At 40.8% G+C, this 72,089-nt stretch overlaps 1 long non-coding RNA gene across 1 annotated transcript; it reads left to right on the top strand.

Annotated features, from left to right (window-relative positions):
- Positions 1 to 15,165: 15,165 nt before the first annotated feature.
- Positions 15,166 to 39,389, top strand: LOC111520382. The gene is made up of 3 exons (XR_002724666.1): positions 15,166 to 15,261; positions 20,366 to 20,432; positions 39,296 to 39,389. It is a non-coding gene; the product is annotated as an uncharacterized LOC111520382 (long non-coding RNA).
- Positions 39,390 to 72,089: the final 32,700 nt, after the last annotated feature.

Raw genomic sequence — 72,089 nt, 5'->3', positions numbered from 1 at the left:
AGAGGTTGCAATGATGTGCTTTGAAGATGGAAAGAGAGGCATGAGCCAAAGAATGCCTGCAGCCTCTGGAAACTGGAAGAGACAAAACAAACAAAAGACAGATTCTGTGCCAGGTTTTCCAGAGGGAGTGAAGCTTGGCTGACACCTTAATTTTAGTCCTCTAAGAGCCATTTCGGATTTCTGACCCCTAGAAATGTATCTGTGTTGTTTACTGCCACCAAATTCTGGTAATTTGTTGCAGCAGCATGAGAAAGCCAATACAAGGAGGAGAGCTAGCTAAGTGGATTTCTTCACTGGGTGAGACCTGGCTGTGGATGAAGGAGGGAGCAGCAGGGGAGAAACGGGGAGGGACCAATGCAAAGAGACCCCTGGAGAATGGGCAAAATGAGAAGTCAGAGCCGACTTCTGCACTTCCGCTGTCACAGGCATGATTTGAAAGGGCAGGCGAATTCTGTTTGGGGCATAAAATTTTAAAGTTTTAGAAAAGAGGTGGTGATTTCTTAAATTAATGACAGAATGTGGCATTTACGTGCAGGTTTTCAGATTCAAAAGCCTCCCAAGTGATCTCATAATCATTGTTGCTTCCAGATGGTCCCCCGCAGATGCCCTCCTTCACTTTCCAAAACTGAAGAATGCCCAGCAAACATCTCAGAGTTTTGCATCCCAAGGTGTTAAAGGCTCCATGTTAAAGGCTCTGCTTTTGCTTGGGAGCTAAGAAATATTTGTAACCAAACAAACGTTTGATAGCTGGGGTCTTCCCTGAAAAAAATGATTTGCCCAAGACCATAGAAAAGTGTTGGAGCAGAAAAAAGAAATTGAGTATTACTACTTGCTATCAGGCTTGGATGAGAATCTCTAGGCTAAAAATAAACTATCTGTGGGTCAGCTCATTCTGTTATGACCCCAGACTTCTTAGGAAACAGTAATGCTAAAACTATTTCTCAAAGACATAGCAAATTAAAGGAATGTCATGCCAAACAGGGGACAAAAGATCAGATGGCCAGAAAAGGACTTCAAAGCCATGTAAGAATTATAAAACAATCTTTTGTTTGAAAAAGTGAATTAGGAGAGCTACAAGAATTTTTTGACACTTGATTTTGTTTATTTATTTTAAAGCAGAAAATTACTCTATAAGGCAAGGGGGATTCAGGAATTGCATCTCCAGAAATTCCAAAAAATAAGAAGAATAAGATGTCTATCTTCTAGGCATGGGTATAGGAAGTCACTGCCCACCCACAGGTGAGTAGACATGATCAGAGCATTTCAACTTTGGCTGCTAATAGTTTTGAAGTCCTTTTCTCCAGCTAGAGAGCTTTAAAAACAAAACAAAACAAAACAAAACAAAAAGCAAAACACTGATGCCCAGGCCCCAAATCCTGATATTCTAATACAATTGGCTAAGAGACAGGACTAGATGGAGCCTAAAGTCCCTTGAAAATGTAAAAATTCCTTGATTAACAGTAATTTATAATTAGGATCAAAGATTTAGTCGGCTGATTCTTTAACATATTTTATTTAGCAATCATTTATTGTGTACACACTGTGCAGCTCTGCTCTTAAAAAACTCAACTCTAGGTCGGGCACGGTGGCTTACTCCTGTAATCCCAGCACTTCGGGAGGCTGAGGTGGGTGGATCACGAGGTCAAGAGATTGAGACCATCCTGGCCAACATGGTAAAACCCCATCTCTATTAAAAATACAAAAATTAGCTGGGCATGGTGGCGGGTGCCTGTAGTCCCAGCTACTCAGGAGGCTGAGGCAGGAGAATCACTTGAACTCAGGAGGCGGAGGTTGCAATGAGCCGAGATCGTGCCACTGCACTACAGCCTGGTAACAGAGAGAGACTCCATCTCAAAAAAAAAACAAAAAACAAAAAACAAAAAAACATAAAACAAAACTCCCCTCTAGTAGGGAAGTGGGCCTTTAAATAGTAAGAATTCTCAATTCTCACACTTGTGTAACAGGTACCAGCAAAGGATTATGTTTAACTTAAAGAGGTAGTAGAGAGGGAGGAGAGGTTAAATTAATTCAGGGTTGTGGTGGGTAGATGTAAAGGTAAGATAAGAGAAGGCTCTGGTCCTAGCTGAGTTGGAAAGCTAACCAGAGTTTGCCAGGTTGTCAAGCAAAAAGAACATTTCCCGACTCAGGGAAACTGTGTGGAAAGTCACAGGCAGGCATGGCATGCTCAGAAGGTGATCAATAATATCACTGGAAGGTAACATTTAGGGGATGAAGCAGGGGAGAAACCTGCTGAGAATTGGCAGAAGTGGGGGATGGGAGGTGAAACTGCAGAGTAGGCTGGCCCTGGGGATCCCGGGGAACCTGTCAACCTTCAGGCCTTGGAAGGCACCTCCTGGAGCTGATGGACATGGAGTGGAGGGGTCTGAGAGCTGGGATATGATCAGATTTGGTTTTTTGCAGGATCCCTCTGGCAGGTCTGGGGAAGACAGGCCTAGGGGGAGTGGGACAAAAAGCAAGGAGATGAGTAAGGAGGATACAAGAGAAAGATAAACTGAAGTACAAGATAGGAAAGGATAGATTTAAAAGAAATTGAGATGGCAGAATGGACAAGATCTGGCCAAGAAATGACAGATACAAAGGAGGCAGGGAGTCTCCACTGACTTCCAGGTTTTTAATTTAACGAGCCAGATGGCTTGTAACACCCATCAATCATAGAACATTGCACCATAATTTATTTTATAGAATCGTAGAGTTATACAGGAGCAGATATCTTGAGGCTTAACTCTGTACCATATAAAGTGAACCATGCTTCTGCAGGTCACCCCAGCCTTTAAATGTATGGTTGTGGGGGCTGGAGTGTAGGGTGTGTGTAGGTGTGCAGTGTGGAATATGGGTTGAAGCAATGAACTTTTGCTCTGGATTCCATTAGATAAAGCAATTGCTGCCCTCAAAACATTCCATATGGTTAAACGGTCCGTGGGGTTTTTCTAATGAGGCTTAAGATAGTGCAATTACCCTTGTTTTCTTCTGGTCAATATTTTTATATCCCTCCTGGACATGGATGGTGTTTTACTGCTGAGCCAAGGTTACAAATGGCTGCTCCTACCCAGAATTGTGGCTACTTCTTGCTCTGCTCAGTCATCCTGCCCAAGTGGGGCAACAACCCCTCTTCTACTTGTCCATCAGTCCACAATAGAACCTTGCATTCACAGCTTCTTCTCCACTGGTGCCTAAATCAATTATTTGACTTGTGTTTCAGTCCATTGTCATGCCCTCTCTAATTACCCAATGCAAGAAGGAGAACCATAAAATGGGGTGAAAAGATGCAAAATTGGACTGTACCCTAACACTGTCCCCATTTTCAGTCTAAGCCTGTTTCCCTTTACTCCCTCCTTTTTCCCTGGTGCCAGTCACTTCTCCATCTGTATATTGTCCTGGAGATGAAGGAGCAGTCCCTGGTCTCCACTTACTTAGAGGCTTAGCCCTGGAGACTTCCACAGGATCCAACCACTGTCCACATGAGGCTTCTCAGGGCCTTCCTGCAAATAAAACCCTGGTGCATCTTGAATTCACCAAAAGTATGAGTTTAGGCCTTCCCTCTTGCCCCTCACTTTACTTTTGCAGAGATTTCAGGCAAGATTGCTAGAATTTAAACATGTGTCTTCTGTCAAATATAGAAATTATTCTTTTTGAGACCAGTTGAGATGGTTCATCCCTGTAACCCTAGCACTTTGGGAGGCTGTGGAGTGAGGATTGCTTGAGACCAGAAGTTTGAGACCAGTTTGGGCAACCCAGGGAGACCCCTGTCTCTACAAAAAAATTAAAAATTAGCCAGATACGGCAGTGCGCCTGCAGTCCCAGCTACTCGGGAGAGTGAAATGGGAAGATCACCTGAGCTTGGAAGTTCAAGGCTGCAGTGAGCTGTGATAGCACCACAGCACTCCAGCCTGGGCGACAGAGCGAGGAGGCCCTGTCTCTTAAAAAAGAATGAAAGAAATTATTCAGTTTTAATTGTCACAGAGATCTGGAAAAACAGGTTCTTCCAGTATGTCAAGGCAATGTAAGTCATTTCCAATTTACTTCTATGCTCAGACCCAAGGCGTGGGGTTTCTATTAGTTTCCTTGGATTGTTGTAACACATTACCGCAAACTGGGTGGCTTAGAACAGCACACACTTGTTCTTTCACAGTTCTGGAGGTCAGAGTCTGAAATCAAAGTTTAGCAGGGTAAGTTCCTTCTGGAGGCTCTGAGGAAGAATTCGTTCCATGGCTGTCTTCTCAGTTCTTGTGGTTGCTAGCAACCCTGTCATTCCTTGGCTTGTGGCAACATAACTCCAATGTCAGCCTTCGCCTTCACATGGCCTTCCAGGTGTCCCTGTGTTACATTTCCCTTTTGTTTCCATTAGAAGCACAACAGTCATCAGGTGTAGGACTCACCCATCCACATTTAGGATGATCTCATCTTAAAATCCTTGCCTTCATCATACCTGCAAGATCCTATTTCCAAAGAAAGTCACATGCACAGTTGCAGGAGATTATAACTTTGATCTATCTTTTTGAAGTCACTGTTCAGTTGATTAGAGAGCATTATCTCTGCTTTGGTTGTTCCACCAAGGTGGCGACCTAGAAAAAATATTTTTCTGATAATTGGGGCTGTTTGAAATAAACTGGGAAATGGCTCCCTTCTGCATTTAAGGTTGGGAAGATCATATTTAGTGTTCTGAAGAGTACTTAGTATTAATGAAGGCATAGACACACACACACACACACACACACACACATACTCTCTCTCTCTAAAAATAATACTATTGTAATTTTCTGCTTTAAATAAACCTCCCATTTTCTGAGGTGAATTTTCCTCTCAGTTTTCCACAAGCCACTCTATCCTAATACTTTTCCCCTAGAATTTGATAAATGATTTACCTTTTCAAATAGTGTCTCCTACATGTATTCCTCAAGGCACAGGTAGCCCTGGCATAGGAAATGCCTCTTCTCAGCATGTTTCTTCTCTGAATTTGACAGTGAAAGGATTTCTGATCATCTCCACCCTCTTGCCAGCTCCAGCCAGGGTCATGTGCTCTTCCTGCTCAGCGGTCAGCAGGAAATGGCTGCTGGGATGCTGGAGCTGTTTAGAGAGGTGTGGTTAGTTCTCATGCCCCCTGTCCCACAGGCTTTGCCATTTGGCAGACTTAGAACATTGCTTGTGAATATCAGTTTCCACTTAGTATCTGAGAAAGATTCCTACTCACATGATGCGTATCGATGGCTTGGAACCTCTTTAGAAAATAAGACTTGGAGATAAGATCTATTGCCTTTCTCAAGCACCTCCAGAGCAGAAACCAAACACTCACTCCTAGAAAAGAATGTAAAATAAGACTTTCCTTGGCCAAGACTCTCCTCATCTCTCTCTAAAGTTAACAAAGACAAGAGACAAATACCCACTGAGGAAACAAAGTCTTCTGGGAGAAAGAAGGAAGATGTGGAGATCAGACAGAGACAGCTGGCAAAGATGCCAGCCCTGTTGCCAAGAACACCTGCCCTGCTTACCACAAGGGAGCAGAGGCCAACATGAAGATGACATTCCCAGTTCCTGTTCCTTTTCCCTAATGCTCCTACCTGCTCTAAGTTAGGTAATGCCAATGTCTAGGAAAAAAAATTGATTGAATCCCACTGGAGAGTCCTTTGGCCTCAGTGGTGACACTTATAAGAAGTCCACTTTAGATACCTTCAGAATTGTTTGGGCAGCAGCTTGGGGTTGGCTTTGGGAAAAATTAAATCTGTGAGACTGAGTTAAAGAGAAAATGGAACTAGCTTCCCAGGAATAATGCAAGATATGGGACTTTGCAAAAAGGGTGAGACCTGAAAGGGAGATGGAACAATTTCTATAAAGAGGTACAGTACCGCCTGCATTCATTGAACTGAAGCAGCTGCAAATGAGGCATGTTTACCTCCTTAAATGAAGGTGGTGAGATGCTCCTTATCCTCATGTGAATGAAACAACAGCAGTAACCTAAATATGTATTTAACTTCCCAGAAAAGTGGCTAAAAAATTAGTGACAAATTGTTAAAAACTCCTTTTCCTGCCTGAGTTTGCCTAGAGGAAGGAAGTGCAATATCACAATATTATCTACTGCCTGCTGTCTTCTGGAAAATAGGCCCTCAACATGGAAAAGATAGTGAATTTGAACAGCCCAGGGATAATGGAATTTATCCATCCATCCACCCACCCACTCATGCATCCATCCACCCATCCATCTGTCCATCCATCCATCCAACCATCCATCCATGCATCCATCCATTCATCCACACAGCCATCCATTCACCATTCTACAAACACATTGAATATCTATGATATGTTGGGCACTGTAAGGGATGTAAGGATGAATAAGACATGATGCTGAAATCACATGTCTTCCACCCTCAGGATCCTGTGACACTGTAGTTTTCTTGATTAGATGATAAATCTACAAATCTTCCTTTAGCCACAATAAACAGCTGACTACCAGAGAAAGATGTATCTGAAGTCAAAAAGTTACTGTTCAAATCCCAGCCCCATCACAAGTTGTGTGATTGTGGATAAATTAATTCAACTCTCTGGGCCATAGTTTCCTCATTTGTAAGTGAGAAATTATTCCAACTCCAGAAAGTTATTATATGGAATAAATAAAATACATAAAACTTCTAGGTATAGTAGTTCTCTTTTCTTATTTTTTTATGAGAAAATCTTTCCCTCTACCAGGAATGTGGCATTCGTCTTTAAAATAGTTGGTGTTTATAACTTTAGTTTGATGCTCATAAAGAAAGGAATTTGATTGTATACCCCAAGTCAGGCTTACCTGGCAGGTCTCCTAGTTTTTTTCACAATAGCTCTCTTCCAGGATTCTTGGAATGTCCAAGTTTAAAGAGGTTTCAAAGCTCTCAATCAGCCTCCTGCTTCATGCCAAGTCAACTTGGATTTCTCTTCTTAACGGTGCTGAATCTCCTTGTGAATTTTGGTTTTAGTGCATGCTAGTGCATTGAGGACTGCCAAAGGGGCCATCATTGCTCTTACTCATGCTTAAATATTTGCTCACCCAGCCTACAGACTCAGACTCAGTGACACATGCCAGGGAGCCACATACATTTCTCAAGTATGTGAGTCAAAGGCTGGTATTTATTTATTGTTGGGTCAGACACAAACTATTTATAAACTTAATTTAGTTTTGTGGGTTTTTTTTTTTTAATCCTAAAGTCTCTTCAACCAAAACTCTAGAATCAGAAAACATATAATTCGAAATTATCCTGTCGTTTTGTGTTTTGTTTTGTTTTTTAAAGAAACAGGGTCTTGCTCTGTTACCCAGGCTGGAGTGCAGTGGAATGATCATAGCTCCCTGCAGCCTTGAACTCCTGGGCTCAAGTGATCCTCCCACTTCAGCCTCCCAAGTAGCTGGGACTAACACCACCACACCTGGTTAATTTTACTTTTATTTTTGTATAAATGGGGTCTCGCTATATTGTCTAGTGTGGTGTCACACTCCTGGCCTCAAGCAATCCTTTGAGAGTGCTGGGATTACAGGTGTGAACCACTGTGCCCAGCTTAAATGATCTTCATTATTCAAAAATGCATTTATGGATCTTATGAAAAATAAGATGAATTTTGGTAAATGTCATTTCAGAAAAATGGGAAATATCAAGAGAAGAAGAAATTCTACAATGTGTTGATAATTTCACAGAGATTACATTGGGCAAATTGTAGATCCTTTAAATATCTTGCTCCACCAATCCTTCCTGCAAACTGCTGGTGCCCTTTATTAGCTCTGTCATCATGGGCAAATACTCCTTCAGTGTTTTATTTTTCCCGTTTGTAACATGGAGACAATAATACCTACATTCAGAATGGTTGTAAGATCACAGATAATACCTATAAAAGATGTAGCAGAAAGCCTGGCACATGACACTCAATAAACACTATATTACAGGCATACCTTATTTTATTGCACTTTGCTTTATTGCACTTCGCAGATTTTGTGTGTCTTTACAAATTGAAGGTTTCTGGCAACCCTGCATTGAGCCAAGTCCATCAGCAACATTTTTTTCCAACAGCATGTGTTCACTGTGTCGCGTTTTGGTAATTCTCACAATATTTCTAACTCTTTCATTATTATTGTATCTGTTATGGTGATCTCTGATTGGTGATATCGATGTTACTGATGTAATTGTTTTGGGGCTCCATGAACCATGCCCATATAGGACAGCAAAGTTAATCAATAACTGTTGTGTATGTTCTGACTGCTCCACTGACCAACTGTTCCATCTCTCCCCAACTCCTTGGGCCTCCCTATTCCCTGAGACACAACAATATTGAAATGAAGTCAAAATGGTCTCTAAGTATTCAAGTGAAAGGGAGAGTTTGCATGTTTCTCTCTTTAAATCAAAAGCTAGAAATGTTAAGCTGAGTGAGGAAGGCACAACAAAAGCCAAGGTAAGCTGAAAGCTAGGACTCTTGAACCACAACTGGCCAAGTTGTGAATGCAAAGGAAACATTTTTTAAAATATTAAAAGTGTTACTCAAATGAGCACATGAATAATAAAGTTAAACAGCATTATTGCTGATATAGAAAGAGTTTGATTGGTATAGCTGGAAGACTAAATGAGCCACAGCATTTAATTAAGCTAAAGGCTAATCCAGAGTAAGGGCCTTACTCTCTTCAATTCTATAAAGGCTGAGAGAAGTGAGAAAGCTGCAGAAGAAAAGTTTGAAGCCAGAGGTTGGTTCATGAGGTTTAGGAAATAAGTCATCTTCATAACATAAAAGTGCAAGGTAAAGTCCTGATGTAGAAGCTATAGCAAGTTACCTAAAAGATCTATCTATGATAATTGATGCAGGTGGCTTCACTAAACAGTGGCTTTTTGGTGTAGACAAAACAGCCTTTTATGGGAAGAAGATGCCATCCAAGACTTTCATCACTAGAGAGGAAAAGTTAACACTGGCTCCAAAGGATAAGCTGACTCTTGTTAGAGGCTAATGCAGCTGGTGATTTTAAGTGGAAGGCAATGCTCATTTACCATTCTAAAAATCCTAGAGTCCTTCAGAATTATGCTAAGTCTACTTTCCCTGTGTTCTATAAATGGAACGGTAAAGCTTGGTTGACAGCACATCTGTTTGCAGCATGATTTACTGAGTATTTTAAACCCACTGTTGAGATCTACTGCTCAGAAAAAAAAGATTTCTTTCAAAATATTACCACTCATTGACAATGTACCTGGCCCCTTAAGAACGCTAATGGAGATGTACAAGGAGATTAATGTTATTTTCCTGCCTGAACATAACATTTATTCTGCAGCCCATAGATAAATAAGTAATTTCAACTTTCAAGTCTTATTGTTTAAGAAACACATTTTGTAAGCCTATAGCTTTACAGTGATCCCTCTGATGGATTTAGGCAAAGTGAATAAAAACCTTCTGGAAAGGATTCACTACTCTAGATGCCAATTAGAGCATCTCTGATTCATGGGTCAAAGTATCAACTTTAACAGAAATTTGGAAGTAGATTTCAACCCTCATGAATGACTTGGTGGGGTTCCAGTGGAGGAATTAACTGCAAATGTGGGGAAAGTAGCAAGAAATTAGAGTTAGAACTGGAGGCTAAAGATTGACCGAATTGCCACAATCTCTTGATCAATGGATGAGGAGTTCGATAAGCAAAGAAAGTAATTTCTTTAGTTAGAACTTAGCCCTGGTGATGATGCTGTCAACATTGTTGAAATGACAACAAAGGATTTAGAACATTACATCAACTTAGTTGATAAAAGCAGCAGCAGGGTTTGAGAGAATTGACTCCAGTTTTGAAAGATGTTCTGTTGCTATCAAACAGCATCTCATGCTACACAAAAGTCTTTTGTGAAAGGAATAGTCAATTGATGCAGCAAACTTAATTGCTGTCTTATTTTAAGAAATGGTATTGCACACTTAATACTGTATAGTATAATGTAAACATAACTTTTATATTGACTGGAACACAAAAAATTTATGTGACTCACTTTATTGCCATATTCTTTATTGCAGTGGTCTGGAACCAAACTTGCAATATTTCCAAAGTACGACTGTATTATTATTTGTTTTCCAAACTTATTTCTCTCTGCCTTTATGTGTTGCTGTGTCTCAAAGGTGAAGGCTTTTATAGGTCAAAATGTCATTCATATGCGGTATAAACTATCTAAAAATGCAATATTTTTCTTCTGTCCTTGGGAAAAGCAAACCTCTCTTTTTTTAACCCTTCTCTTTATTAAACATATAAAAAAAGACTACTTATAAGTAACTGATCAAATGAGTTACTAAATTTAGTGCTAGAGATTTTTGACAACTGGAATCCATATTGTGGTTCGGCACACAAAGAGCTACTGAGCATTTCCTCAATTTCATGCACTGAAGTTATATTTTTTGCACACCTTCGGTGTCAGGTGCTGTTAGGCTTCAGTATGCAGTGATGAACCAAACATACCTGGTGCATGTTTATGATGCTTAAAGCCTTAAAAAAACACAAAAGTTACACATATAATTATAAATGGTTTTAAGTGCCATGAAATAAAAGACAAGGATCCATGGAAAGAATGACATGCAGGACAAAATTTTAGATTGGGGGATTGGTCAAAGCAGGTGTCTGTGGGGAAGAGGCACTTAAACTTTGGCCATTGGTATGCTAGGAGCTAGCCAAGCAAAGAGTGGGTACAAAGTGCACTGTAAGAAGGTTGGTAAGATTAGATCTAGTTTAAGGAACCAGGAGAAGAGTGTGGACACAATCACTGAAATAAGGGGAGCATGAGGAAAGATGGCATTAGAATGGGTACCAGAACAGGAACCGGAGGGCCTTGTCAAGTTACAGATTCTATACGTTATTATAAAGGGTGCAGTGGGGACCTTAGGAATGTTTTAAGTCGGAGAATAATCTCATTAGATTCAGGATTGTTAGATGACATTCTAGCTGCTGTGTAAATTAGGTATTGGGGCTGGGGTGGGAAGGATGAGGGGGCCACAGAGGTTGAGAAAGAAAGCAGGAAGACTAACTGGAGGGTGGTGAGAGATCAGGTGACTTGGCTTCAGTGATGGTGGTGGAAAGAAACAGGCAGAGCTGAAAGTACTTGGTGATTGATAGATCGTAGGAGAGATTGATGAGGAAGGGATGGAGAATGACTTTCAGGTTTTGTGCTTGAGCAGCTGGGAGGGGCAGGTCATCGTAAGGGTGGTCTTAAGTTGGTTGTGGATTTCAACTGCTGTTATTTTTGGTATTAATTAATATATTTAGAGAATTTTGGTTAGAATTTTGTTCTGTTTCTATCCAATTGCTTAGTTGTTACCATCTAAATTGGTCGGAAGATTGTCTCTAATTCTTTGCTGTCATCAAGATCTTTTCACAGTGGAATATGAAACTGTGGGTTATGTACACCATCTTTTGCTCTGTCTTTAGTCGTAATCACAATTTTTTTTTTTTTTTTTCTTGTAGAGACGGGGCCTTGCTACGTGGCCCAGTCTGGTCTCAAACTCCTGACCACAAGTGCACAAACCTTTAATCACCATGCTTTAGAAGAATCTCCCACTCCAAATAAATTGGTTTCCTCACTGTTTACTGAACATTTTCCCCTCTTTTTCTTCACATTTGCTCTTGTCTGAAATGCCCTTCTCCTTCCTGCCTACCTATTAGAAGTCTGACCATCCTTTAAGATTCAGCTCATGTCTACTGCTTATGATAAGGTTGTACTGACCACCAGCTCACTGGGCTTTTGACATATCATAGTTGCTTTGCAATCTTAGTTTTCTTTGTATAAGCGTAAGATTACCCCCAAAAGATTCCAATTTCCTTGAAGACCCCAAGATGGGGTCTTTATTGGCCCTACAGAAGCTTTCAGGAGATCTATCACATAGTCAAAGCTCAAATAATGTTTCTTGGTCAGTGGTTAAAGTCATGTCAAGTCAGGTAGGAGGGGAGGCTACTGGAGGAGTTATTCTGGGTCAGAAAGGACCGAAAACAGGCCTCATCACACTAGAAGTTGAAGGCATTCAACTACCTGGCTACCTATAAATAATATTACATTTCTAACGTATTCTACACATAAGACAAAATAAGTGGGTTTATGGCCTTTGTTCTTGCCTATCTTTAGACCAACGATTGGAGACTGAACTGAAAGAGAAAGCAACTTTTAGAGCTTTGTGATATTTCCATACTATTTGTTACTATACTTTCTAGAGCCATGCTGTCCATTTTTGTTTTTCATTCTCTGAAACACATTTATCAAGACAGCTCCTGGGCATGAGTCCGAAAAACAATTTCAAGAATTCAGGGAATTAAATAGCACCAACCAAATTTTCATTTGCAACAATAGTTATTAAGTAGAGCTTATTTAATTCCAGGCTATCATCTGGATCAAGGAAAATTAACTCTTGCCTTTTTGAAGTCTCACTATTTGTGGAGCTGGGACACCAAAGTCATGTCTGTTTAAATTTTTGATAGCCTAATCCTCCACCCAAGGTGTGCCAAATTATGACACATGTATCTTTAAGCCACATCTAAAGTAACCTTCCTTTGAGAATTTGGGGAATTTTCAAAATACTCTAGAGGCCACTTACAGTATCATAAAACCAGTACATATAATATTGTGGTTTAGGAGATTGAAGTAAAAATATGAAAGAAAAAGTCAATGCAAACACAATCTAATTTTTACATTGCATTTAATTGTCCTCTTTCCAGAAAGCAATTCATTGAGAATCCCCTAAATTGGATTACTCTCCTTTTTTGTCTGGGGGTGGGGTCTCAATATCTAGCACAGTGGTTCTTAACTCCAGCCTAGATCAGAATTACTTGCAGAACTGGTTCCCAGGCAGCAGAGTGATCATAATGTGCAGCCAGGGTTCAAGACCAAGGCAGCTAACCTAAATAAGGCAGCTGTAATGAGTATGCTTCTATCTAAACCCAGTGAAACAGGAATCCTTTTGGCAGCCTTCATTATAACAGCTGCAGCCTAGAAACAACACAAATATCTACATACCTGGTATAGATAACTAAATTGTGGAATACTCATACAAAAGAATAGGATATAGAAATGAAAATTGCTAAGTTACTATTGTATCAAACAGCATGGATACAACCCCAGTAATGTTGAGTGAAAGAAGTAAGACATAAAAGAACACATACTGTTTCATTCCAATTTTATTAACTTCAAACACAGACAAATCTAATCTATGGTGCTAAAAGTCAGGGTATTGGTTAAGTTTGGGGAGGGAGATGGAGGTAGTAATTGAGAGTGATCACAAGGGAAAGATTCCATGGTGCTGGTAATAGTCTATTTTTTAAGCTTTGTGGAAGTTAGAGACCAAAGGTTATACAAAATAAAATATGTTTTCATTTTATCATTTCAGTATGTTCTAAAATCTGTATGCTGAAATGATTAAAGAGGTTGAAATATTTTGGAGGTAGGTGTTTGGTTAAAACATAGTAAGAAGATTTTACAGTGACATTTATCATTGTGGGTCTTGATTTTCTACTAGTTCTTGGTCTTTAATGTAATATGATCTTTGAGACAGACCTACTTAAGACAATATTTTTCAAGTTAATTCCAGCAAATGGGGTCTAAGATAAATCTACTCGTTTAATTCTGCTCCAAAGGAAATAGCCTTTGATGTAAAGCCATTTATATAGTTTTCAATAACTATAATGTCTTATGAATTCATATTGCAATATAGACCTGAACAGCATTAACACTGGGCTATTTTAAACCCTCTTAATACTTTGAGAGTACCTAATAAATTTGTGAATTGAAATGTTATTGAAGATGATAATATCCTGGACTAAATTATTTAATTCATTTATGAGTGTTATTATTTTATGATTATAACAGTAATAGGTTTCTTGCAAAAAAAAAAGTGGAAAAATAATTAAAAAATTAAAAATGCTTATAATTCAACCACTTAGAGGTATGCACTTTTATAACACTGTGGTATAATTCTCTGGGAAAAAGAAAGGATGTGTATACGCATGCATTTAAACAAAATTAGCTACACAGCTTTGAGTCCCACTTTTTCCATTTAGTAATATAGTATAAGCATTTTCCCGAGTCATAAATGTTCTTCAGAGGTATGAATCTTAGATGTTAATTTATTTAAACTCTATTGTTGGACTTTTAGGTTATTTCCATTTTCTTGCTTCCATTAGATGCTAAGAATGGAATGAGCATTGTTTGGTGGAGAAAACAGGCTGAAGACAGGCAGGGAATGTGCGGGGATGGATCTTGCATGGCCAAGCTTTGCAATGCCTTATACCTTGTTGTCAGCATTTGTACTCTTCTCTGGCTCCTCTTCGTCTTCTTTTTTTCTCACGTACATACCCATACCTCTTCATCTTCCCCCTCTCCTTTTCCCCCTCCTCCTCCTCCCTCCTCTTCCTCTCTCTCCTTCTACTCCATCCCAGCCACACTGACTTCCTTGCTATCAATACACCAGGTCCTTTTCTGCCCTCAGGAATTTTTGGCTCCTTCTGCCTGAATTACTTTTCTCTCCTGTCACAAGTGCCTCCTTCACGCCTTTACTTCCTTGAGGGGCTAAATAATTGTCCCCAGGTCAGGCAAGAGGGGAATCCATGTCTTCTGACTTTGTTTCTTTAATTAGGAGATAGCCCAGGGCTGGGATAGCCTGGTGAGAGTAGGGAGTGGGCCTGTGGGCTGGTCCTCTGTCCAGCTCTTATTTGTCATCTCATGGTTGTTGATTCATCCCTGTATTTAAGACATTCTTCCAGTATCTCCATCTAGAAGAGATAATACACAGAACTGTACATGTAATATTCAGTGTCAGGCACTGTGCACAGCTTTTCATGCATCATCTCAGTAAACCCTCACGCTGACCTCTCACATGGGAGTTCTTATTCCAGTTTCCAGGTAAGGAAACTGAGACCTTAGGGAAGTGAAGTGACTTCCTCAAGGTCACATAGCTGTGGCAGATAGTGACTATCACCATAGACTCCTGTTCTAAGTCCTCTGTACCACAATTAGATCTCTCATAATGAGTGATGCTTAGATAACCATTTGGGAAAAGTAGTAACAAGATATACTTAAGATTTCTAGTTCTCAACCAGGCCCCTTTCTCTGGGCGATTTTGAGATTGTTATCTAACAATTTTGGTGTTTCTCTTTCTGAAAAATAGAGATGACAAATTTATGCACCTTGTCTTTGATAGGTTGCTGGGAGGACCAGATCACTGACAGATTAAAGTTACCAAGTTCAAGCGACAAGCTTGAATCCTTCTGCAGTCACACATTTAGCCCAGCAGAGGCGAGAGGTAGGACTTCAGATGGGTTTGATACTCTCCATCAACTCCTTTCCCCAGATCTGGCCATTTGTTCTCATTTCATTCCTAATTCTTTCTCTTTGTTCTTTTTAAACCATATTTCCCATATGTCCTCTCATTCCTTGTAATTTCTCCTCATGTCTAGCAATTGTCATTTCCCATATGTCCACATAAAATCTACAATCTAAGAAGAAAAAAATCAGAAAACAAAACCAGAGAAGTAAGACTCAACATTAAAATGTAATTTAGAGTTAACACTTCCTCTCAAAATATAGCAATAGGGACTGGATTTATATTCCTGCTGGAAATAACTAAGAAAGTAGACAAAGTATATGAAACAATTGTTCTCAAGACATAAGACATCAGTCAATGAAGGACAATGATCTCTGACAGATGGGAAATAAATGAAGAGATCCATACAATTGCCCTAACTTACTGACTGAACAAAGTTTTCAGGCCATGTTACAGAGAGGAGGCAATGAGGCCGAGTTGAGGAGTTTCCCTAAATTGTGGGGATGAAGTCAGTAGTCCATGGAGGCTGCTATATTTAATATCTAATGTGTATTAGGAAACTAGCTGAGACCAAGGGAAGAAACACCAAAAAGGATTAGAGAGAATAATACCTAGGATCACACGGGGCCAGGAATAATCCCTGTTCTCAATAGCTGATGTGGAAGACCTCATAATTCACATGCCATTTGGTAGAATGCTAAGGAGAATTTTGCCACAGCAGTGAAGAAAAATTATCCCTTCACTAACTACTGCTCTGGTCTTGCCTAAAAAGGCTTAAAAACAATCCTGAGAGGTTAAAACTATTTCCAAGGAATTTAACTTATCCCTAAACAAAGTTCAAGAATATTTATGAGAATACAAAAATATCCAGCACTGTCTAAGGTAAAACTCACAATGTTTGGCATCCATTCAGAAATTACCAGGCATGCAAACAAACAGGAAAATACAACATATAATAAGGGGGAAAATCAGACAATCAAAACTGACCCAGGAGTTATACAGATAATAGAATTAGTAAAATTAGTAGAGAACATTAAAATGGTTATTTTAACCATATTCCATATGTTCAAGAAGTTAGAGTGCAGATTGAGCATGTTAAGTAAAGACATGCAAGTTAAGAAATCCAAAATAAACTTCTGGAGATGAAAACTATAATGACGAAAATGAAAAATCTAGTCTAAGATTACTAGGTAGGATCAATGAGAGATGAGACATTTCAGAATAAAAGATTAGAGAACTTGAAGACATAGCAATGGAAACCTTCTAAAATAAAACATATAGAGAAAAGAATACTTGAAGTGTAATTGGATCCCCAAGGGATGAGACAGGCAGAAAAAAAATAGTTAAATAAATAATGGACAAGAGTTTTTAAAGTTGATGAAAATTATAAATGTATAGGTTTAATAAGCCCAGTGAACTGCAAACACAGGAAAACTATGCTAAGTCACTTAATAATCATATTGCTTAAATTTAAAAATAAAAAGGAAATCTTAAAAGAATCTGGGGAAAAATATACAAATAAAAGCAGATTTCTCAACAGAACTGATCCAATCAAGAATACAATGGAGAAACATCTTTCAAGTATATTAAAAAAATTTTTTTTGTGACCCTAGATTAGGCAGATTTCCTAGTTACAACACCAAAAGCATGATTCATTACAAAAAAAATTGGACCTTCTCAAACTAAGAACTTTTACTTTTTGAAAGACTTTTTAAAGTATTAGATGATAACACACAGGCTGGGAGAAAATATTTGCAAATGACATATGTGACAAGGGGTTTGTATCTAGAATATAACTCTCAAAACTCATTATTGTGAAGATAATCCAATTAAAATGACAAAAGATTTGAACAAACACATTACCAAAGAAGATATATGAATGGCAAATAAGTGCATAAAAAGCTGCTCAACAAGGCCTTAGGGGGAATGCAAATAAAAACTACAATGAGTTAACAATACACATCTATTAGAATGTTTAAAAGACTGACCTACTAAATGATGTGGCAACTGGAACTCTCATGCACTGTTAATGGGATCGTAAAAACGCAACTACTATGGAAAACAGTTAGATTTTGTTTAAAAAAATTTTTTTGCATGCACCCAGTATGTGACCCAATCTACTCCCAGGTATGGTTACTAAAAAGATCAAAGCAGGCTGGGTGTGGTGGCTCATGCCTGTAATCCTAGCACTTTGGGAGGCCGAGGCAGGCGGATTGTCTGACTTCAGTAGTTCCAGACCACCCTGGGCAACACGGTAAAAGCCGTCTCTACCAAAATACAAAAAATTAGCCAGGCACGGCAGTGTGCACCTGTAGTCTCAGCTACTCAGGAGGCTAAGGCAGGAGAATTGCTTGAACCTGGGAGACGGAGGTTGCAGTGAGCCAAGATGATACCACTGCACTCGAGCCTGGGCAACAGAGCAAGACTCCATCTCTGGAAAAAAAAAAAAAAAAAAGGATCAAAGCATTTGTCCTACAAAGAATTTTACAGGAATGTCTATAGAAGCTTAATTTACACTAGGCAAAATGTGGGAACCATCCCAATGTGCATTCATATGTTAATAAATAAGCAAAACAGTGATGAATTATGGATACATACAACAAGGTGGCTAACATTCAAAATAATTATTCTGAGTGAAAGAAGCCAGATTCCCCAAAAGGGAGAATGGTATTCTAGAAAATGTGAGATAACCTAAAGTGACAGGAAACAGACCAGTGATTACCTAGGGCTGGGCTTTGGGAGGTGTAGGATGGAGGCATAACAAAGGACATTTTTAGAGGTGAAAGATGTGTCCTTTACCTTGATATGGTGATGTTGACATGGGTATATGCACATGTCAGAACTTATCAAATTGTGTACTTTAAATATGTGCAGCATCTTAGTCCATTTTATGCTGCTACCACAGAATTCCACAAACTGGGTGACTTATAATAAACAGAAAGTTATTTGGCTCATGGTTCTGGAGGCTGGGAAGTCCAAGAGCATCCTAAAATGCCAAAGAAGTCCAAAGGCATCGAGTGAGCACTTCTGTGCTGCATCATCCCACTGAGAAAGGCAGAAGGGCAAAGAGCACACAAGAGAGCAAGAGGGGACTCACTTTTATAAAAAGCTCACTCCCCAGGTAACAAATCTACTCCTGGGTTAACAACATGAATCCATTCATGAGGGCAGATTGCTTATGACCAATCGCCTCTTATTAGGCCCCAGCTCCCAACACTGTTGCAGTGGAGATTAAGTTTCCCACACATGAGCTTTGGGGGACACATTCAAACCATAGCAAGCAGTTTATTGCATGTCAGTTATACCTCATTGAGGCTGTGTGTGTGTTTTTTAAAGTACGTGATTAGATATCCTGCCCGTCAACGTCCAGAACGACTGTGGCATTGCTCAGTTTTCAAAACTGATCCTCAGACATCCACTGATTTTCTGAATCCCCAGTATTAATCCCATAAATTATACCTTTTCTTAAAAAATACATGCAACTGGGAGAAAGGGAAACACTCTGGCAGTTATGATACGTAGCAATTAGAGAAATGTGTCATAGATCTTGGAACTGTGGGATAGAGGCGTAGTGTGTGTTTGCTTTAGGCAACTCTGGGCTGGCTGAGTCCCATGTGCCCTTTACCTTGTCCATTCATTATTTGTTTCCCAGTTATCCTCTGCCTCTTCCTGCTTATAATGAGCAAAACTTGGTCTGTTTTGATCACTTCTGCATTTATAATAGAACAATAAACACCACATAGGAGGTGCTCATCAAATCTTCCTTAAACAAATGATTGAAATTTATTGCTCCTATATAGAGTGTATATCCAGATATTTGATAATGCTATTGGTAAAAGTTCCCCAAGCCATCATAATTTCACTGATTTCAAGACTCTCTCATGTTTAAACCATTTGTAGATTTTGTTAAAACAGCCACAAGCTACCTAGCCCCAAAACTTTACTTTCTGTATCAGACAATGCCCCTATTTGTCCTTCATTCACACTCTTATGTAACCGAATAAGGAAGACTCTTATAATACGGTTCTTGTTTAGGAAAGCCAAATTCTTAATTTTTTCACAGTCAGACAATGAAATCTGACCTGTGAAACTCTGCAGTGACATGGCAACAGAGATAGAGGATTGACTCAGGTTAACCTCTCTGGGCTGATCCATGTAAGCTGCTTGGAGCATGAGTACAGTTAAATGAAAATGGATTCACGAATATGCCTACTGCTTGCTCAAATAATAAAAATTAAACACTTAAACAATAAGTCATTTTCCCAGAGAGTAGTTTTGTAAGACAGATTGAGTGGCAGAAAACTGATGAATTCTTCACTAGAGCCTTTCCTTCTGGAGAGACACAGCTCACCATCTTGGGGGTGTGGAACAGAAATATGAAACCTGGGCACTTGTTGAAAGGGAGGGTTGTCTTAGTAACAACATTCTCTAAATTGTGCCTTAAGCATTGACATGGTAATCAAAGCCAGTCATTTAGTACTTATTATGAGTGGCTCAGAAGCTGACAATTTTTACATGCTTCAGCAACAATTTATGATATTTAATCATGTTCACTTTGTTCATGTTTACTTTGAATATGAACACTGCCTTGGTAGTCATTTATTCCCCCTGAAAAATGGGTCCCATGTATTCCAGTGGACTTTCAAATTTAGCCTTCCTGAGGTGGGGAGTGGGCAAAAGGCCATTCCTGGATATCCATCTTTTATTTTATTGAATACTCAGGGACCTATCCTGTAAAAAGATTCAGACTTTTCTCAGTCTGTGTTCAGTTTGAATTGAAGGCCCACTGTCTGCAGTCGATTCAACTTAGCAAATTTGTTGTTATCTTCCGGGCATTGTGAGACATATAACTGAATAAAAATAGCTTCCCTAAAGTCATTTGTAATGGGTACAGTAGATTGACCCTCAAAATCAGTCTGCCTTCATTTATTGGAAGGTCATGAAACCATTTAGTGGGTCAAGATCAGAGTGATTTAAAATAAAATAGAAACCATTTCCCAATGTATACCTATATAAAAACATCAATTCATGCAGTTTAAATATATATTAATAGAATTCCTCTTTATCAATTATATTTCAATAGGTTGAAATTTTTCAAAACTGAAATAGAACCACAAAGAAAGTATCAGAACACATTGCACTTAGTAAAGGTAAGTAATGTCTTATAAAAATTTTATTTCATGTACTCATATATGTGTGTTTCTACTGGGTGTGATAAAATATGCATTTCCTATAGTGGCATGGGGTCAAAATATTTGAAAGAAACTGTTACCACGTGCCTTTCTGAGTTGCCTGACTCCCTTGTACCTGGAGTTCTGGACAGGACTTAAGTTCAGCCAATCTAATGTACAGTACTTGCACGAGATTTGGAAAGTGTTATGGTTAATTTTATGTGCCCAGATATTTGGTCAATCATTATTCTGAGGCTGGGAGCAGTGGCTCACCCCAGTAATCCCAGCACTTTGGGAGGACAAGGTGGGTGGATTGTTTGAGCTTAGGAGTTCAAGACCAGCCTGGGCAACATGGCAAAACCCTGTCTCTACCAAAAACACAAAAATTTAGCTGGGTGTGGTGGCGTGCACCTGTGGTCTCAGCTACCCAGGAGGCTGAGGTGGGAGGATTACCTGGGCCAGGGAGGCAGAGGTTGCAGTAAGTCAAAAATCTCACCACTGCACTCCAGCCTGGGTGACAGTGAGATCCCATCTCAACAAGCAAACAAACAAGCAAACAGCAACGAAAAAAACTCCATCATTCTGAGTGCTCCTGTGAGGGTGTTTTTGGATGAGATTAACATTTTTATCAGTAGACAATAAAGCAGACTGCGCTCCCTAATGTGGATGGGCTCATGCAATCAGCTGAAGCCTGAGTAGAACAAAATGGCTGATCCTTTCATGAGTAACAGGAAATTCCTACTGCATGACTTCTTTCAGACTAGGACCTCAATTTTTTTCTGTCTTTGGACTCAAACTGAAACATTGGCTCTGACTAATGAAAGGTGTATCTATTGGTTATATTGCTGTTTCTGGCAATCATATGTGGTAGGCAGAATTCTGAAAATAGCCCCCAAGTTTCCATACCCTAATCCCAGAATATATGATTATGAAGAGACACTACTGCTGTGATCATATTGTTATCTAGCATAGTTGATTTAAAATAGAGAGATGATCTGGGCAGATCTAATCTCATCACATGAACCCATTTTAAAGCAAGGAATTTTCTCTGACTGAAGGCAGTAAAGGAAGTCAGAGAGATTAGTGTTGGGGGCCTGGGGAATCCCATATGAGGGATCTTGCTGCCAGCTGTGGTGCTGTGAGATGATCTGTGGAAAAGCCCATGCAAGGGAGTGGCCTGTAGAAAGACCTTAGTCCTACAATAGCAAGGAACTGAATTCTGCCAAACTTGAATGAGCTTGGAAGTAGATTCTTCCACAGAGCCTACAGATAAGAACCCAGCCTGCTGCACCTTGACTCTCTGCTTAGGGCAGAGAACCCAGCCAAGCCCACCTGGACTTTTGACCTTAGAAGTGAGATAATACATGGGTATTGTTTTAAGTCATTAAAGTTTGTGGTAATTTATTACACTGCAATGGAAAACAAGGCACATGGTCACAGAGGTGTGCTTTTCTGCAGCAGCATTAGCAGAGATTCTAGGGGCCAGTCATTGGTATCAAGAGGCAGGTGTAGGGCACCTGTCTGTGCTCATGCAGAGCTAGCATTTATAGTGGCTCTGAGGCCAACAGCTCCAGTGGCCACCATCTTGTTTGTAGCCTTCCCATTGTGGAAGAGATCCAGGTTACACTGGCAGGACAGTTTTGAGTGGGATTGTTCTGGGATTCCAGTGGGGACAATTCTGAATGGGATTGTTCTGGGATTCCAGGGGGCATAGCCTAGAGCCCATTTATTCAGTCCTTTGAAAGATGTTATCATCATCTAATTCCTCATATTAAATCACTTGCTGCTTAAATATAAACTGATTTCTGTTATATACTGCTGAACCTTGGCTATTACATCTCTAATTCTTTCCTACTTGTTTTATACAATGACTTCTGTCAGCTTATTTAAATCTCTGAAGCATTGAGCACCTCTTACTTCCTGAAAATCCTTTCTCTTTTCGTTTTGACAACACCTCACTTTCCTAGTTTCTCTTACACATTTTCCTGTATTCATTTTCATTTCATTTTCCCAGTTCCTTTTCATTTAAAACACAGGTATTGAGCATCTACTGGGTCGAAGATTCTAGGTGAGTAAAGTGCAGGAGCCCCATCCAAGAACTGATCATGGATCTTGTCCTCCTGAGACTTGCCAGAATGTAAACTAGTAACTATAGTGATGTGATAAAATCTGTACTAGAGGTGGGTAAGGTATACTCTGGAAGCCCAAAGGAGAAAAGATATTACTCTTTCTGGGGCAGTTAGGGAGGGATTCACAAAAAGGTAGAACTTAAGGCTAGTCTAGATGCAGGGGTAGACATGTTTCAGATTGAAAGGACATTCCAGGCAAAAGGAACAAAGAGGACAAAGAAATGGAAGTTTGGATATGTGGCATATTAAAGGAATAGCAAAGAAGCTGGATTTCTATGGCTGGATTTCTGAGTGCAGATGGAAGATTGGCAGAGAAATGAAGTGAAGATTGGTATAGAAGGTGACATGTGGGCTGGATCCTAGAAATAGAATTTATTGGAGATAGTTATCTTACTAAACCTCTTTACTTTTGCTCATTATCCATTCTATTCAGATAAAGTATGAACGCGTTAGTTTGACTAAAAATGTCTAGCATTGCTTTCATCCCAATCTCCTCTCCCCTACCATTCATTCACTCATTTGCTTATTCATTCATTTAGGCAGAAAGGTGGTGGAGGACAGATCATGTGAGATGCAAAGGTCATTTAAAGATTTGGGCTTTTAGTCCAGGTGAGATGCTAAGACAGTTGAGTGGTCTGATCTAATTTATATTCAAAAAGAATTACTCTAGTTACTGTCTGGAGAGTAGAATGGGGTGAGAAGTATGAGCTTAATCAAAGAGACAGATAAAGAGGGCATTGTAATAATCTAGAAATGTCCTTGGCTTGAATAAGGTTGGAAGTGGTGGAGATGATGAGAAGGGTTATGATTCTGCCTATGTTTTGAAGGTAGAGATAATAGGATTTGCTGGTGGACTGAATGTGGGATCTGAGAGGGGAAAAAAAAGAAGAATCAAGGATAATGTCTGGGCACAGTGGCTCACACTTGTAATCCTAGCAGTTTAGGAGGCTGAAGTGGGCAGATCACTTGAGCTCAGGAGTTTGAGACCAGCCTGAGAAACATAGTGAAACCCTGTTTCTACCACAAATACAAAAAAAAATTAACTGGGTGTCGTGGCATGTGCCTATACTCCCAGAAACTACTTGGAAGGCTGAGGTGGGAGGATTGCTTGAGCCTGGGAGGTAGAGGTTGCAGTGAACCAAGATCACACCACTGTCCTCCAGCATGGGCGACAGAGTGATACTCTGTCTCAAAAAAAAAAAAAAAAGGAGGACACTAAGTTTTTTGGGCTGAGTCACAGAATGGGGATAGTTTCCATTTACTGTTAGACATCATAGGAAGGTGGGTTTTAGGGAAAATATTAGGAGTTGGTGTTTTAACTTGGTGATTTTGAGATGCCTATCATACACATCCAAGCTCCATTTTGGGTATACAGTTGGATATAGGAGTCTGGAGTTCAGAGGGGAGGTTTAGGTGGGAATCATCCAGTGTTTTATGTGGTACTTAAAGCTGTGAGATTGAATGAAATCACCTATAGAGTGAGAGCAGTAGATGAGGAAGAAAAGTATAAGAACTGAGTCCTAGGAAAGATGCAGAGAAACCAGCCAAGAAAACTGGAGTGGGTGGAGAAATTCAAGGAGGAGGAGAAAGAGAACTATCAGGAGGGAATCAATTCCTGAAGTCAAGTGACGAACAAGTTTCAAGGAGAGAGAGACCAAATGGGTCAAACACTGATGGCAGGTCAAGTAGGATGAAGTCAAAGGAATGGTGACTGGGTTTCACAATGTAGAGATCATCAACATGTGACAGAAGCAGTGTCAGCAGTGTTGAGGAAAAGCTTAATTGGAGTGAATTCAACAGAGAATTGGAGACAGGCACTATAGACAGTGGGCAAGACAATACTTTCAAGGAATTTTGCTAGAAAGTGAAGGAAAATGAGACAGTGGCAGGAGGTGGGAATGATAATGAGTTCAAGAAGGGCTTTTTTTAAGATTTGAGAAATAATAGCATTTTTATATGCTTAGGGAAATAATGATATGGGAGAGTGGAGAGATTGCTTGCAGCAATGGCCTTGAGAAGGCAAGAATGCCTCAAGTCTAGTGTTCAAAGAGTTAGTGCAGAGAGGGATTCATAGTGCATCCATATTAACCTTGGTGAGAGCAGAATACATGGGAATAGATGAGGTGGGACGGTAGATGTGCCAGTGGGTGATTTTGCAAGTTCTCTTCTCACTGATACAATTTTCTCCATGAAATAGTAAGCAAAGTTATCAGATGCAGACTGATGAAGGGGTTGGGAGTATTTGGAGGCTTGCAGAGAAAGAAGTTGTAATAGAGTAGTCTAGGGCTGTGCATGAGCGAGTGAGTGGCTTAGTGACCTCACTTAAGGTCAGTGGCCTTCAAGTAAGGGAAATGTTTTTTTCCAGTTGTATTTGGGCGTTGATACAGATGAAAGGGGAGTTAAATTGAACTTCTTACGGTTCCCCACTCCTTTTCCTTTGCACAGGCTGATCCACCTGCCTAGAATGCCCTCTTAACCTTGTTAATTCAACTTCTGACTCAACTGCCACTTACTTAAGCCTATCAGGCAGACTTAATTATTCCCTTCTTGAAACAATGGAGGTACCGTTTGCATCCCTCTATTGTAATAGTTGCCACATTATAATAATTTGCTTTTCTGTCTCCCCAGTTAGTCTAGCCACTCCTCGGGGGTGTTAATTTAGTAACCTCAATTCCTAGCATGGTGTTTGGCCTGTGACTGCCATCCATTAATTGCCTATTGAATTTCATTGAATTGAATTATATGCAGATAATCAGCAGAAAGAGTTGGCAGGCAGGAGAAGTAGGATCCAGAGAAACAGACAGGGTGATATTTAGAAGTAGGCTTGGCTGCTCTGCAAGGAAGGGAGCTCCCGTCCCTGTGGGTGAGTAGTATAAATGCTTATTCAACTGTAATGGTGGAGTGAAATGGGCCCTTAACCTGAAGTCAGGCCTGTGTAAATTGGGTCAATAATACTTCTTTGGAGTTTTCTTTGAGGATAAAAAGAATTCATAGACCTGGAAGAATTTTGTACAGTTAATAAAAAATGTACTATACAATGTAAGATAGTATTTTTGTAACACTGTACGGTAAAATAACAGAAATGTGTTGGATTTATATATTTTATTAGAGCACAGGCTATATAACACAGAAAGAGGAAAATGGGTTAAAGAGAAAAAGAAAGATTATAACTGTAACCTTCTTGTTGAGCTTTCTAGTCTTAAGTCTCTACAGAAGATGTTATCACAGTCTCTTTCAGTTACAGCATGTTCCGGTGCCTGTCATTGTCTGAGCCAAGAGCTCTGTCTGACCTACTTTGTTAAGCCAGGTGGTATCATAGACAGACAAAAGTGCCAGCAGATTCTGCAGGAAGTGGAGGATGAGGAACCTGCTGATCTGACAGTCACCATATGACTGGCTGATGTTGTAATGCACAGGTTTGGGAAAGTAGTATTGCTTTCTGGGTACTTAGAAAAGGCCAACCTTCCACAAGATTCCAATACTCAAAGGAACTTTTTAATGCATTGGCAATATTAACAATTCCAAAGCAATAGAGTGTTGGATGCTTGATGCTGAAAGAAAGTAGTATTGCTTTAACACAGGTTCTGACTTTTACTTGTTCCTGTCTACTTGTCTTAGTTCTCTCTTAAGTTTTAAGTTTCTTAAGGACAGGGACAATATTTTATATGTGATATCCTGTATCCACACACCTACAACAGTATTTTAGGGGTACTCAATTACCATATGTTGTTGATGGGGTTGTTTTAGCAGCTGTCAGGCAGCTTTCATGGTAGCCAGGTACAGTCAGAGCATAAAGAGGAAGACAAGAACAGAGATTTTCATTTTATTTTTTTAAGACAGGGCCTCGCTCTGTTGCCCAGGCTGGAGTGCAGTGGTGCAAACATGGCTCACTGCAGCCTCAAGTTATCCTCCTGGATTCAAGTTATCCTCCTGCCTCAGCCTCCCATGTAGCTGGGACCACAGGCATGCACGGCCACACTCAACTAATTTTTTGTAGACATGGGTATCTCACTTTGTTGGCCAGTCTGGTCTTGAACTTCTGGGCTTAAGTGATCCTCCTGCCTCAGCCTCCCAAAGTGCTAGGATTACAGACATGAACCACCATGCCCAGCCAGAGCGCAGGTGTTTTTAATGGTATAACGCAAAAATTACTTCAACCGAAACCCTGGGAATATAGGCTTTCTTGCATGAATGACTGTCAGTTTAGGACACTTATTCTACTCTTTCTTCCCAACAATTCAAAATTATCTGTATTTCTGTTTATCTTTCACTCTTAACTTAAAACAATTTACCTTTGAAATAACTGCTCATGAGGGATTTAAACTCATAAAAGAAGCAGCTCTAGAAAACACATGACTATGTGCTTTGAGGTACACCAATAAGGCTTCCTTATTTATTGACTTTGTAGGGTAGATTGGATTATGCCATCATTTATCTGGGAGGATCTTTCAAATGCAAATATATTTCTTGAGCATAGTAGCATGTTAGTTCATTATCATTGCTATGGAGTGAATATTTGGCTTGGTTGTTTGGCCCTGCCAAGTCTCACATTGAAATTTGATCCCCAGTGTTGAAGATGGGGCCTGGTGGGAGGTGTTTGGATCATGGAGGTGGATCCCTCAAGAATGGCTAGGTGCAGGAGTGAGTTTGTTCCCGTTCTTAGTTCCCATAAGAACTGGTTGTTGTAAAGAGCCTGGCACCTTTCTACCCTCTCTCTCTTGCTTCTGCTCTCTTGCCATGCGATCTCTGCACACAGTCCTGCCGTCACCTTTTTTTTACCTTCCGCCATGAGTGGAAGCCATCTGAGGCCCTTGCCAGGTGCAGATATTGGCACCATGCTTCTTGTAAGCCTGCAGATCCATGAGCCAAATAAGCCTCTTTTCTTTATAAATTACCCAGTCTCAGGTATTCCTTTATAGCAAGAAAAATGGACCAAGGCAATTATCTAGTGGGAAATCTAGTTTATTCACAGCAGATTTAATTATTAGGTTTTCATTAAGGAAATAAAAAACAGGACAGATTTGTCGTAATGACAAAAGGCATCATAGCATTCTGAGAGTGGAGTAATACCCACAGAAACACAAAAAATAAGAGCACAAGGCTAGGGACTCAAATCAAGAGTCATCCTGGAAAGCCAAATCAAGGCATCAGAAGAAAGAGCAAAGATAAAGACTGCCTGGTTGGAGAGGGTGCTCCAGTAAGAAGAAAACTTCAGAGTTAGGGAGAGGCCAGCTGGTATTCTACAGACTCCCCATCACCACCCCAGACCATTATCTTCCAACTCTCATGCAAAATGCCTTTCCATTTTCCCTTGAGATTCCTGCCTCCATCTGCCTCACTGCATCTACTCAATCCCTGGGTACACTCATTGTTCACTGGCCTCTCTGGAACCCCATTCCTACTCTTCCTATTACTCCGTTCCTGCCTTTGTTGTGGGTAACTTCAGAATCCTAATACAATAGGTTCAATATGCAGGTTTAAAGTTCTCTAACTTTTCTGATTCCTACAACCTTAACTTCCAGGTCCCTTTAGCAACGTACTTCCATGGCTGCACTACAATCTGGGCTCAGACATCACCCCAAAAAAGAGGTCCAACTCAGGAATCTCAAAGTGAACACCCTAGTCTCTCAAAGGAGCCACCCCGACCACTACCTTACCCCACAATTTCTCTTCTTCAGCATGAAGTAGACTCATAGTCTTTCACTTCCTCCCTCTCATTTCTCTCAGTCTTGTCTCTTGTGGCTCCACCTCTCTTCCTAATCCAATCTGTACCCATATGTCACCCTGTGTCAGAGCTTCTTTGTCCTCTGCTGAATCTGCCTTGTGGACCTTGACGAGTTTCATCATCAACCCCCTCCTCATTCACACTCAGCCTGCTGAACTGCTAGAGGGAATCATACAGTCACTGGGTCACTGCCATTATAATTTTATTATTGCCAATGTCAACTAGACCTTTTGGGCTCCTCCCCTTTTATCTCCCCATAGCAGCAATTCCAAATGCCCATCACTCTGCTCAACCCACCTTTCTCTTGGGGAATGACTCTTACTTCCTAGATAAGACTTAGACTGCAGACACCTTCCAACTCTCACTTAGCCCCTAACAACTACAACTTTCGACACCCTCCAATGCTCCCACCCAAGGCTAAGAAAAAGAAGTGTTTCTTCTCCCACTCAAAGCGTATTCATTCATTCAACAATCACTGAGTGCCTATCACATCCTAATAAACACTGTGCTATATGCTGGGGAAAGTAGAAAGGAAGATGTAGATCCTACCCATAAGGAGCTTAACATCATGTAGGGGAAACTGATCTGTAAAGGAAAAATAATTTGATGTGCATTAAGGTGTAATGATAGAAATAAACACAGAACATTACGAGATCGTGGGAAGGAAAAACCACCTAACAGCCTTCATTGGAAGAAGATAAAGTGTTATGAGGGACTTTCTGGATGGAAGGTTGCTTGAACTAATTCTTAAAGAGGGAGTAGGCATTAATTAGGCAAAATTGTGGTAAGAAGGAGATGGGAGAGTTGAGAATTGAAGAGCAGAGAAAAGAGAGATTGAGTGTAGGGAGAGATTATAAGTGAAAACCTAAAGTTGGAAGTCACAAGTAACCTCAAGCTCCATACATTCTCCCCAGGCTTTTTCGTCCTTTATTCTTTATCCGAGTGTATGGCATCCCTACCAATTTGGTCACTAGAAATACAGATTTCTTCAATTCCTCCTGTTTCCTCACCTCTGTCCTTCAACTAATAACTAACTTCTGCTGATACTACCGCATCAATATTTCTTGTGTGCCTGTCCTTTCTCCACCTTTACTCAGGATTAGTGCCACGGTCTCCTAATTGGCCTCACCTCCATACTCCTAGTGACCTTTCTAACGTGCACAACTGATTACATCACTGCCCAGCCAAATACTGGCTGTTCCAGGATGATAGAAATGACTTTTGTCATACAGCCACTGCCCTTACCTCTGCAGCCTTATTATTCCCTGGCTATTTGTCATGCCTCAAGAACTATCAACAATTTCCCCAGTGTGCCTTATTATTTCATGCCTATGTGTCTTCCCCTCAAAAGGCACAAGAACATTTTGATGCAGCATCTTAATATGGTCACATTTTAATGCAGTCTAAAGTAGTAATCCAACATTTAGCTAGTCTTTATTTTTATTTCCTGAATACTGACTATAATAGACAATCTTAACCCATTCTTCTACCCTTCCCTTTTGATTCTCTCCAAGATGATGATGACACCAATGACCTTCAACTGGTTGGCTCCCCGTTTTAATCTCCCATCAGTAGTCTTAAATTATCTGAAGTATCCTGCTTTAAGTTATATGGTTTCTGCTGCTTCAAATGCCCTTCTATTTTGCTTGTCTTCAGAGGGCACCCCATTCTCCTTTTATTACCATTGCCACCACATTCCTCTCTCACCTCTCAAGAAATCCTTCCAGTTCTTCGTTTTAGTCCCAGTTTACAATCGACCACACCCTCTCTGTGCCATATCTTGAACTTCTATATTCACTCCTATTGACACCTCTTACACTTTTATGTCCCTCCATAGGAAATAATCTCTCTGAGGACAGGGATCATTTTCCTGATTTCCAGCACTTCCTACAGCTTTGGAACAGAACATGTACTCCATTAATTGACACCAATGCATAGGGAGAGCACAGTAAGGAACACAGTAGATCCAGGGGATGAGGTACTGCCCTTCATTAGAAGGGAGGGCCCTGGGTGTGCCCCTGTTTGGGAGGAGGGGGCATGGGAGGGCAGACAGTGGTGGGGAGAGAAAATTGGAATCCTATTTATAGTAATGGAATCTCAAAGGAATGCTACTATCTTATTCATATGCTTCCCCATTATATGTATCCTAAGGAAAAATTTTTTTTTCTCTAAATAGTTTTTTAAGGTAATATATACATAGTAAAAATTCATATAGTATAAAAGGATATTCAGTGAAAGTAAAGCTCTGTCCTACCCTATTCTCCATTATTCTTTCCCAGAGGTGACCACTAGTCTCAGTTTCTAGTCTTTTCCTTAAAACATTTATGTATAGAAATGCATATTATATATACATTTATAACACACCATGCAAATATATCTAAATCCAAATCTAACTGTATGTCTATATCTATATTTTAAAGTACAGTTGGTAGCATCCTATCATCAAGAGCTCTCTATTTTAGCTCATAAAGACATTATTATTATTTTAGTGCAATAGGAACACATAACTTGAGGTATACCTTCTTAACAAATTTTTAAGTGTACATGATAGCGCGACATTATTTGTTAAACTGCTACATTATATTCCTACTATAACTGCATGATATTTAATCAGTTCCCTATTGATAAATATTTAATTTGTTTTGGCTATTACTATTTCAAGCACTGCTGTAATGAAAGTCCTTGCACGTATGTGTATGAATCAGGGTACAGCAGAAGCAGATGGCACCTCCCAAGCTTACCTGAAGAGTTTAGTCATGTAGGTACTATTTACACAGGTGCTGGCAGGATGAATGGAACCAGCAATAAATGGCTAAAGAGTCAGGAACTCCCAACAGTGATAAGCCTTCACCACCCTAGGCGTGAAGGGACAAGGGGAGGGAGCAGTGTTACTAGAAGCCAGTGAGACCATGGCTGTGGGAGAGAGGCCAACCAAACAGAGCTACAGCCACATGGTGAGGAATGCAGCCAGTACCCAAACTGCAGCCATCAGAGTAGGAGCAAGAGGAACAAATACCCTGACTGCCGTCTCCTCTTGCTCTCTGGTTTTCTGTTGGTTCTTCCCAGCTGCCGAATAGAAGTGGAAGTCAGAGGTCAGGGAAGCCCAGGTAATGCAGTCCATGAAGGTCAGTCTGCAGGGTACAGGGTAGGTAGGAAGAGGAAGGATAAATGGGGAATAATCAGTGTAATATGTTGTTATACAAATGTGCCATTAATCTGGTAGAAATTTTCCTAGAAGTTGAATTGTGGTGTTAGCAGGAAGGACAGAGCTGGCCACATGTCCCTCAATCTCCCCTCCCCTCTTCTTCCGTGGTAATACAATGCAAAGCTGTGCAAATGGCTGCCCAGAATTAAGACTACATTTCCCAGCCTCCTTTGCAGCCAGAGCAGTGGAAGGGGAAGTGTCGCGTGACAGCTTCTGAAAAACTTCTCTGAGAGACAGATGACAAGTGCCTTCTGTCCTCTATTCTTTATTCCTTCTTGTAATTCACATGCTGCCTAGGGCCACACCCTTTTAATGGTGAGTGGGGAGCAGGAAGGAGCCAGGCTCCTGGGGACTTCATGGGGTAAGAGCTGCCCTGCCAGTTCTAAGCTATATACCTCCAGATTTTATTTATTTGGGAGAGAAATTAACTTTTACCTCATTTAAGCAACAGTTCTTTTCTTTTCTATGTCAAGTACCTAAATCTAATCCTAATGAATATAATGGATATAAAATTTTTGAATTTTTATGGATGTTGTCGAGCTTGGTTTATTTATTTTTAATTTAAAAATATCTAGTTGACAAATAAGAAGTATTTATATACAAGGTGTATGACATGCTGATGTGATACACATATATGTACGCTGGATACTGATTACTATGATTACTACAGTCAAATTAATTAACAGATCCATTACAACCCATAGCTAGCATGTGTGCATGTGTGTGTGGTGGTGTGGAGTTTTAAGCTGAATTTTCCAGACTTTCTGGGTTTGAATCTCAGCTTCTCCATTTACTAGATTTGTGATCTTGAACAAGTTTCTTAATCATTTTGTGCCTCAGTGTTCTCATAGTGATAATGATAGAAACTACCTCATTTGGTTGTTATGAGGAGTAAATGAGTTAGAATATCTGAAACACATAGAATGTCTATCTGACATAGCTGATACTCAAAAAAAGTAAGCTATTACTATTATTATTACTAGAATAATTTTTAATTGTCCTCCAAAGAAGATGTACCAATTAGTCTATTCACTGTCTGGAAGTGTCTCTTTCTCTGCTTTCATCAATACTGTGCATTAGCAAAGGTTTTTGTCCAGTAATCGAATAGTGATGTTTCATTTTATTTTAAATTACCATCTAAAATTTTGAGGTTGAACATCTTTTTATATTTTTTATGCCATTTATATTTCTTTTCTGGTGAATTTTCTGTTTGTGTTCTCTGTTCATGAGTTTTTTTAAAAAGACCTCTTGAATGTATAATGAAAATTAGCCTTTTGCATGCTATAGGTGGGGCAAATATTTTCCCATGTTTTTGTCTTTTGACTTTATTTTTTCCATACATAAATTTTAACATAGTAAAAATGATCCTTCTTTTTCATTATAACATCTGAGCTTAATGATAAAGGTCTTTCTCACCCTGGATTATAAAATAATTCCCCCATGTTTTTCTCTAGAAGTTTATAGATTGGTTTATATCAAAATATTTTTCCATTTGGAATTTAATTTGGCGTAGGCAGTGAAGAACGAGTTGAAGTAATTCTTCAGAAAGCTTGGTTGGAGGATTGACAAAAATGAGCTGTCTGACACATAAATCCTGCAGAAGTTGTAGCTTACTGATCTGCACAACAGGTACATTTTAAACAGGTATGCCAGTACACCCTGGCCATCAGGAATGCAGATGTTTGGCAAGCTTCCCTCTTCAGCTTTCTCTTCTTTGTGGAAAACACATGGGTTGTTTGCTATGATATTTTGTATTTCTAGAGTAAGGTCTTGCCAGGTCTAGCATAATTACTTAACCAGTTTGCAGAACTGCCTTTCACACATCATATCACCTGGTTCTCCCTTCCAGGTAGTACACAATTTCTTCTTCTGCCAGCAGGGCCAACTTGCTATTCATTCACAGGATAAATAATAATGCCACAACATTTCACACCTGTGCTAACAATGACCCATCTGTGGACCTGACTGTCAGGGACTGCCCATGCTTCACAGCCAAGGAGGGATGGAGCCCAGCAAAGTGCACCAGGACCTGCCACTGGCCTTCATCTTTGTCTTTTTTCCAGGTAGTTTATGAGAACACAAGCTCTAGAGTAAAACCGTATGACTTTGTACTTCCACTCTGCCACTTTTGAACTATCGGGCCAAGCGCCAAGTTCACTTCGCCTTTTTGTGCTTTGGTTTCTCATCTGTAAAGTGGGGATTATAACATTGTGTGGGAATTAAATGAATAAATATATGTAAAGTGCTTAAAAACTGCTTGGCAACAAGTGCTTAGTAAATATTAAAAGGGCTTTTCCCCAATCCAGAATATAAAATAATTCCTTTATTTTTTTCCTGGGACTTTATAGATTCATTTATATTAAAAAGTGCATAATGTTTATTACAAATGTAATTATAATAGATGTATAATATAATAATTAAAACATTGGTAAGAAAAGTATTATAACTTTATGAATAGAATCACTATCATTTGAAGAATGCATTTGCTTCTAAATGTCACCTTTGTCATAACTGAATTTGCATATGTGTTTGGGTCTAGTTCTGGATTCTCTATCAATTCATTCATCTAGCATAATTACATATGCTTTATAATATGTTTCATTATCTAGTAGGGCTTGCCTAATTCATTATGCTTCCTTTGTAGAAATTTTTTTTCTGGCTAAGCTTGAATTTTGGTATTTATACAAAAGTCTTAGAACCAGCTGCTCTTATTTTTTGAAAATCAATTAATATTTTATTGGGGTTGCAACAAATTTACATATTCATTTAGAAAGAATTGACAGTCTTACCATATTAGCTTTTCCTATTTAAATTAAAAATGCTCTTCATTTGTATTCAAGCTGCTTTTGTTTTAAAATGTCTCTCAGAAAGTTTTCTGAAAGTCTCCTTTGTGTAGTTACTGCACATTTCTTGTTTATTCCTGTTGTCCTCCCTCTCTCCTTCCTTCCCATCCTTTCCTTTTCTTCCTTCCCTTCTTCCCTTTTTCCTCCTCCTCTTCTTCCTCTTACTTTTCCTCTTCTTCTGTTATGGTAAATGGCACCAATTCTTTCATTATGTTTTCTAACTACTCCTTGTTTGTGTAGGGAAGAACTATTCATTGTGGCTTTGTGAGTGTGTATCCTACAACTGGATCAGAAAAATGAATGAAAATTGTATAACCTCACCTCCCTCGTTGCAATTATGTATAATCACCAAATGTTGGGAGGAGAAAAACTGAGTCAAGAAAATAGTTGTTTTAGAAGAGCGGCCCCAGAAGAGAGAGGCTAGAGAACAAATGGGGAGGGAATAATTGTGACTGAGAAAACGACTGACTTTGAATGAGGTGATTGGAGTAACATTCCACAAGCGCGTTGATGAGTAACAGTGCAGATCAAAAATGGTTGCATGTGCCCGAAAGTGTACATAGGCAATTCTGTGGTGTTTGATGCTTTCTATTACTTTAAATGATTCAGTTAAAACTAGATAAATGAAGCATTCTACTCGACAAGATAGATATATAAATCAGACATTATTTTTAAAACTAATAGCATTAAGAGATAAATACAAGGGCTGGTTTGTTGGGGGAAAAATCCAAAACAAAATTAATAAAATCAAAACTAGGGTTTAAAAAAAAATAAACAGAGAAAGTTCAAATAAAACTAAAACTGAAGAAGTAAAAGGTGATTACAGTATAAAGTTTTTTATTATTTAAAAATATATGCCAATAAACTAGAACATAAATGATTTTTGATAAAATGTACATAACAAATTTATTATGGAAAAGTAGAAAACTAATTTACAAAAAAAATGGAAGAAATTTATTTAATCAAGGAATTTCCTTCAACAAAGATTCTGGGGTCAGCTATTCAAGTCATTTTTTTAAGACTAGTATAACGCTGATATGAAAGAGGCCATGTGTAAGACCCAGGTGCCAGATTGCCTGGTTTTGTTCTTACTCAGTGCCAGGCAAGGTTCTGAGATTTCACAAATATTAATTTACACATTACTCCTAAAACCCTATGAGAGAGGGATAACTATTATCTTCATTTTACAGATGAGCAAACTGAGGAAGTGAGAGGCTAAAGAACTTGTTATTCAGTGTCACCCAGGTGACATGCGATGGCATGGACAGGTGGCATGAAATAGTGCCCTAAAGCACATCCTTTAGCACCAAACTACCTGAGTTCAAATCCTGGCTCTCCTATGTTCTAGCAGTATGACCAAGGGCAAGATATTTAATCCTTTTCTGCTTCAGTTTCCATAGATGAAAGACTGAGAAATAAATAAAATAATTATTTAAAGAACTTAGAACAGTATCTGGAACTTAGCAAACATTTAATCCTTAAACATAATGCTAGTACTATTGTTATTACTACAGAGACTACATAAAAGTACATCATTACAAATTACAAATATAAATGCAAACTGAACTGAATAATGCAATAAAGGAATTACTATGGCCATGGCCAAATTGAGCTTAACTGAGGAATACAAGGATGTTTTATTCATCACTTTAATATATCCAGTAAGAAAAAAATATGTAAATATATAATGCAATCATCTCAACAGACCTGTAACACTATTTCTAAAGCAAATAACAAACCTTAGAAAACCAAGAACACCAAATTTTTCCTAAACGTGATAAAGATTATCAATATTAAATAAGCAGCCAACATCATATCAATGCTAAATTACCTGGAACCGAGGGGAGGGTCTCAATCTCTGAACATAAGCATCACCTGGGGAGCTTTTTAAAATTACTGATGTTTGAGACCTATTCCAGACCAATTCAATCAGAATTTGAGGGGGTTGGGACTCTGGCAACAAAATAGGAATGACTAACCTAGAAGAAAGCTAATTAAAATCAAGAACTAAGTAGGATGCGTACCATGACAACTTTTATGTAACATTATTTTGGAAGTTCTCATGCATACACCAAAATATGAAATAAATAAGACACTGAAATTCTGACCAGCAGGAGAAAAAAAAAATCATTTGTATCCAGTGTGATTATGTACTTGGGAAATGCCAGTAAAATAGACTGAAAAACTTGGAAAAATTTTTAAGATAATTTACTCATCTATAAAGATAGCTTTCCAATGTATCAACGATACAAGTTAGAAGATATAATGATAAATATTTCATTTAGATTAACAAAAAGAACATAGAAGTAACCAAAACTATGTGGAACTTAAATAAAGGTTACAGTAAAACTTAGTTTTAAGAATTTATCCTGGGTCTGTGGTTTTCAAACTGTGCTTTTGGGAGTCCCAGGACAAAGGTGAGCTGATGTGCAGTGACAAATGGATCGAAGAGGACCACAGAACCCCTACCCCTGCTTTAATGGAAGCAGCTCTGTTTGTCTTTTTTTCAGTGTTGACCTTCTGCATACAATTATACTTAAAGGAAGGTTTGGGCTAACAACTTAATGTTTTTTGGTTTTTTTTTTTTTTTTTTTTTTTTTTGGAGTCTTTCTCTGTCGCCCAGGCTGGAGTGCAGTGGCGTGGTCTCGGCTCACTGCAAGCTCCGCCTCCTGGATTCACGCCATTCTCCTGCTGCAGCCTCCCGATTAGCTGGGACTACAGGCGCCCACCACCACGCCCGGCTAATTTTTTTGTATTTTAATAGAAACGGGGTTTCACCATGTTAGCTGGGATGGTCTCGATCTCCTGACTTTGTGATCCGCCCGCCTCGGCCTCCCAAAATGCTGGGATTACAGGTGTGAGCCACTGCGCCTGGCCAACAACTTAATGTTTAAAAACCTCTAGCCTAAATAAAGTGTTCCTGAAGAATATCTGGTTCTCTTTGGTATCCATTCAGTCACTTGTTCTATATTTACTGAAGAGCCACAATATACAGAATTTACATTTGTTGAGTACCAGCTAGGAGCCACGACTGTGTTAGCTTCTTTATGTATTTTATCTCATTTAGTTTTTGCCAGTACCATGGGTGGAAGGTATTATTTCCATTTTGCAGCTAAGGAATAATGTTCAAAGCAAGGAACTTGCCCAAGTCTCACAAATAATGGTAAAGACAGCTATAATTTGTAAGTATTTCAGCCTGGCTTTAGAGCTGATTTCTTTTCCTTACAGACCACATCATTTCTTAGCAAATAGGAAAGAGTGACGGCATTTGAGATCGTGGTAATAATTGCACTGGTGTTCATGACCCATTGAAACATTGATGAGGATGTTGGTGTTGATGGCTGTGGAAAAGAAAATGAAGGAGATGTTGATATGAGTGAAGGTGGTGCATTTGGGATGTGTGTGATTCTGGTGGCAGAGGTGGAGCTGTTGTCTCTGATGGCTCATCTTTCTGTCATGGCAGGAACCAGAATTGGCTTGGACTCCCTGGGCCAAACACCTTCTGTCCAGAAAAGTAGGCCTGACTATGGGTCTGGAGAGTAAAGGACATATCTGAGGGAGTGATGTTAAAGAAGAGGAGATGTGGAGTGAGGAGACTCAGGTTGAAATTGAGTCACCTGCAAAGATTGCTTGGGCAGAGCAGGTAGCATGCCTAAAAATACTTTCTCCACCTGTGGCAGTTCTCAGACTTACCGTGTTCTTACGTTGATTGCACCCCTGCCAATAGACACACACCCTGCCCTGTGCTTAAGTGGAAAGAATGAAAGCAGGTGGTATTCTGATCACTGATTGTATTAGTTTGAAACTTTGGAATTAGGTCAGACATGCTTTGCATAGTAGACACAAATGTACTTATCACTCGAATTGTATCTTTTGTTGTAATTACTGACATAGAGATTGTGCCAAGGTCTGATCATTAAAAAAAAAGTTATCCATCGAAGTTCTAGGTTCACAGAACCGAGCCAATAAACCTCAGTCTGTAGTAGCTGAACCAATGCAGAGGATCCCAGAGTATCCTAAGATCCTGCTTAAAGCAACAAGTCCTCTTACCTTCACTACAATATGACACAAGCAAATTTATGGAACATCAACATGTTCTGATTAAGCAACAGTATGAAATAAAAAACATGATGTCATAGACTCCATGAAATAAAAGTTCTCATTTTTAATGAGATCTGTGAGCATTTCAGACCTACATGAAGTTGAAATAAGTATTATAGACAACTGTAAGAGCTAACCAATCAGAGTGTGAGGAATCAGAGGTGACTAGATGATTTACTTGTATCTCAAGCAACATAATCCTAATTTAATAACTATTCACATACTCAAAGCAACAGAATAAATGCTTATTCTATTTGACATAGTGGTTTTTTCTACCTAAGTGAAAACACAGCACACATACACAAATTTTGGACTGAAAATAGATTATTAGCATTATAATTTATGTAAATGATTCTCTATTCATGTGAAGAAAATTGGTATCTTAGTCTAATGCTAATTATTGTGTAGCTTATAAATAATCACGTAAGAGAATTTCATTTTCTAGCTAAAACTCTATGTGTTTAAAGGTTTACTATTTTATATAAAACCTAAAAAGAATGACTCATATAAGTTCCAAAACTTTGCAAATAAACACCCTGCTTGGTGTTCTAAAACTTTTATTTCTTAGGGTTCGATAGGCCTAAGATATCATTAAAATCCAGAGCAGTAGTTTCCAACATTACTGAAATGTATTGAATGTGCTTGTCCTCGTGGTGCTCCTCGGGAGGAAGAATGGGTATAAGTGTATCAAATGTGAGTGTGCATCATGATCACCTGGGGAGCATGTTAAAACACAGATTGCTGGGCTCCACCCTCAGAGTTCGTGATTCAGTGGGTCTGAGCTGGGGGAGGTCAGTAAATTCGTATTTCCCAGGTGACGCTGATGCACTTGGTTTCAGCGCCATACTTTGAGAAGTGAGGCTGAAAAGGATGGGTATGGACTTGGATCCGGAGGTCTGGAGGAGAAATTGGATTCAACGGGCTTGAGGGGCCATCTTCCTTGGAGGGTGAGTGGGCACGGCCTATGTGGAGGGTCTCTGGAGCTTTGTCTTTGCTTTTTCCAGGTTTTTGTAGGGACCTTGCCAACCTGGGACTTCTTTCATGTTCCTTTATTCAATAGCTGTTTGCTTGCTCCAGCCTGGGCAAGGGGAGGGCTGTGTTTAAGAATTCCATAGGAACCTTTTGAATTTCAGCCCGGACCCAGGCCAAGACAGGCAAGTTTCTTTGCAGTCTTCCTGTCCCAGTGGATGGAATTTTTTCTAGTTCCCTCTTTCCACTCAAGTTGTACTTCTTCAAGCGTTCTAGCTTTAGATGCAAGTGTTTTGTTTTGTGTTAATTTCTGCTTTTTTGTCTTTTTTTTTTTTGAGATGGAGTTTTGCCCTTGTCCACCAGGCTGGAGTGTAATGGTGTGGTCTCGGCTCACTGCAACCTCTGCCTCCCAGGTTCAAGAGATTCTCCTGCTTCAGCCTCCCAAGTAGCTGAGATTACAGGTGCCCACCACTACACCCAGCTAATTTTTTTGTATTTTTAGTAGAGGCAGGGTTTCACCACATTGGCCAGGCTGGTCTGGAACTCTTGATCTCAGTTGATCTGCCTGCCTCGGCCTCCCAAAGTGCTGGGATTACAGGCGTGAGCCACCGTGCCTGGCCAATTTCTGTTCTTTATAACTTCTTTCACTCAACCTTCATTGGATTTCATTTGCTTTTCTTTATCCAATTTTTCAACATGAATGATCAGTGCTTTTTTTCAGCCTTGCTGTTTTTCCAATATATTTATGTTGGCATTTAAGTTTCAGCTTTCTAATTGGAGTTGGTGCAAGGCTTAGTCTTGTTTTTCTGAGTGGCTGTTAAAACCCAGACTCCCTGGTTGGGATCAGTCAACATGGTAGGCCAGACAAAGCTATTAGGGCTTGCTGACCCTTTGCCTCTAGCTTTCTTCCCGTTGTTTTTGCTCATAGGAAATCCTTCTCTTTCTCACCAGCTCAGATTTGCATTTACAAGTCTGCTTGTTGTTGATAAATCAGTTCTAGATGTTTTGTAATAAGAGTATTTTCAGGATATCCACACTGTCATATTTGTAGAAATGGAAGTCTAGAGATGATAACACTGAGAAATTGTGAGAATAAAATAATGCCTGTAAAGCCCTTAGCTCAGTGCCTGCCACATAGGAAGTTCTTGGTAAATTCTAGCTGCCCATTATTACCATTATTATGTTTGCATACCTAGATCTCAATGGATTACTAGCAGCAGAGGTTAAAAAATTGAGTCCTAGGCCGGGCGCAGTGGTCCCTGTCTGTAATCCCAGCACTTTGGGAGGCCAAGATGGGTGAATCACTTGAGGTCAGGAGTTCAAGACCAGCCTGGCCAACATGGTGAAAATCTGCCTCTACTGAAAATACAAAAAATTAGCTGGGCATGGTGGTGCACACCTGTAGTCCCAGCTACTCGGGAGGCTGAGGTGGGAGAATCGCTTGAACCTGGGAGGTGGAGGCTGCATCGAGCCAAGATCATGCCACCACACTCCAACCCAGGTGATGGTGCGAGTTAGGAGGCAAATCCTGCCAGGAGGACTAGTTAGTGATGGGAAGGGAAGGGATCATGGTAAATTCAAGTTTTAATGAAGATTGTGGTAACTGGTTGAGGATATATTGTACGTTTTCTGAGTAGACATAGAAAACAGACTCAATCAAGAAAAAATTCTTATGCAGATGGAATAATCCTGGAATCAAATTTGGAGCTACCATATACAGCTGCTGAGGCTCAGTAAGCGCAACTCTAGAGGCACCATTCAATAGACCAAGATGTCACAGTGACTGTGACCAGACTGAGGACATACTCCTCCAAAACGTGCTTGGGTATGCATTTTGGCAAAGTTAAAAAGGAAGCAAAGATGTGGAAATGAACTAGACTTTTTGGTAAGGGAGTAATTAAGAGTGTTCTTGCTGCCTCACAGGTACACACCCTATATTTAAAATAATAGCTGAAAAGGAATACTTAGTGTAGCTTTCTGTTTGTTTCCCACTGACACTGCTTTATCTCAAAGTCCTGGGAGTCTCCCTCATGAATCAGGTGGGTACAATCAAATTGTGTTCAGGCCATCAAAACCACGTGAGGCAGAAGAGCTAACTACAGGTTCCTGGTGCCATGTGGCTCCTCTCTTTGCTCTCCCCTTTCTCTCTTCTCTTGTTCCCTCTCTGCTGACCACTTTCTCTTGTCTCCAGCAGTGAGACAAGAGCCCCTTCCTGTACCATGTCATATGGCAGGCAGTTCTTGGAGCAGCTGTTCACTTCAATTCTGGCTGGCCATAAGTCCTTCAGAGCTAGGCAGGCCCCTACCTTTTAGAACTAGGTATCAGGCAAATCATCAAGACAGGGGAACTAGGAAACAGGTTGAGCCTGTTCACCATCATGTGGAAGCCAGTTATCAAAATGAAGGCACAAGACTCAAACAGCAAGAACAAAGAAGTCGAGTCACTCTGTCTGCTGTTGCACAGGCTTCTTAGGTTGACCCTACCCAGATGCAGGACTGTCCCATACCTAAGCATGGTGACAGCGAGGAGGGGAGGGGTCTGGCTGCAGGAATAGGAAGGATGCAGAGCTAGAAACTGGCAGCCATTCCCAGGGCTCTCTGTCTGGAGCATCATGATTCTATCTTCTGCCCTGGCCTGAGTTAAGCAAGGAGCACAGACCTTGATTTCTCCCCTTGAGCACCTCCTCTAACCAGAGTCAGAGGAAGCCCAGGAAGCTGGGAGGACAAGCCCTATACAAACTGTCACCGTGGTTCTGCCGCACCTGAGCAATGGGTCACCTGGGGGAGGCTGAGTCTTCCTCTCCTGAGAACTTCAACGTGAAGCCTTTCAGTAAGGAAACAGCTTCTCTTTGAAGTCAGAGGACAGCTATCACCCAGTCATTTGTGAAGCAGATGAGAGCCACAGGCTCCAAACCCTCTGGGCCTTTGCTGTAGGAAAGGAGGAACAGCAAAAGACCGATGAGATGAGCGTGCTTGAAGATGCCAGACCTGGCCTCCATTGCCTGGCTTAGTCCATTATCTTTCTCCTTCTCAGTGCTGCACAGAGTCAGCCGGTGAGGCAGGTGACCAGGCTTGGAGCTCCATGTGACCTTCGAAACACAGGCCAAGCCAGGAGATAGCCCACAGAGGAACACACATGACCATCGTGTGAAGACCTCACCCCCAGGATGGCTTTACTGCAGTCTTGCAGGTAAAATACCCTCATTACTCACCCGTCCAGGTGCTGCTTCTTGCCTACCCATTTGCCTTTTTCAGTAGATAGTGGGAGTCTGGAAGTTTAAGAAAGAGGATTGGGCAGGTGCTGGGGTCCCCGGTTATTCTGTTTCAATCTCTTGAGGTCCTAATAATGGCACGTGAATTATGCAGGAAGAAAAGAGAAGGAAATGCATGGGCAGGCCCCATCCAGGGTCCTGGTCAATAAATACTAACTGTGAATGAAGGTTTTTAAAAGGAGAAAGGAATTCTACAGTGTATTCAGGATCTAAAGATTGTGTTCATCAACAAAGCAATCAGACTGCAAATTAGTTGTATTGTTAAGTTATACACCGGGTAATTAGAATTAATTTTTGTAGAGCAAGCCACATATTGTATTTGATGCTCACAATAACTGCCATTTAGAAAGTATTTACTGTGAACTCAGCCATTTATGCAAATGATCTCATTTAATTCTCACAGTCTCTCTATGAAGAAGGCATTGTTGTTATCCCCAACTTTACAGATGTGAGAACTGAGGCTCGTAAATGGCAAATAACTTGTCCAAGGTGACACACAGCAAGTAGTCAGAGCTGGAACTCTAATCCAGTTCTGAGTTCGCCATCCAAGCTTTTAATCACGATGCTAAACCATTTCACAGCAGACCCGGCAGGTAGAGACTAATAGCTGGATTTTCTTTCATTGGAATGGAGATTGTGGTTTATAGTAGGTTGAACTATGTGAAGTGGCTGGTGTTCTACCATTTTGACTTACAAAAATGGCAATGTCACATGCTACAACCTAACAGATACTCAGTGAATATCATCCCAGGCAATAAGTGTCCTCTTAAGACCCTAAACTTCTATTCTTTCTGCTACTCCACTCATTCTAGGAGTAAATGTCTGGGAGTAAACAACATTTTTTGGGTGGGTTATTGTGAAAGACACATGGTCCCATTTGTAAAGAAGACCTCAGGAAGAGTGTTTTTGATTTTTAGATAAGGCTTTCTGAGATTGTAGAGAATAGTCCTGGACAGATCAGGAAAGGCTTCCAATCCAGACTGAGGGAGTAGCTCCCACAAAGTCACTGAGGTAAGGAAGAGCTGCACCTTCAAGGGGTTTTAGGTCACTGGGCTTGGCTAGAGCATAGGACTTTGATTATGGCATGTGGGAAGATGGTGGGGTATATCACAAAGTGCTTGGAATTATTACAGAGGCTGGATTTTATTTCCTACAGGGCAGCATTTAGATATTGTAGGCATTGCAGTGACACACTCAGATCTGTGCTGAGAAGACCCTCTCTGCATGTGTGTTCAGGATGGATTAGAAGGGGGTGCCTGCAGCAAGGACACTAGTTATGAGAAATCCAGGCAAGGCAGGAGGAGTGCCTAACTAAAGAGGTAGAGGGGACAGAAGACAGAAATGATTTGGGACTATGTAGGAGGCAGAATTGAGAGGCCCTGGTAACTGACTGGAAGCAAGGGATAATCTACAACTGATGGGCGTGTTTAGAAACTACAGATAGATCCTTAGCCTCACAAAATCTTGCAAACACTGTCACTCAAAATCCCAGAAAAGGGAAGGATGAATCCTCTATAAGAACGAGCTCCAGGCCACTAAGAGTTATGTCCTCTTTTTAAGAAAGATGGGAACAAGGCAGGGATCTTCCAACCTGGACATTGATTACCAGGAGAAATCTTTCCACTCACGACAGGGCCAACATTCTGCAGTATACACTGAGCTCGCATAATGGCCAGCCTCCATTTTTATTGTGGATTGCCATGCTTTATAGGTTGTCAAATATTTTGATCGCCATCCCTGCTTTTGCACCAAGAGGACAAACTAATCATATTGATGTGAGAAGTACTATGCAAGGATATGTACATTCTTAATCCTTAGTTACTCAGTGGAAAACATACTTTTGAATGTCCCTAAATCCTTGGGAGGAAAGGATGGTTAGGCACCGGAATCTAAGGACAAGATTTGCTGAATGGTACAAAATGCCCAGGGGAAAAGAGGGAAGTTCAAGAATAGCTCAGCAGGGTCTTAGTTCTTATTTGATTTCTGAAAGAGAAGACAGGTCTAGCTCTGCTGGAAACAGCCTAGACACTGTGCATCCCAGTTGCTGTGAGCCCCCCGTATAAGGGAGACACCCTGGATCTGTGAAAACTGTTCCCAACCTTCAGTTAGTGTCCGCAGTATTCCAGCCTCCCCACAGGAAGTGGCAGGAGACTTTATGAATAGGTTTATTTCACTGACCAACAATTTAGTGAAATATAATAGAAAAAGCTATTTTGTATATACCTAAAGGAAAGTTCTGGGGAACCTTTCTTGAGGTAGTCAAAATCAAAACCCAACCTCCCGAAAGAAACTTAGTCTGCTTATAAAATTAAACACACACAAAATTTGCCACATAGCCCTTCCCTATTTGAAAGTGAGTTAAAAGGAGGCTATGTTATCATTAGGCATGCCCTTTAGCCAGCTAGCAGAGCAAATTCCTGAAAGGTAGACCAAAAAAGAATTCAAGCCCATTTAAAACCTGTTCTTGGAAACCTGTATTTCTCTCCCTCATATGGCTTATATAGCCTAATACAAATTTTTAGAGAACTTGAATATAGGAAGATGATTTTTTAACCAGCTCTCTCAAGCAGCCTAGTAAAAAGGTTTCCAAGACTGGGAAGACAGATACATTAATCAATAGCTTTCAAAGTTGCAAGACTCCCAGCGATAATCAGAAAAGACATCTGTCAGCAATGGTAAACCTCTTGACAGGAGCAGGAAACAATATAAACTGCCAAATTAAATCATTTCAAAGATCTCTGTGTTGGAAGTGCCTCATGGTCCATGTTCCCCATGATTTGGATGCCTATGACAGAATCTAAGTGCTTCTGAATTGTTCACATTTCACCCTATCTCTGTCTTTGTCTTGCTTGGCTCTTCTGTTTCTTGGTATCTGTGTTTCTGGAGGTGTGGATGTGTTTATCACACACACAGGCAAGAATTCCTCAGGTAAGCCAATTGTGGACTTGGTTAAAGACTGGCCTTCATGGGAAGCCTTTGTATTTAGTAAAACCTGGAACTGGGGATGAGTGAAGCCAGTGGGCAGCTCCAGGCCCCAGGACAGCTGGACCTTGCCCTTCATGTGTCCTGTAAGTATATCTAGGGCTGTGTGGTCTATAGACGTACAGTCCCTCAACAAAGACAAGATGAGGTTAGAATGTGTCAGAATGTGGTCTTGATCTGTCATCCCGCAGTGGGCCCTGTGTTCCCCAATTCAGAACCTTAGAATGACTAATGCCCTAGAAAAGATGCATTTATTTTCTTGGATGCAAATGTAGGGCACCCTCATAGTCCCAAAGGGCCTCCTTTCTCTTCAGTCTGTGCTGTTTTAGGAGGAACTTTCCTGCTCCTGAGATACATAATCTGTAGTCATTTGGAATGTATTTTTTTTCCCCCTTGGAATGATGGAATAAAGGATCATTGAGTAAAAATGAAAATTATGTTTCAAGGACATTGTGGGCTAGAATAGGTTGTATTTATTGATCTAGAAAGATAGCCAGTAGAAATGTGTGTGAGAAATTGCTTTCCAGGTTACGAACAACTGATATATAAACATAATTGGGAACCAAACTCACTGGAAAGTTAAAAGATGTTATTACTGTCACATAGTAGAAACTTACCACATGATATTAAGCATTCTGTGACAGAGATTGCTAGTTGTCTTCCAAATGCCATAATAATTTAATTTAAGCTGAGCAAATGGCCTCAAAGATTCCCTTTCTGAGCCTGCCTTGCAGCTGGGTGTGTTAGCTAATTGGCTGAGGTGATAGCAATAGCGTTGCTTGATGGTGTGTATATGTGGTTTGTGTTATGGGGGACTGGATGTGGGGGTCCTTTGCCTTTTCTTCCTCTTCCCTTCCTCCATCCTGCTGTGTGGGATGCACATGCTGCTATGTTGGCTCATGGGATCAAGACCACCTATGGCAATTTAACCAGATAGAAGTACCCTGGGCTTCTGGCACCAGGAGTCAACGGCTCTTAACATTCTTCCTAAATGTTGATGTAAGAGGAATCAACTACAACTGTATTTAAAATACTGTCATTCAGGTGATGGAGTGGGAATGGGGGCTGAGGAAGCTTTCTGTCACTCACAGCTGAACCTAATTCTAACAAACATTGGGTCTGCCATTTTGGTATTAAGTCATGATATGGTTTGGCTCTGTGTCCCCACCCAAATCTCATGTTGAATTGTAATCCCCAGTGTTGGGGGAAGCACCTGGTGGGAGGTGATTGAATCATGGAGATGGATTTCCCCCTTGCTGTTCTTGTGATAGTGAGTAAGTTCTCATGAGATTTGATGATTTAAAAGTGTGTGGCACTTCCCCTTTGGCTGGCTCACTCTGTTGCTCTGCCGTGGTACAACATGCTTTCTTCCCCTTCCACCATGATTGTAAGTTTCCTGAGGCCTCCCAGCTTGCTTCCTGTTAAGCCTGTAGAACTGTGAGTCAATTAAACCTCTTTTCTTCATAAATTACGCAGTCTCAGGTAGTTCTTTATAGCAGTATGAGAACAGACTAATACAACTCACCACCTACATTAAGTTCCTTTTGTTAGCCTTGCAACTTATATGTGTGTATACTCTTTTTTTTTTTTTTTTTTTTTTTTTGTGAGTTGGAGTCTCGCTCTGTCTCCTGGGCTGGAGTGCAGTGGCCGAATCTCAGCTCACTGCAAGCTCCGCCTCCCGGGTTGACGCCATTCTCCTGCCTCAGCCTCCCGAGTAGCTGGGACTACAGGTGCCCGCCACCTCGCCCGGCTAGTTTTTTGTATTTTTTAGTAGAGACGGAGTTTTACCGTGTTAGCCAGGATGGTCTCGATCTCCTGACCTCGTGATCCGCCCGTCTCGGCCTCCCAAAGTGCTGGGATTACAGGCTTGAGCCACCGTGCCCGGCCTACTCTTTTCATATAAAGCAGTTTGGTGAAGTCTTTTATTAACATATGCCTATAACACCAATATTTCTGTTATCAGTTGATAGGAAGCCTTGAAAGAATCAATTTTGCAAGTAGATTCTTTCTTTTGAACCCATTTTCAAAATCTGTGTCAAGAAAGGGATGAAGACTTGATTCATTTACCCCTTTGGATATTCTCCAGTATTAAAGTAATTGAGGGACTGGTTTGACTGAATGTAGACCATAACTATCAAAATTATTGATCAAAGTATAAAAACAGGTTTTCAACATTCTATGAGTATCAGCTATTTTGGGGGCTCACTGGTCTAGGATGACCTCACATGTGTGGTCATTGGCTGGCTGTCAGCTGAGTCAATGGGTGGCCAGACCATGTGTCTTTCACTATCCAGCAGGCCAGCCTGGGTTTATATATATAATGGGGTCAAGGTTCTGAGTGAGAAATGTGCAAGGTCTCTAGAGGCCTCAGCTCAGAACTGGCATGCTGCCACTTGCATCACATTCTATGTCAAAGCAATTCACAAGGCTAGTCCAGATTCAGAAGGTGGGGAAATAGACTCCACTTCCTCATGGGAGGAGCCACAGAGTTACATTGTAATGGCTGTGGATACAGGGAGGGGTGGAGAAATGCAGCCATTTTTGTAACCAGTCTAACACTCTATGATTCTTGCATTTAAAACTCTTTGATCATGGGGATCAAACAAGACAGGATACTCCCAAGAAAGCACATCAATTCTTTTGTGGATTAATGAAAATACTAGAATAGTTATGATTTCTTAGTTGAAAATCAGGGGATTACAGCTTCAGTTCTCAGGTTCTCTATCAAGTCACTATAATGTAACTCAGTTTCTAATTTAATCTCATTTTACCTTAAGCCATATCAGCCCGATAATGACAATCACAGGGTATGTGTGACAGTAGGAGTAGTCATTAAGTAGCCTTTACCGCTGAACCCTACTACTCATTCCTTGATAAAATTCTAGGCTCTTTGCTAGGGGGTAGGGATGCAAAATGAGTAAGACTCAATTCAACTCCTCCTGGAGCCGTTGTCTAGTTAGAGATGAAACCAACTTAGAGGAACACACTGCAGTAGGTACAAATAACAGGTGCACAGAGGGGCAAGGATGACATAGAAGGGTTGTCTCTGGAGGCAGAGTCAGGGATGACATTCCCAGTACCTGCCACTGTGCTCACTTTCCTAACAGTCTCCATGGCCCCCTGGGGGCTCTCTCACACTAGGCCACATTGTGCTCCTAGTTGCTATTGAGACTGTAAACCCTGAATATCTAAGATGGGTCTCAGTTAATTTAGAAAGTTTATTTTGCCAAGATTGAAGACACAGGCCCATGACACAGCCTCAGGAGGTCCTGATGACATGTGCCCATTGTGGTCAGAGCACAGTTTGGTTTTGTACATTTTAGGGAGAAATGAGACATAAATCAACATATGTAAGATGAACATTGGTTCATGCCAGAAAGGTGGGACAACTTGAAGCAAAGGCAGGACAACTCAAAGCAGGGAGGTGGCTTCCAGGTCATAGGTCTTACTAATTTGGGGGGCCCCAGATTTATTTTAGTTTCACAAGAGCAGAGGTACCATCCGGTGCCTCTCTCTGGGCTACTCTGGCAGCTCCTGTGGCTATTCACTCCCAGATAACAGAGTTCTCTCTTCTCAGGGTTGTTTATGAGGCTTCCACCAGAATGGGCTTATCTTCCAAGTACCTTACAGCAAACCTGAGATTTCAAGTTTCATTTTTTTTTCTCCAAGACCCTTAAGTCTTTCATATTCACCTTTCTCTCAAGAAATGTGATAAAAAGGAAAAAGAGGACATAGAGCTCCTCTGTGGATGGATGGCATTTGAGAGACCAAACAATACCACTCCTCAAAGTCATTCCTTTTCTTCTTTCCAGCTTTTATTTTAGGTTGAGGGAGTCCATGTGCAGGTTTGTTATATGGGTAAATTGCATGTCATGGGAGTTTGGTGTACAGATTATTTCATCACCCAGGTAACAAGCATAAATACCCAATAGGTAGTGTTTTGATCTTCTCCCTCCTCCCACCCTCCATCCTCAAGTAGACCAGTGTCTACTGTTCCCTTTTTTGCATCCATGTGTACTCAATGTTTAGCTCCAACTTATAGGTGAGAACATGGAGTATTTCGTTTTCTGTTCCTATGTTAATCCACTTAAGATAATGGCCACCAACTTAATCCATGTTGCTTACAAAGGACATCATCTCATTCTTTTCATAGCTACATATCATTCTGTGGTGTATATGTACCACATTTTCTTTATCCAGCCTTCCACTGATAGGCATTTAGGTTGACTGTGTGTCTTTGCTATTGTAAATAGTTCTGTGATGAACGTATGCATACATGTGTCTCTATGGTTGAATGATTTATATTCCTTTGGATATATACCTAGTAATGAGTTTGCTATGTCAAATGGTTCTAAGTTCTTTGAGAAATCTCCAAATTGCTTTCTACAGCTGCTAGATCTGATAAACAACTTCACCAAAGCTTCAGGATACAAAATTAAGGTACAAAATTCAGTAATTATTCTTATTAGCAAGGACTTGGTGACCTAGGATGAACATAGCCTCAGGATGAGCTCTCCCCATGGTTGGTGATACCCTTTGTCATTTTCCCATTAAAGAGTCCTTGGCACGGCCGGGCGCGGTGGCTCAAGCCTGTAATCCCAGCACTTTGGGAGGCCGAGACGGGCGGATCATGAGGTCAGGAGATCGAGACCATCCTGGCTAACACGGTGAAACCCCGTCTCTACTAAAAACTACAAAAAATTAGCCGGGCAAGGTGGCGGCGCCTGTAGTCCCAGCTACCCGGGAGGCTGAGGCAGGAGAATGGCGTGAACCCGGGAGGTGGAGCTTGCAGTGAGCTGAGATCCGGCCACAGCACTCCAGCCTGGGTGAGAGAGCGAGACTCTGTCTCAAAAAAAAAAAAAAGAGTCCTTGGCTGGCCCAATAGACCTCTCCAAATCTTGTGAACCATCTCTTCCAGAGAGCACCCAGACTCTCACACAAATGCAGCCTGTGACCATTCTACATCTCCTGAGGTGGAAATGCTGATTGGGTATCCTCTTGTCATCCTCACCACATTTCTCTTATAGTTAGATTTCTCAGTGTTTATGTGATTACAATTTTTAAAATGCAGTCTGTCTTTAGATGAGCCAGAAAATCTCACCTTTCTAAATAAAGGGCCATAGCTAAATATACTGCCTATAGTGGGGGTCAACTTGGAGCTGCTGTCTTTTGATTCTGGAGACTGAAGTTAAAGCCAGTAACGTGGAGGTTCAAATAACTAGTAATACAATTTTTCTCTTACGCACAAAGCTTTTCAGGAAGATATTAAAGGATAGAATTAGGCTTTTTAATGAAAAGTTTTGAGGCAGCATCTTAACTCTGTCTCTCAGGCAAGAGTGCAGTGGTGTGATCATGACTCACTGCAGTCTCAACCTCCTGGGCTCAAGCAATCCTCCTGCCTCAGCCTCCTGAGTAGCTTGGACTACAGGCATACACCAGCACGCCCATTCACTCTTCCTCACCCCTTCCCTATAGAGATAGTGTCTTGCCATGTTGCCCAGGCTGGTCTCAAACTCCTGGGCTCAAGAGATCTGCCTGCCTCGGCCTCCCCAAAGTGCTGGGATTACAGGTGTGAAACTACATTCTAGTGCATGCTCATTAAGTGCTTCTAGAGAGGCCTGCTGGACCCTCCACTAAGTAGCTTGCCCACATTATCTTGCTTAATCTTCACCACAATCATGCAAAGTAGAAACTATCATTGTATAGATCAGGATTTTTTTTTTTTTTTTTTGAGACAGTCTCTTGCTCTGTCACCCAGGCTGGAGTGCAGTGGCATGATCTCGGCTTACTGCAACCTCTGCCTCACAGTCTCAAGTGATTCTCGTGCCCCAGCCTCCCAAGTGGCTGGGACTACAGGCATGCACTGCAACACTCAGCTAATTTTTGTACTTTTAGTACAGACGTTTTTTTGCCATGTTGTCCAGGCTGGTCTCGAACACTTGCTCTCATGTAATTGCCTGCCTCAGCCTCCCAAAGTGCTGGGATTACAGGCATGAGCCACCGTGTTGGCCCAGATGAGGAAATCAAGGTCACAGAATCTTGAGTGGTGACGCAGGAATGTGAACCCAGGGAGTCTGACTCCAGGTCTGCTTTTCTTCTCTTTGCTGAAAGTTCTGAATGGTGGCCAGCAGGCAAAACTCGGCTTACAGAGGTTTTGGCTTTGGCTCACACTGATGTTTCACACACAAAAACATGTGTATTTCTGTATTTCTTGAAACTGTCTAGTTTGCCACAGTCTCCCCTATTTCCTATTCTTTCTAGCCCAGCCTGCTTCTTTCATGTACCTGTCTGAAGGCATTTGGATTTTGATTTCTGCGCACTTCTAACACGCCTTCCTTCTTGGATAATTCCACACGCCTTTCTCATTTCTCAGTTCCATTAACTGCACTTCAAATAACTTCTCTATTACAAGCAATGCCCTCACTTTTACTCTTTTTTCTCCTTCTCATTTCTCTTTAATTTCCTGTAAAGTTACTTTAGCGTCTCTCAAAGTTTCTTACTTTTTATTTTTTTATTTTTTATTTTTTGAGATAGAGTTTCACTCTCATCGTCCAGGCTAGAGCACAATGGCGTAATCTCAGCTCACTGCAACCTCTGCCTCCCAGGTTCAAGCAATTCTCCTGTCTCAGCCTCCCAAGTAGCTGGGATTACAGGCACGCGTTGCCATGCCCGGCGAATTTTTTGTATTTTTTAGTAGAGATGGGGTTTCACCCTGTCAGATTGGTCTCGAACTCCTAACCTCAGGTGATCCACCTACCTGGGCCTCCCAAAGTGCTGGAATTACAGACGTGAGCCACTGTGCCCGGGCCTTTTTTTTTTTTTTTTTTTTTTTTGAGAGGGGGTCTCACTTTGTTACCCAGGTTGGAGGGCAATGGTGTAATCATGGCTCACTGCTGCCTTGACCTTCTAGGCTCAAGTGACCCTCCCACCTCAGCCTCCTAAGTAACTGGATTACAGGCATGTACCACCACACCTGGATAATTGTTTAAATTTTTTGTAGAGATGGGGTCTCACCATGTTACCCAGGCTGGTCTTGAACCAGGGCAATTTAAAAAACTTAGCTACTTGCCACTTTAATGAGCAAAGCTCTTACTTAGGAAGACACTTAAGCTCCATCCCTAGCACAGCTGATCAACTTGCCCCTCTTTCTCTCCCTATGGTAAAAGTTCCTTCAGAATAGAAAATGCCAAGTTGGTTCCTTTAACTGTGTTCGGGAACTTTCTTATCCTCTGTCTTTCCTCCCCTGTGTTGTGTTCCTATGTTCTGCTTTTCTCTCCCAACCTTCCTTCCCTGTTCTAAGTTCAGTGGAGAAAAATGTTAAAATATTGTTCTTTAAAAAAAAAAATACGTATTGCTATTTGCTTTCTATTAGGAGGAAGGAAAAGCAATAATCAATACTTAAGCTGTTAATATCCAGACCTTAGAATGTGTCAGGAAACAGGGGATATTAAAAGCAGTGGGGAAGACAGTAGAAGAACTTCCATTCCTTGGTTCAGGGAACAAATAAAACTTGCAATGTTTAAATGTTATACTGGCACATTAGTTATCAGTTGCCTTTGACAAATATAACATTGCTGGTGCTGCAGAGAATCTAGGTCTCATTGGCCTTTTCTAGCATTACATCCGTATGGCAAGTTCAGGTGCTGACGTCTGAGTTCTTTGTTCATCCCAGGCCGTGCATGTCTTGTGCCAGGCAGGCACTTGGTGAATGTTTGCTGATGCTACAAACTATTCTCATCCTACCACCAGAGCAGGAATAGCCAATGCAGCATCCAAACCCAAATTACATAGAACAAAAAAATCACAGAGTCATGGTATTCTCAAGTAGAAAGAGTCCTTGGAGACAGTCTGGTGTAATCCCTTGATTTTACAAAGAAAGGGAGGCCAATGAGGTCAACGAACATGTCCACAGACTTATCACTGATTACTGCTAGAGTTAAGGGTCACAATTCCTGATGCCCAGCCTTATGTTCTTGCTGTCCAATTAGTTAATAACTTGAATGACAACTATGGCTTAACCAAGCAGCATAAATAGCAGAACCGAGCACATCAAACCTAGTGGTGGACAATGAGAAGTTGTGGGCCTGATACAGTCAGTGCCTGTCCTGCCTGAAAACGTTCACATTTCCCTCTGTATGAGTTTCCTAGTGATGCCATAACATTACCCCCAAACAATGGCTTAAAACAACACAAACTTATGATCTTACACTTCCGAAGGTCAGAAATCCAAAAAGGGTCTCACTGGGCTAAGATCGAGGTGTTGGTGGGGCAATGTTCATTCTGAAGGCTCTCAGGAGAATTTGTTTTCAGCCTCTAGAGGCCATCTGCATCCCTGGGCTCATAGTTCTCTTCTATCTTCAAAGCTGCCATGGTCAGCAGTGCATCTCATGGCGCTATCCCTTTGGTTCTGCCTCTTCTGCCCCTCACATGTACTTTTAAAGGATCCTTGTAATTACATTGGGCCCACCCAGAAAACCCAGGATAATTTCACTATTAAGAACTCTTCAGTTACCTCTGCAGAATCCCCTTTGCCATATAAGGTAGCATATTCACAGATTCTGGGGATTGAGATGTGGACATCTTTGGGGGCTGTGATTCTGCCTGCTAAACGTTTTTTTTTTTTTTTTTGAGATGGAGTCTCACTGTGTTGCCCAGGCAGGAGTGCAGTGGTGTGATCTCAGTTCACTGCTACCTCTACCTCTTGGGTTCAAGTTATTTTCCTGACTTAGCCTCCCAAGTAGCTGAGACTACAGGCACGTGCCACCACACTCAGCTAGTGTTCATATTTTTAGTAGAGATGGGGTTTCACCATGTTGGCCAGGCTGGTCTTGAATTCCTGACCTCAGGTGATCCATGCGTATTGACCTCCCAAGGTGCTGGGATTACAGGCGTGAGCCACTGCACCTTGCTTGCCTGCTATACCCTTTATAAAAAGAGCCAAACTAAATACCCTTGCAAGCTGGATGTAGCCCGTGAATGGACTGCCAGATCCTCAATTTACTGCCATGCTGAGTGTCATGAAGGCACATAAGAAATTTGAGAAGGTCTCTAACCTGGAGGACAATCAGGCTGGAGAATGAAGACTCACCCACAAAGCAACGAGGCACTGTGTGCCAGAAAGGGAAGTGCCATCCTGCATGAGGGCTATGAGTGCCACCAATGCTTTCTCTGCCCTACTAAATGCCTACAAGTCTTGAATCTCAAAATTTCAGTTGGGGAAGAAACCCAAGTTATGATTTATTCATCCTCTAGCAAACAGAAGCCTTTCGTGGGGAAATGACAGAGTGCGTTAGTGGCTGAACTGGGATTAGAGTTCTGGTTTCCTAAGGCCCAGGTCGGTTGTCCTGCCACCCTACAGGTTGTTCACTACCAACACTCTTGCCTGACATTCGGTGACTCTGCTTTGCCAGCCACTGCTACCTTCTCCAATGACCCAAGGTGATCTTTCTCTCAAGTTACTCTCCTTATCATCCCAGGACAATGGCACCAAACTTGTTCTTACTTATATACTTATTCATCTACCTCTTTGTTCATTTGTAACTCACATATTGAGCACCTACCATTGCTAGACTCTGAAGCAAGCTCTGCAAACACAAAGGCAAATAAGAGCCCATCTCCACTCTTTAAGGGGCTTCAGGGCCGGTGCAGCAGTTTCCGCCATTGTTATGCCATGCGCAAGTGGTGGAGGACTGTTCACTCCTTTGTGAAGAGTGTGAGTGTGTTCACTCCTGCGGCTATAATCCTGGGTACACTGCCTCCTTCCTTTCCCTCTTGGAAGAAAGAGCAGAAAGAAGGCCAGTGGGTGAGAGCACTATTACTCAAGGGAAAATGTCCATCTTTTCTAAGTTATATATAATCACTAAAGGACATTATTTGCAAATATATATAAGTAGCAAATGACTTGGGTCATGCTGCTATGACTTGCAGGTAGGAACCTCTAATTTAGTGGTTCATGTGGTCCTTCTTCCTTAGAATGCCCTTTTCTTTCTTTTTTTTTTCCCCCTCTCTTTTTAGCTTTTTATTTTTTTTCTAGAGGTGGGATCTCACTGGGTTGTCCAGGCTGGTGTCTGACACACCTTAAGCAATCCTCCCACCTTGGCCTCCTCAAGTGCTGGGATTATAGGCATGAGCCACTGTATCCAGCCTTCTTTTTGTTTTAAGTGAGCACTGAGGAGTTCCAATTAGTCCTCATTTTCCCAAAGAGAAGAAAACTCAGAGATAAGAAACTCAACACCCTTTTGAGGAGAGAACTTGACATCTGAATTTTCACGTTTGTGTTCTTTGAACAAACATCATTAAAGTATACCAAATCTACACCCAGTAAAAGGTTTGGATGAAGACAGACAAAATGTGAATGGACTACAATGGAGGATGCACAGACATACGTTAACCAGGTACAGTAAGCTCGAGGTGAGTCAACAGTGGGCAGTGGTGGTCAAAAATGCCATGCCATCACAGGCAGCATAAATGAATGACAGAATCTCCAGTTAGGGAGAGAATGGCCACACAGCACTGTAGAGCTCAGACCACAGCTGAATGCTGCATTTAGATTTAGGAAATACTCTGAAAGAGCTAAAGACAAACTTAATTATGTTTAGAGGAGTATGCCCTGAAGAAACAGTGTGGGGTCCTGATAAGAACATGAACTCTGGAGGCAGCAAGATGGGTTTGAATCCATCTGCCACTTACCTTACCAGGTAGTGACCTTGAGCAGGTTGCCTCCCTAACCCCTTCATGTACAATTTTTCCCTCTGTGAAATGGTAATAACGTGAGGGTTGCATGAGTCCAAATGCTTAGAACAGTGCCTGAGTCAGAGTAGATCTGGGTGAAAGATACTTAAGAAAAGTGAAGGGCTGGGCACGGTGGTTCACACCTGTAATCCCAGCACTTCAGGAGGCTGAGGTGGGTGGATCACGAGGTCAGGAGTTCAAGACCAGGCTGTCCAAGATGGCAAAACCCTGTCTCTACTAAAAATACAAAAATTAGCTGGGCACAGTGGCAGGTGCCTGTAATCCCAGCTACTCAGGTGGCTAAGGCAGGAGAATCGCTTGAACCTGAGCGGCAGAGGTTGCAGTGAGCCTAAATTGTGCCACTGCACCCCAGCTTGGGCGACAGAGTGAGACTCTGTCTCAAACAACAACAAAAAAAAAAAAGTGAAGGAACTCAACATCCGAGAAACTCCTGTGAGAAGTATTTCAAGAAACTGGGAGTGTTAACCTGAAGAGGAGGAAGTTGGGGAAGCTGACAGAAGTCACCTGTCTAAGGGAAGAGATTTACTGTCAGTTCCAAGGGAGCAGTGCCAATGAGAGGAAGCAGGTATGTTTCACACTCAAATAGCTCAGCCCCCAAAGCAATGTGGTCAAAAGACCACTAGATTAATCAGGAAATGTTTGGTTACAAGGAACAGAACCTTAGCACAGATTAGAAAAAATAAAGGGAGAATTTACAACACAACCTCAGAAGCCAGGGCTAGAGTGACTTCAGTCACTCCTGGGTTCACATCATTCCAGCTCCATTCCTGGCCTCTGCATCCGCTGCTGGCTTTCCCCAGGGTGGGCTCTTAAAGGACAGGCATTGAAGGTGCAAGCTCGGTGGCTTCAATTCACACTCCTACAGGTCACCCATTCACTAAGGTAGCACCCTCCAGGGATCGCCTTCCAATAAAACTCTGTGACCTAGGAGAATGATGCTGATTGGCTCAGCCTGAGTTCCATGCCACCCCTAGCATGGGCAGGGAGGCACAGGGGAAGGAGCCCCCTGCCTAAACTTCATAGTCTAAGGATGAGGTGGCTCCCCAAAACAAAAACTCCAGCTGCTTAGCTGAAGAAGGGGGAACGAGGGATGGATAGGTGAACAGAGCAGATGTCCACTCACGCTGTCTATGCCACCAAGACAGGTCAGAATAAATGAAGTCCTTGGTTTTCTTGTTCCACACATGGGCCATGCAGAAGTCTTCAGGAACATCCTACCCTTTCTTATGCCCATGCCAGGGCGGCCCTCAGCACCATTCTCCCCAGCCGAAGCATCCCTGTCCTCCACCTTCCCACCCGATTCTCTTACAGGAAACCTGAGAACTGGCCTGACAGGTAGGACTGGGGAGAGGACAGGCAAGAGTGTGTGTGTGCGTTGCGTTGCGGGGGAAGTGTGGGGAGGGCGATACTTGTAACTTTATTGCATTATCTCAGCACGCCGGGAAAATACAAGTTCTCCCAAGTTGGAAGGTCAGCCTTGGAAGACACTGAGTTGCCAACCCTGGAGGACAGGCTGTGCTCGTGGGACATTCAGGACCTGGAGGTTTTCAAACTCTCTCAATGCCCTGCTGCCACATTTGAACTGTATACAAGTCCACTTCCTGTGTCTTTGAAGAGGAAATTTCCCATCTGCTATCAAGGGTGTTGCTAATAATTTAAAGATAATTTTTTTTTCCTGCATTTTAGTCTGGCACATCTGGGACTCAAGCTTCAAGTGCTGAGTCTTGTAAGGACTGTTCTGCAGCCAAACATCAGGAAAGGGGAAACATAAGCAAAAAACCGATCCCAGGTGAAAACTTCAGCCAGCCTAGTTAAATCTGTGGAGTTAAAAATAGTTCGCCACCTGGAAGGGGAAATGCCCTTTTCATCCTATCATTCATTTCTTAGCTAAATAACGGGTTCAATATACATAATTCCAAAACCAAAAGTAGAATTTTTGAAAGACACCACCAACATTTAGGCATTTTATCTCCTGACCAGTTTATCGTGGAAGGTATTCCAGGTCAGGAATTTCTAATGTCTTTATGTTAAAAGACCTAGAGGAGATTTTTGTTTATTGGTCAAGATGGATATGTGAGAACACCTGCTTTAAAGTGCTCAAGACTGGGATTATGACTCTGACCAAGTAAAACTCTAGAGCCCCAAGATCTGTTGAAATAGAGATCAAAACTGCTGGGTCCCTGCTTGCCCTTCCCCACCCAAAAATTCTTGGCCTTGACCCTGGTCCTCCTCCCTCAGACCACCTGTAGAGGAAGGTGGTGTAGCCTTCCACTGAGACCTCGTGAGGCTCTCTGGCTGTCATTAGGAGGGTATCAACCGACTGTGGAAACATAGTTTTGTATTTCTTCAGCATCATAGAATATCATCTCAAACTCACCGAGGGTCAACAATGTTTATGGACTCAGTTATGAAGAATTCTGTTCTAAGGAGAATTACCTGGAAGAGATGTAATCCTGATACTTTAAATTTTATCTTTGGGTTTGCAGACCCTCAGAGAGCAGCCTACAGGGACCACTCAGTTCTGGCTCCCCACTGACTTACTGAGCCCAGTTTTGGCATTCTGCCATTTGCACACTCTTGGGTGGGGGATGGGGGGAGTAGAAAGCTGTGCCAAGAAATGTGATATTGTACTTACCCTAATTGTTATAAAGTTTCGGTGCCACGACAGAAATAGCACTCGAATATAAAATTTTCTTTTTAATTCTCAGCAAGGCAAGTTACTTCTATAGAAGGGTGTGCCCTTACAGATGGAGCAATGGTGAGCACACAGTCAGACAAGGGAGGGCAAGGGTTCTTATCCCTGACGCACACGGTCCCTGCTGCAGTGTTGTTCCCCTATTGGCTAGGGTTAGACTGCACAGGCTAAACTAATTCTGATTCGCTAATTTAAAGAGCATGGTGGGGTGAGTGGTTTGGTGGAAAAATGCTTATGACAGAGCAGGTAATCGGAATGAGTCGGGGTTGAGAAGGTAATCGGAAAAGGTTGCTTTATGAGGGAGTTAAGTTTAAAAGTAGAAGACAAAGAATTGAACATACTGACATATTGATTCTTTGAAATTTAGAACTCACATCTAACATAAGCAGCCTTGGGGAAACCATTCACCACTGTTTCAGGGTTCCTCCGGCATGAACTGGAATCCCAGTATGTACTTTTATTTGCAGACACTAGTTCCTGCAAATCCCAGGCCTTCAAGGGACTGTAGAAGGTTTTGGCTAACACTCATACTTTGACCTTCCCTAAGGTAATGTGCCAGGTGGAAAAGACTGGGAGCCTGTCCAGGTCACCTTGGACTGTGATGCTAGGTGGTCATTTTGCATTGGGAAGGGACCCTGCTAGTTATTATTTTAGGCAGCAGATGGCTGTGACTGCAAATTTACTTCAGGGGCTTCACTGGGACCAGTGGACTGTTTTACGGAGATTTTTTTTTTTTTTCTTTTTTTTTTCTTTTTTTTTATTTTTATTATACTTTAAGTTCTAGGGTACATGTGCATAACGTGCAGGTTTGTTACATATGTATACATGTGCCATGTTGGTGTGCTGCACCCATCAACTCGTCAGCACCCATCAATTCATCATTTATATCAGGTATAACTCCCCAGTGCAATCCCCCCCCCCCCCCCCCTCCCCCCTCCCCCCTCCCCATGATAGGCCCCATTGTGTGATGTTCCCCTTCCTGAGTCCAAGTGAGCTCATTGTTCAGTTCCCACCTATGCGTGAGAACATGCGGTGTTTGGTTTTCTCTTCTTGTGATAGTTTGCTAAGAATGATGGTTTCCAGCTGCATCCATGTCCCTACAAAGGACGCAAACTCATCCTTTTTTATGGCTGCATAGTATTCCATGGTGTATATGTGCCACATTTTCTTAATCCAGTCTGTCACTGATGGACATTTGGGTTGATTCCAAGTCTGCAAATCAAAACCACAATGAGATACCATCTCACACCAGTTAGAATGGCAATCATTAAAAAATCAGGAAACAACAGCTGTTGGAGAGGATGTGGAGAAATAGGAACACTTTTACACTGTTGGTGGGATTGTAAACTAGTTCAACCATTATGGAAAACAGTATGGCAATTCCTCAAGGATTTACAGAGATTTTAAAGCTTTAACTGACCCTTATCACTTAAGGACAGACGCTGTGCCCTGGAGCTATGGGATCTGATCACTTTTACATAATTTGAATGTGCTCGCTAATCATCCAAGTACCGTTTTAAGCATTTAAGTTCTTGCCAGCAATTAGGCTGCTGCTGAACATGGGAGATGATTGCATCACTTCACTAGTTTCAAACGGCACACTCAACTTTAGTATTTACTGCATCAGCTCAGGGCAACCTGCTCTTCCAATCAATTAAACTCCTTGTGCTTGAATATGCAATGCCTGCCAATCACCCTTTAAATCACCACCTCACGCTTATTTCACAATGAGCTTACTGAATGAAATGACTTCCCAAAACTTAATCAGTCCCCACCTCCGGCAAGCTGGCCTTTAAAGAGATTTTCCAGTGTCTCTGGGAACAACCCTATTACGTTTCTCCCTGAGGCTAAAATCTTCTCGGGTCTCCATTCCAGGAATAGTAATGCTGCTGCTGGTAGTTGCTGGCTTGTATTTGTCCTGGGACAGACACTATGAATGATGAAACTAATTGTGTTAACTGGTCCTCCCCCTGCTCCCCTCGATCCATTTATTTTTGTAACACCAGTAATGCATGTTTATTATGGAAAAAAACCATACAGCAAAGCAATGAAGAATAATTAAGTTACCTAAATTCTCAACACCCCAAAGTTACAATGGCTAAAATGTTGGTTACCCTTCCAGGCTTTTGTGTTTCCTCTTTACAGTGGCTGCTAGAAACAGCCAGATACAAATCCCAGTATAGATGAGACTTTAAAACAATGGAGAAAAGATGTATAATAGATGGCACTGGCCCAACTAGCTCTCCATTTGGAAGAAAATAAATATGGACTCCTTATGCCACATGGAAAACTCCATTTCAGATAGATTACAATTTTAAATGTAAAAAATATAATATGGTATTGTTTAAACATCTGGCAGGCTGTGTGTATATTCTAGGGGTGGGAGAGATCTTTTAAACTGAGACTAGAAGCTATAAAAGAAGGAAAGGAAAGTATAATTAGTTGGCTTTTAAAATTATAAAGTCAACAGGTTAATACAAAATAAGAAAAGTACATTTGTAATGCAAGTGACAGTTTACACCTATAAAAACTCTTAAATTTGACGAGAAAAGGGCAAAATGATGAGATAAAGATGCACAAAGGATAAACACTTCACAGACATTGAAACGGCCAGCCTACATATATGAGAAGATGCTAAAATTCACTAGTGGTCAGAAAAAAGTAAATGGAAGTTAACAATAGAACACCATTTTACACTTAGACTGGAGAAAAGAGCTATAATATCATATGCTAGTGGTGGAGATAGGAATTGTCACATGTCTCCGTGTGAAGAGAGACCACCAAACAGGTTTTGTGTGAGCAACAAGGCTGTCTATTTCACCTGGGTGCAGGCGGGCTGAGTCCGAAAAAGGAGTCAGCAAAGTGTGATGAGATTTTCATTAGTTTTTATAGGTTTGGGATAGGTGGTGGAGTAAGGAGCAATTTTTATGGGTAGGGAGTGGATCTTACGAAGTACATTCTCAAGGGTGGGGAGAGTATTACAAAGTACCTTCCTAAGGGCAGGGGAATGTCGCAAAGTATATTATCGCGAGGGCGGGGAGGGTGTATTGTCATAAGGTCAATTGATCAGTTAGGGTGAGGCAGGAACATCACAATGGTGGAATGTTATCTTTTGTGGTTCTTCAGTTGCTTCAGGCCATCTGGATGTATATTTGCAGGTCATGGGGGATATGATGGCTTAGCTTGGGCTCAGAGGCCTGATAGGAATGTAGTCTGATACTCTGCTGGTGAACTGTGATGTGCTGAAATCTTTTGGGAAATAAATTTGACAATATCTATTAAAATTAAAAGGACCTGTACCCCTTGTTCCAGCAATTCCACTCCTTGGAGTGTAGCCCAGTAGAAATAAAAGGGTAGTTTTAAGGATATACAAACACAGAGGTTTGCTGCAGCATTGTTCAGAGAGAAAAAAACAGGAAAAAAGAGAATACTCATCAAGCAGTGGCTTAACAATTTATAATATTTCTCAAACAAAGGAATATTTTTACTGAATAAGAATATGAATTACAACTAAACCAAATGCTTTGGAGGGATTCCCATAAGATACTATTGAAGGAAAAAAGAGGAGCGGATATATCCTATTGAGGGAAAAAATGACAAACTGTGTGTGTGTACATCTGTGTGGGATTATGTAAGTACAGAGAGCTGGACAGAGGATGCATACTAGGTTGTTGAGATTGGTTGCCATGGTCAGGGGAGGAGGGAGGGCTGATGAAGGTGAAAGAGGGAGGAGAAGGGCAGGACAGAGCTCAGTTAAAAAAAGTTTTAAAAGTCACTAAAAATAAATGACAATGTATGCATAGGGCCATATTAAGGCTTTTACATAAGATTATCTGTAGATGTATGTTTTATGGGTTGGATTCTGTCCGCTCAGAAAAGATATGTTGAAGTCCCAACCCCTAGTCCCTCAGAAGGGGACTGGATTTGGAAATAGGGTCTTCATGGAGATAAGCAAGTTACAATGAGGTCATTAGGGCAGGCCCTAATCCAGTATGACTGGTAGCCTTGTGAAAAAAGAAATTTGGACACAGACTCAGACACACAGGGAAGATGATGTGAAGACGCTCAGGGAGAACACTGTGTGAAGATGAAAGGTTAGAATCATGCATCTGCCAGCCAAGCAACGCCAAGGATTGCTGGAAACGAGCAGAGGCCAGGAAGATGCAGAGGATTCCCCTACCAGTTTCAGAGGGAACTTGGGTCAGCCAGCACCATGACTTCAGACTTCCAGCCTCTGAAACTGTGAGACAAAAAATTTCTATTTTAAACACTTAGTTTACGGTACTTGTTATAGCATCCCTAGATTGTGAATACAATGTGTATGTGTGTGTGTTGTGTGTGTGTGCATGTCTATATATATATAATAGTAGATTTTTTAAAAAACACAAATTTATTCTTTTATAGTTCTAGAGGTCAGAAGTTTGAAATGAAGCTTACTAGGCTAAAACCAAGGCATTCACAGAGCTGGTTCCATCTGGGGGCTCCAGAAGAGGGTCTGTTCCCTCACATTTCCTAGCTTAGAAGCTAGGAAAACTAGAAGTTTTCTCTAGGAAGACTCCAGAGAGTCTGCCTGTCTTATTTGACTTGTGACCCTTTCAGTTTTCAAAGCCATCAGCGTAGCATCTTCTCTGATTCTGCTTCTCTTGTCATATGGCTTTCTTATCTAAGACAAAAAAACCTATGAAATTCAGAGTCATATTTACACCTCAATCCTAACAAGTACCATTCCAGTGTTTTAATCTCATTTTATCTCTTACAAACATCTTATATAAACATCTTGATGCTAATCTTAAATTATTTTTGGGACATGGAGCCTTGGGGTTATCTAAATCCTATAGACTTAGAGCTGGTGGCAAGTTGGGCCACACACACTGAAACTGACCAAAGTGAGAGGAGGTGGAAACAGTCATCTCCATGTGTGAAGATGAGGTGACCAGTCATCCCTGATAATCAGGAAGAGAGACAGACTGTCCAACCACTTAGAAATGCAGAGAACAGGTTTAGCAACCACTTCCAAATTCTAGTTCCAGTTGTTTTGTGGTCAAGTCATATTTCTGTAAGAGGTAACCTCCTGAAATTTCTCCCTTTTTACTTAAGCAATTTGAGTGGAGGTCTGATTACTGTAACCAAACTTAAGGAAAGAACCATAAGAAATTCACAGTGGCTAGAGGAAAAATTGTTGGATGACACATTCTTGAAGAGTTTAGTTGTGTAGTGAAAGGTTGAATCCCTCTCGTCTTCACTTAATACAGCACTGACAGTTGTGTGAGGGATCCCATATTATGTAACAGGAAACGTTGATCTATCTTTTGACACAAAGATAATTTAAAAAGAGAGCAAAGTAATAAGAACTTAGAAACAGGCTGGGTATGGTGGCTTACTCCTGTAATCCCTGCACTTTGTGGGGCTGAGGTAGGCAGATGGCTTCTCAGTTCAAGACCAGCCTGGGCAACATAGCAAGACCTCATCTCTACAAAAAATAGAAAAAAATTTAGCCCTGCATTGTGACATGTGCCTACAGTCCTGGCTATTCAGGAGACTGAGGTGGTAGGATCACTTGAGCCAGGGAGGCGGAGGCTGCAGTGAGCCATGATCATGCCACTGCACTCCATCCTGGGCAACAGAGCAAGACCCTGTCTCAAAAAAAAAAGAGTTAAAGAGTTAAATACAATTTAAAAAAGAAGTTAGAAAGAAAGTTATCCTCTGAGACTGAAATGAAGAAGAGCCACCATATAAAATATTTAATAATCAAAGATTATTAATGTCACCTCCCAGAAAAAAATAGGTGACCAAAAGGACATAGGACTAAGGTAGCTGAGGTCAAATTGTATGAACAAGAAGGTCAAGACAAGCAAATTGCACTATAGAAGGCTGGCGTCCCATGGAGTCCAGTGTAAGGGGTCAAAGATAGCATGTGTCAGTGTACCTTTAACACCAAGCCAGGAGAAGCCCTGACTCTCTAAGTCCCTTGTGTTTGTCAGAATGTGCCCAGAGTGGAGAGGCAGGCAGCAGTCTACCTGACAAAATTTGAGAGCACTCCTCATTCCTGCCATGGAGGAATGCAGAACTGCATCGGGGCCACCAAACAAAATTATTCATTGTTGGATTTGGCTATAATGAGATGGACCAAGCAGGCCAGATAAAATGTATTTTCCCCTAACACCCTCTCTGTTGGCTAAGATCGGATTTGTACACTGGTTTATATGAAGTTTCCCTAAATAGATAAAATCCAAATCTCCTGAGCTATACCCACTACTGGGAAATCAAAAGCCTGGATTACAGCTTAATTAAGCTTAATCGTTTAATTAAGTTTAATTGGTTAATTCATGTACCAAAAGCCATGAGCACTTACTACATGCCGTGTAGGGGGTGACATGCTTGGCACACACACCCAACTCCTCAGTCCCCAGCACTTGATCTCATTCAACACCCAGTCAGCCTGCTCTTGGATGACACTGATGAGGCTCTCCGTGCCTGGGTCTTCGTAGTCTGCTCTGTGAGTTGTGGTTATGCCAACACAAAGGGCGTTTCTGCTCTCTTAACACGTCTTTCTCCACTGTATACCAGAATCTGAGCTGGATTCTCCTCTTTTTAGAAATTTCTCAGAACCTCTGGGATGAGTCACGTGCTTTCAACGCTTGGCTGTCTGTTCTCTTAAGTGGGTTCTCTGCTTCTCTCTAAGGAATGCAGGGCAGCAACTACCACCCTTTGGGTCCAAATGTGGTGGATCTCATTATGGGTCTCAAAGTTCTCCTCAAAGGACCCAGAGGAAGATGGGTTTAAGAGCTCTTGTGAAAATGGTCTGGGCAAGTGTCCAAATTAGATCCAGCCTGTAACCTTAAATAAACAGTAGGAAGAGGAGACTAGTTGCACCCAGTGTTTGGAAAGCCTTAGGCTTGACGTTGAATCTCTACAGACTGAGTGTGTGCGGTTCTCAGAGACACTGCACCCACTGTTTTGACATTTAGGAAAGAGAGTGATTTAATTTACTTGTGATACGTTCCAATTGCACTAACATACAAGCATTCCGTAATTTTGGTCTGAAGTCAAAGTTTTGATGTAATCTGAACAGAGTAAAGAGAGAAAGTGCTTCAAAGCTACTGTATAACTGATTTTCAAGTTAAATTGCTTACTCCCAACTTTGCGAGATCTGGCTAGAGAGGTGACTACTGATTTCACTTATATCTTCTTTTTCCTTTAACTTTTTAAAATTCTGGTTAACTCTTTGAAAGAGTTTTAAAAATAGACACAGCAACTGTGGCTCTGTAGAGCCAATGCCAATGCCAATGCCAGTTTACTGTTTGTTGTTGTTTGTTTTCTTTTTTCTTTTTTTTTTCAGAAAAAGAAAATGGTATTCTCTAAAAATGTAGCAGAACCAACAGTGACATACATTTTCCTTTTTCCAAGTGCCGGTGCCCTTCTAGAGGGGAAATAATAGAGTGCTGCACTGATGGGGAACTTCACTGGGGATCCCAGTGAGGATTTAAAGCAAGTATAACCAACCGGGGGTATAGAGAAACCACGACAGAGTAGAGAAATATCCCAGGACATTTGGTCGTGGCACAAAGGGCTGAAAAGGACTGGTAGGGCTTCCCCAGGCAACCCACTCTTGGTGAAAGTGCTGCCTTTGTGGAGAAGGTGGGCCAGCTCCTTTCCCTGCAAGCTCTCGCATCATCTCTCAGTTCGAATGAGCTAAGCTAAGCTGACTCATGGGAATTTATGAAACCCTGCATCTCTCTTTGCTAGCTCAATCCCATCTCCCAATTTTTAATACAAACACACACAGAAACATTGGCACATTATGTCTGGTTATAAATATTTGGTCCCATTGTTAAGTTCTATATTTGATGCTGTCTCAATCTTGTGTCTTAGGTATTATCCTATCTTCCCTAAATGTTCCTCACAAAAGGGAAAGGAACCTGTGGAGGGGCAAAAGAAAGGAAAGAAGATAAGCAGGAAAGGAAGTAAAAGAAATAACATCACCCAGCTAGTCTCTTTCTGTTCTCCAGACACTTGATTTGTTAGTAACTTAACCAACATTTTTGCACTCTATTTTGTGTCAGATGCTATTTTTTGCACATTATGAATATTAACTTATTTAAATAAAGTAACAACAACCCTAATAACAACCTTATGAGGCAGGTTCTACTAATGTCCTCATTTTTACATAAAGGAAGAAGAGGAGAATCCCTTGCCCAAGGTCACCGCTAATACGAACTGGGGTTCAAACCCAGGCATTTTGGTCCCTGCAGTCTGCTCTTCACCACCACATTCGATGCCTCTTCTTTCTGGTGTTTTGTTTTTAAAGGTTTTAACCTAAACATCTTATGATTCTGTGAATCATATATTCTTACTATAGGAAATGGAAAAGAGGTAAAGTATAAAGAAGGAAGAAAAATAACTCCAATAATTCTAGCATCCAGAAAAAACTGCTCATATTCTTATTTTTTAAGTCTTTTCTCTATGCGACTTTCCCCCACATGTAGAGATCGCATTACATGCACAATTGCATTTCCTAGATTTCCCTTAACATTATGTGATTATTTTCCAGTAGTCACTAAACACTTTTTTAAAACATAATTTTAAAGATGTAATACTGGGCATTCCAATTGCTGCTAATTTTTTTCCCATAAATCTAGTCACATTTTGTCTTATTGTTTTCTTCTTTTTTTTAAAACAAGGGAAGATACTTGAGTTTAAAAAAACTGTCAGATTATAAAAGTAATATATATCAGTTATAGAAAATTTAAGAATAAAGAGAAAACTATTTGACCTTTAATTCCACAAATGTTAGGCATCTTCTACATTCAGGCACTGCAAAAAGTCAAAGAGATGATTTCTACTCTCAAGGAGTTTACTCTCTGGTATAGTAAACTAATATTGCATGAAGTGTTGAAAGAGAAAGAACCTCTTAGACCACCACCCAGAGATAACCACCACTTAAAATTAGGTGTGTGATCTCTCAATTATATATTGTATGCACACAGAGTTTTAAACAAAAATGGCATCATGGTGTGTATGGTTTCATGTCCTGCTTTTCACGTAACAGTATCATTTTCTATGTCATTTTTTCTCAAAAATTTTACCATTCATGCTGGTATAGTTTTCCAGTTTGTGTATGAAACACAATTTAATCATTCTTCTGTTGTTAAATGTTTAGATTGTTTCCAGTGTTTTTAATTACAAACAATGCTTAAGTGAATATACTTGTACTTAATTTTCTTTTTTCCCCACATCTTCCTGTAAAATGATCTCTGAAAATTGAACTTCCAATTCACAGAAAATAAATATGCAGACGACCCTTAATATTTAGAAAATTGATTTTAGGAAGCTTGAATATTTATCACTCCTACCAGGAGTACACGAGGATTCTTCTTAACTGTGTCCTTACCAGCACTCTTTATTACAATAAAAATAGATCTTTGCCAAGATGTTATCTAATTATCATTTAATTTGCATATATCTGAGTACTGGTAAGGGGCAAATATTACTTCTCATAAGACTGTATTTATTTGTTATTTTGTTTACTTTTTCCATCTATTAATGTTTTTTCAATACTGACATTTCTAAATATATTAAGAATATACTTTTGTTAAAAGTTTGCAAAATGTTTTCCTAGTTTGTCATTTCCCTTTGTTAGTCATATTTTTATATACAGAACTTTTAAAAATTTTATGTACTCTAACCACTTTTCCTTTGTGATTTGTAACTTTGCTTTCCTGCCTAAAAGGAGTTTTATGGTTTTATTTTTCCCGACATTTTATTATGAGAAATTTCAAACACATAGCAAAACTGAAAGTATTTTATGCTGAACACCTGTGTACTCAACACCTACATTTTACCATAAACATTTGCATTAATTTCCTGTTGCTTCTGTAACAAATTACCATGAACTTGATGGCTTAACACAGATTTATTATCTTACACTTCTGGAAATAAGTCTGATATGGTTTGGCTCTGTGTCCCCATCCACATCTCGTCTTGAATTGTAATCCCCTTGTGTCGAGGACGGGGCCTGGTGGAAGTGATTGGATTATGGGTGCAGTTTCCCACAGGCTGTCTTCATGATAGTCTCAGGAGGTCTGATGGTTTTAAAAGTGTTTGGCTGTTCCTCCTTCACTTGCTCGCTTGTTCTCTCACCTGCCACCATGTAAGACATGCCTGCTTACCCTTTGCCTTCTGCCATGATTGTAAGTTTCCTGAGGGTAGCCATGCTTCCTGTTAAGCCTGTGGAACTGTGAGTCAAGACTGTTTCCTTTATGATTACCCAGTCTCAGGTAATATTCTTTATAACAGCATGAAACGGGTCTCACTGGGCTAAAATCCAGGTGTGGGTAGGACTGCATTTCTTTCTGGAGGCCTTAAGGAAGGTCCTGTTTGCTTGTCTTCTCCAGCTTCTAAAGGCTGCCAGTGTTCCTGGACTCCTCCACTTTCCTCTGGTTTCAAGGCCAGCAATGTTGCATCGCTCTGATCCTCTTTCCATAGTTACATCTCCTCATGACTCTTCTCTCCTGCCTACTCTACTTTTAAGGGCCTTGTGATTCCATTGGGCCCACCTGGATAATCCAGGATGCTCTCCCCATCTCAAGGTCAATTTAGATGACTTAATTCCATCTGTAACCTTAATTCCCCTTTGCCCTGTAACATAATATTCAGATTCTGGGAATTGGGATGTGAACATATTTGGGGGAGTCATTATTCTGCCCACCATGATATTTTATTATTAATACTTGTCTGTGGCTGGGTGAAGAGTAGGGATAGTTAAGTATTACCTATAATTTCTGGAGGTAAGGTGGAATACAGGCTTATAAATAGTATTATGGATCAGTAATATCATATTTCTGTACAAATGGTAGTAGCAGAAAATGGTTAGGAGCCCACATGTTGACCCAGATTACCCAAATTCAAATTCTGACTCTGCCACTTAAACAAGCTGTGGAACCTTGGACAAGTTACTTCTCTGTGCTTCAGTTTCCATGAGGGTAAAATAGCACTAATGATAATAATAGCTACCATATGGGTTGTTGTGAGGTTTAAATGAGGTAATCCATGTGAAGTACTTACATCAAGGCTGAGATATAGTAAGTGCTATATAAATAAAGCTATTATACGAAAAAGGTATTTTAGACATTTTTTAAACATACTTAGCTTTCTTCTTTTTTCCTATTTTGGATAGTCCTCACATGACTATAACTCTTTCCCCAATGATATTTAAAGAGAGCCTTTCAATTTTTTTTCTTTTGCATTTTTTTGTATTATACTTTAAGTTCTAGGGTACATGTGCACAACATGCAGGTCTGTTACATAGGTATACATGTGCCATGTTGGTGTGCTGCACCCATCAACTCGTCATCACCCATCAACTCGTCATTTACATCAGTTATAACTCCCAATGTCATCCCTCCCTCCTCCCCATAATAGGCCCCGGTGTGTGATGTTCCTGTTCCCATGTCCAAATGATCTCATTGTTCAATTCCCACCTATGAGTGAGAACATGCGGTGTTTGGTTTTCTGTTCTTGCCATAGTTTGCTGAGAATGATGGTTTCCAGCTGCATCCATGTCCCTACAAAGGACACGAACTCATCCTTTTTTATGGCTGCATAGTATTCCATGGTGTATATGTGCCACATTTTCTTAATCCAGTCTGTCACTGATGGACATTTGGGTTGACATTCCAAGTCTTTGCTATTGTGAATAGTGCCGCAATAAACATACATGTGCATGTGTCTTTATAGCAGCATGATTTATAATCCTTTGGGTATATACTTAGTAATGGGATGGCTGGGTCATATGGTATTTCTAGTTCTAGATCCTTGAGGAATTGTCATACTGTTTTCCACAATGGTTGAACTAGTTTACAATCCCACCAACAGTGTAAAAGTGTTCCTATTTCTCCACATCCTCTCTAGCACCTGTTGCTTCCTGACTTTTTAATGATTGCCATTCTAACTGATTTGAGATGGTATCTCATTGTGGTTTTGATTTGCATTTCTCTGATGGCCAGTGATGACGAGCATTTTTTCATGTGTCTGTTGGCTGTGTGAATGTCTTCTTTTGAGAAATATCTGTTCATATCCTTTGCCCACTTTTTGATGGGGTTGTTTTTTTCTTGTAAATTTGTTTGAGTTCTTTGTAGATTCTGGATATTAGCCCTTAATCAGATGAGTGGATTGCAAAAATTTTCTCCCATTCTGTAGGTTGCCTGTTCACTCTAATGGTAGTTTCTTTTGCTGTCCAGAAGCTCTTTAGTTTAATTAGATCCTATTTGTCAATTTTGGCTTTTGTTGCCATTGCTTTTGGTGTTTTAGACATGAATTCTTTACCCATGCCTATGTCCTGAATGGCATTACCTAGGTTTTCTTCTAGGGTTTTTATGGTTTTAGGTCTTAACATTCAAGTCTCTAATCCATCTTGAATTAATTTTCGTATAAGGAGTAAGGAAAGGATCCAGTTTCAGCTTTCTACTTGTGGCTAGCCAATTTTTCCAGCACCATTTATTAAATAGGGAATCCTTTCCCCATTTCTTGTTTTTCTCAGGTTTGTCAAAGATCAGATGGCTATGGATATGTGGTATTATTTCCGAGGGCTCTGTTCTGTTCAATTAGTCTATATCTCTGTTTTGGTACCAGTACCATGCTGTTTTGGTTACTGTAGCCTTGTTGTATAGTTTGAAGTCAGGTAGCGTGATGCCTCCAGCTTTGTTCTTTTGACTTAGGATTGTCTTGGCAATGCAGGCTTTTTTTGGGTTCCATATGAACTTTAAAGCAGTTTTTTCCAATTCTGTGAAGAAAGTCATTGGTAGCTTGATGGGGATGGCATTGAATCTATAAATTACCTTGGGCAATATGGCCATTTTCATGATACTGTTTCTTCCTATCCATGAGCATGGTATGTTCTTCCATTTGTTTGTGTCCTCTTTTATTTCACTGAGCAGTGGTTTGTAGTTCTCCTTGAAGATGTCCT

The sequence above is a fragment of the Piliocolobus tephrosceles genome, chromosome 8 (assembly GCF_002776525.5).
Source record: "Piliocolobus tephrosceles isolate RC106 chromosome 8, ASM277652v3, whole genome shotgun sequence".
Lineage (NCBI taxonomy): Eukaryota > Metazoa > Chordata > Mammalia > Primates > Cercopithecidae > Piliocolobus > Piliocolobus tephrosceles.
The sequence above is the reverse complement of the archived record's forward strand: the minus strand, read 5'-3'. Positions and strand labels throughout refer to the sequence as shown.